At 42.8% G+C, this 57,353-nt stretch overlaps 1 protein-coding gene across 1 annotated transcript; it reads right to left on the bottom strand.

The window, feature by feature from the left end:
- Nucleotides 1-10,097: 10,097 nt before the first annotated feature.
- GPD1L (glycerol-3-phosphate dehydrogenase 1 like) lies at nt 10,098-54,043 on the bottom strand. The gene is made up of 8 exons (XM_037525679.2): nt 53,935-54,043; nt 41,682-41,859; nt 37,604-37,744; nt 35,930-36,068; nt 29,565-29,677; nt 20,305-20,538; nt 19,622-19,728; nt 10,098-12,931 (listed from the first exon to the last, which is right to left on the bottom strand). The coding sequence occupies exons 1-8, from the start codon at nt 53,979-53,981 to the stop codon at nt 12,835-12,837; spliced, it is 1,056 nt and encodes a 351-aa protein (XP_037381576.1). The 5' UTR covers nt 53,982-54,043; the 3' UTR covers nt 10,098-12,834.
- Between the last annotated feature and the right edge of the window lie 3,310 nt (nt 54,044-57,353).

Below are 57,353 nucleotides of genomic sequence, written 5' to 3'. Positions count from 1 at the left end.
TCTCTGGCCTGTACCCCAGCTCTTGTATGCATAAATAAATAAAATTAAAAAAAAGAAATGAAAAAGAGAAGCAAGATTTATGGGGACCATAACCAAGATGAAAATGCATACATTATACAAAAATGAAAAATGATGTAAAATATCTAAAATAAAAATAAAAAAAAGGAAGCAAGAAGGGGAAAAAAAGGTGGCATAGTATAGGGGAGCCAGGAAGGGGGAAGGACAGACCTAGAAATGGTTGAAAGATCCAGTGAAATCGATCTGTGAGATGCTATTCTCTCCCTCTCTCTCTCTCTCTTTCTCTCTCTCTCTCTCTCACACACACACACACACACGCACACACACACACACACAGAGGCTGTTCATGATGTTTCTATAATAGAAACCAACAAAGAAGTTGCTTCTCCTCTCTGTGACAAGAACACAGAATCTTCTGCAGATACAAGCCCTGAAGTGAAAGAAATGATGTTCGTATCAAGTCCTTGTCAGTAGAGCACATGCTAGAGCATGCAGGCGGGTTTGCAAAGGACATCAGAGATGTCTTGGAAGTAATGCTGGCTTGTTCTGGAGGAAAAACAAATGTTGCAAATAGCTGAACACACTCCTCTGTGGAATCCCCAATAAACATTGTGCACGTGCTCCCACCTCTAGGAGGCAATGACATCAGGTTCAGGTTACTGAATTATTTATTGGTATTCTAATTTAAAAGAATGAAACCAGTTTACAAAATTTCAAAGGGCAGAATAGGGGAGCAGGCGAGGAGACTGGCTGAAAGAAAACGACAAGCTGTTATTTACACAAACGAACACGCACACGCACACTCACACACACACACATAGAGTTGCAGACCTGTAACCTGAGCAGAGAGGCAGTGTATGTACCAGCAATTTAAACCGAAATCTTTAGCATAGATCAAAAATGGGGGTAACTGCCAACAGCAGGCCTGAGATACCACACCATCGAGCTAGTGGGTCTGATTCTTCTGATACAGAACTGGCCTCACGGAAAGAGCCTTGCATTGCTGGTTCAGGGAAGGTCTACCTTTCCTCAAACCAAGACTCAGACCTTGAATTGACCAGCTTGGAGAACTCTCAACTGGCTTCAAAACCTTGAAGCAGTCTGCTTTAAGAGGGAACATTCCTGGGAGTGGGAATTAGAGAAGTGGCACAAACACAGGAGATTGAGCACTTGGTGTCTGGAAAATAAAGCAGGGTTCCTTGGCCCTGCAGGAGAGAAGCAGATCAGGTTCACAGCATAGCGATTCAGCTACTGTGGAGCGAACCTGAGAAGCTACCTGACACCTGTAAGCACCCTGCTTTGGCTTGGATTTCAGGAACCTCCGGGCCTTTGATTCTTGGTGCGGTCACGCCTTTCAATGAGTCAAGGGGGAACAAACTCTGTGGTGGCTGAAATAATGTAGACAGAAGCCTCCAAGGACCTTGCCTCTGCAGGGCTGAGTTGGATAATGGCAGGATGCACAAAGCAAACATGTCTTCCTTCCCGCTCCCTCCTGTTTCCTTTACCACAGAAAAATGGCTTCAGCCATCGTGCAGGGTCACTGCTGTGCCATTATGTGAAACAGAGGGAGGGCAGGATTGCACATGAAAAGGAGGTGTAGTAATCCCCCAGGAAAGTGGTAAAACCTTTTGTGAAAGGTGGAGGCTATGCCGCTCACCCCATGAGGTGGTTTTTGTAGCTCTTACCATGAGATCCCAAAGACATGACAGGGACATAAACATATCAGGAAGTCAGTGCATGGAAGGAAATCCTTGGAGAGATGAGAAGGGAGGGAAATAGTTTGACAGCTTGTTGCTACCATAGCTTCCTTAGCAAAGATGAGATCAGCAGGGGGTTATTTAAAAAGCGACCAATCCTGCTGTCTACCCAGAATGTTTGTTCTTAGTATATTTAATCTGTTGGCAGGAGCAAGGAAGAAGTCATCTTGAGGTAATACTGCCTAAAGTAATAGCCATTCCTTGACGAGTAAATTTGTAGCCTAGATACTGAAAATGAACCAATAAAAACTAGCACATCCCTGGGAGCATACCTTTCCTGGGGACTTCAGCTGTGTTTTCTTAGAAACAGAGTCCATCTTTGTCAGCATAGCCTTGAACACCTATTATGGGGGTGGTCGCAGAGCAGAAGGTATAACTGGCCCTCTCCAGTTCTTCAGCCAGGGGACACATGGGTCCTTCTCAAAAAGCTGTTCAGTTCATTTTGCTGAGCAGAATTGCAGATTTGACAGCTTATAACATGTAGAACAAATATTCCTTTGTTAAAGTGGTTTCTAGAAAAAAGTTGGGGTCACTCCTGAAAGATAACTTATTAGGACAGCTCAGTGGAACTAGGGAATCAGGGACCCAGCAGTGAAATCTGAGTCTTCACAAAGTGGGTAGGGTCAACTGCATTGTTTAAAAAACCTCCCAGGAGGTTTCAACGTGGACACAGAGTAAAAAATTGTGGCAGAGACCTTCTCAAGCTTGAATGGGCATATAATTGAACTGGGGATCTTCTTAAGCTCCTGTGTCTTTACTTTGGAAAGCAATTTAGGAACATTTTAGTAACTTTGAAAGGTGTATATCCTATGACTTGCTTATACATACCAGTGAGAACGTCTCACCCACATACGCAGGAAGCTTGCACAGAGATATTTTCCCATTATTTTCTGCATAGGTAGGACACTCCAGACAACCTAATGCCATCAATAGGGAAATGGATAACTGCATTGGGCTTTGTTTATATAATAGAAAGTTATCTATATCAGTAGTTAACTATAAATGAATTTGAGCTACTATCTGTAATAAAGATGTTTAAAATGATTCATAATACCTCCCAGATATGAGGCCAAAGAGAGCAAAGGTACCAGAGGACGTCAAGTTGACAAGTCCCTCTCTTGCACGGACCTGGCACACCACAACTTCTGCCACATTGTATTGGCAAAGCAAGACACAAGCTCCAGTCCTGATTGGAGGGGCTGAAGGGAAGGGTGAAGAATGGGGGCCACGATGGAAATCTACCACATTGCCTTGTCTTTCTACCAGCTTATCAACGTTTGTGCTAGATAAGAACCAATTAGAATACAGCACCCTTAAATGTCAGTTCTGGGTTGAACACTGGGGACACAGTGAGGTATCAATAAAACCTTCTGGTTCAGGGAGGTAGTCTAGTCAGAAAGATGGGATAGATGTACAAAAAGATGAGTCACAGCTAACTTGAAGAGAAAACTGGCCTACACATTTAGGGAAAGTAAGACTTTGTGGCTAGTGGGGCAAAGGACATTCTGGGAAAGAGAAGTGGTTTGAAACAAACTTGGTGGTAGCCATGCCTCTGTACCTTTGTAAAATAGGACTAATGCTACCTGTCTTGAAAGTAATAAGTTAGGGAAAATGCCTAATACATAGTAACCTCTCAATAAATGTTGAAATTTAGCTCAAACCTTGATATCCCTACACATCCCAGTTTTATTCTCAGCTCCTATTACATTGTCCCTTGTCTCTTACTCACTAGGTCACCTCAGGACCTTGGCACATGCTGTTCCCGTTCCTTGGAAGACATATCTCTTTCCCAGTTCAATTCGACTACATCCTGATGTATGGTTCAGGAGAAATTCCTCAGGAAAGGCTTCTTTTGAATTCCCAGGCTAGGTAGGTCAAGGACCTAGTTACAACTGGTTTAGCAATTATATTCCCTCACTGAACATCTCTTGAATCAATGCTGCTGATTGGAAACCCTTGTGCAGCATTGCCCTCAAGTGATTACTTTGGGCATTGCACCAGCTGACTTTAAACTGACGCCTAATGGTTTTCACCCTTTTGTGACTGCAGGCTCAAATGAGAATAGGGCCCACAGGTACACGAAAAGGTGCTCTCGTCACCAATCATCAGAGAAATGCAAACCAAAGCCATGGTGAGATATCACCTCACACCAGTTAGGGTGATTATTATCAAGAAGACAAATATAACAGGTGTTAGTGAGGATGTAGTGAAAAGAGAACTCGTATGCACTGTTCGTGGGAGTGTAAATTGGTACAGCTGTTATGGACAACAGCATGCTGGGTCTCAAAAAATGAAAAACAGAACCACCATGTGACCCAGCAATCGTACTTCTGGATATAGGTCCAAAGGAAATGAAGTCAGTATCTCAAAGACATATCTGTACCCCATGTTCATTTTAGCATTGCCCGTGATTGCCAAGATAAGCAAACAGCTGAAGTGTCCATCAATAGATAAATTAATAGAATATTAGACACAAAAAAGAAATCCTGTCATTTGTGAAAACTTGGGTGAGGTTAAGTAACTTGCCCAAAATCAGAGTCCAAAATTTGAATCCCCAACTGACTCCAAACCCCTGAAACTAGGTGTGGACTTGTTTTAGGAGATCAGAAGCTTTTGCCATGTGTGTATGGGGAGGGGACTCTGTTCAAGAAAAAGATTATAAATTTAAGAAGAAGTTTGTCACATGGCCTCAGAAGGGACATGTACAAGACAAGAAAGGGTTTTGAAGTGTAAATTTCATTAGCTTCATCATAAAATAAGCTGTGTGTGAGAATTATACCATCTCCAAAGATAACAGGCAGACAAACCAGAGGGGAGATTGGGATTCTAAGAGGTTTTTTCTTTCATATCTACCACTCTCCTTGGGAAAATAAAATTTTTAAGTATGCAAAGACTGTCTTTTAGAAGTATTTTCCTCAAGTATGTCTTTCCTGGGAGCATAAAGCAGGAAGCAGGTGGGTTTTTTTAATCAGAATGTCAGCATCAGAATGAGAATGAAGACAAAAAATTAACACACAGATATAAGTTGATGTCCAACATTAAGGAAAAGAAAGACCTCCAAAGCAACACAATCCAATCAGATGCATAAGTGGACACAGGCCAGGGTGAAAGTAAAACTGCTGTACTTGTTTTGTGGTTGTTTTTGAGTTTTAAAGTCAAAATGAAACTAAGACACTGGACTCCTGCCTACCACAAACACAGCTTAGTTCATAAGAAGTGTTGTCCTTTTTAAAAACTTAACAAAAAAGTCACAGGGAAAATGATCTATTTTGGTATGAATCTATATCTAGGAATCACATAGTATTATAAAACAATGTCACCTCAGTAAAAAAAAAAAAAATACACATATAAGACACTGCTCACAGGTTGCCAACTGCTTGGGGAAAGGGGTCATTCCTAAAGAGTGACCTCTAGTGGTCAGGAGGTTCATGGTTCACTGGAACCTGGAGTTTCCTCAGAACAGCATCTTGCGGCTCTATTAGCTTTTTTTTTTTTTTTTTTTTTTTAAATAAGAGTTTTCTGGAGTTATACTTAAATGGTGAATTTGTAGTAGGTTTTAAAGGAATGTTTCTTAATTCAACATGCCTTTTAAACAGTTCACTTACTTACATGACCCATTCCATTCCTATATGAACTTTCAGCACTACCAACCGTTAAAATGGTTAGTAACAAAATTCTAGTTTTGAATGACAAAAGTTTACTTTTTATAGTGAAATCAGTAGATATCTAAATTCTTCATATGTACAAAATTGCATATTTCTTGGATATAATGGTTTACGTTTTTGTCTCTGATAATTAGAAAAGAATCTCTAACAGAGGTTAAAGGTGTAATTAGGAAAAGAGTGGGAACAGAAGTGTAAATTGCAGTCATCCTTTAGAAGGTTAATTTCGCAGTGTCTGTTAAAATATAAAACACACATGCCATTGAGCCAGCAATTCCACTTCTGGGATTTTACTTTCTAGATTGACTCATGTATCTCTGCTCATATAGAGTGAAGATGTTTCCTGCAATAGTTGTTATATAAAGAGAAATACAGAAAACCTAAATATTCATCCATAATAAATTATGGAACATTCATATATGATACATTATTTAAAAGGACATTTAAAGGAGACAGTATGTATTATGAAAGTTTAATATTCTGATGGAAAATTATATTTTTAATTGAGATAACATTGGTTTACAACACTATATTTGACTCAAAGGTATAGGATCACACCTCCTCAGATGCCTACCACACCACACCTCTCACTAAGGATCCTTCAACCCTCCATCATCGTCCATTGTGCCCCTCCCACTTTGTTTTCCCTTTTCCCCTCTCCATCTTGCAGCCTCAATTCCACAGTCAGATTTCTAGGTAGACAGAAAAATTTTAGAACATTATTGTCTTAAAATCTAATACATGTATTCAAGCATGCAGAAAGAATGATTGCACCTTTGACTTTTTTTTTAAGATTTATTTATTTATGCACACAAAAACTGGGGTGTAGGCCAGAGGTGCGGGGGGTGAGAGGATTCACCAGAGACAGAGTGGGGAACAGAAAAGGCAGATCCACTGAAATACACTGCTGAGGGGAGCAGCAGGCGAGCCAGGAGAGGTCTGTTGCTCCATGTGGGTTGCTCCCTGCCTGGCCTGGTATTGAACTCGTGCTGCAGAGCCTGCGGATTTCTCATAGTCCTGTGCTTAACCCCTTGTGCCACCAGGGAAGCCCCACCTTCGATATTTCTAATCATCGTTTGATTTCACTTGACTGTGAGCAGACATTACTCAGAGGTAATATAGCCTAAACGTGAACAGACTCTCAACTAGACTGAGTTCAAATCCTGATTTTACCAATTACTAAAATTGATAGTAATTGATTTGGGTACATTCTTTAGATTGTGCTTTAGTTTCACCATCTCAATATGGGGATGATAAATTTTTTTTTATTTTTTTTTTTTAAAGAGGCATGTATTTTTATTTATTTGTTTGTTTGTACATGCACTGGGTACAGTCAGAAGCGCGGGAGGGTGAGAGAATTCACCAGAGCCAGAGCGGGGAGCAGAGCAGGCAGAAGGACCGAAGTACACTGCTGAGGGGAGCAGCGGGCGGCAGGAGAGGTCTGCGCGCCATGCGGGACCCTCCTCTGGTGGCCGGGGAGCAGCTTCGCAACCCAGCGCTCAACTGCTGCGCTACAGGGGAGGCCCTGGGGATGATAAATTTTAAGGATTAAATAAAATCAAATATGAACAACAATATGATAGTGCTTAAAGTGCTCTGCTACTAATATCTTAACTTACAATTTTAAAAAGTAGGTATTGACCTATTCAGGGAAATTGGGCGAAGGAGACACAGAATCTTCAGCTCTATCTTTGCAACTTCCGGTGACTCATAACTATTTCAAAATATTTTTAAAAACCACACAATTATTAAAAATAAGCAACTGATATGAAAGACCAAGACATGTTAACAAAAGCAGGATGCAGAATAATGAGTATATACTAAGTTATATTTTGTATAGAAAATGGGGAAGAGAATGAGAATGTATATTTGCTTTTGTGAAATTAAATTCTAGAAGAGCACATTAAAAACAACTAACTGGCTAATTGGGATATACAAAATGGACTTTATTATTTGACCTAAGTAACTGTTATCCATTCAAAAATTATTTTAAAATAAGAGCTATAACAAAAAAGAACCACAAATAACTTCCATCATAGCATAAAAAGATTACCATTGCAACAAGACAAATAGCACCAACTTGACAAATTACATTAAGTCCATTTTTCCAATGGCTCTATTTCATTCACAATGTGTAAAACTCAGAGATGTTACATTCCTTAATTTCTTAGAGGGAGCTGAAAAGTCACCCCTTTTAGCTTCCACCAGAAACATGTTTTTCAAAGATGACAGCTGGTATGCTGACTTACCTAAAATTTAGTAACATTTTTAATTAAAAGCTTTTGAAATGAGGAAGTCATCTAAATGACACTCTGGTGTTATTAAGAAGCATATATTATAAATCCTGGGACTTGGCTGGCATTAACTCTGGAAATGGAAGCACAATTATATACATAAAGTCTAGACTCCACTAGAGTTATTCCTAGGGAGGAGAGGAACAGACATACCCACAGGAATACATACCCACATTCCAACACAGCCTCCTGTGCCCAAACAAGGGATACCCTAACAAACACTATGATGTATATCAAAGGGCTAGTTCTTTCAAATCCCTTGCACAGTCTATCTCTTAGCTTTTCAGAGATATTTTTAGCAATGTCTTAGGGTAAGTTATACTAGCTGCTGTAACAACCCCTAAATCTCAGTGGTATAATGCAACAAGGATTTCTTTTTTATAGCTATCACAGTCTGAAGTGGACTTTCTCCATAGATATGAAGGTATCCAGGCTGAAGAAACTTTACCATCTTCAAAATATGGCTTTCAGGTCATGCTGAAATTTGATACCCAGTTGGCACATAGAAGAAAGTATGAGGAATCATATAAATCATAACCCTTGGATGTGGCATTTTTTCCTTAACTCAATCACTTGTTGGGGAGGTGAAGAAATGTAGTTTAACTACGTTTCTCAGAAAAAAATAATTTAATGAACACACAGCATTGTCTCTGCTACAAGCCTGATTCTCTGATTTTTCTCCTTTAATATGTTGATAAGATGTTCTGCTTTTCACTGTCCTTTACTGTAATCCTATGAAACAGACAGCATAGGTATTATTGCCACTTACCAATGAGAACGAATGTCAAAGAGGAGTTATAGCTGGGTTGACCAAATAGATACTAAAACAACAGGGCAAAAGTTAGAACCCAGTTCATGCCACAGTGTTATACCTCCTATTCAAAGCAAAGATTCAATAACTTTAATCATACCTTCAATAAAATATAATAAGACTCCTTACACAACTTACTTTCCTAAAAAACCCAAAACATTCACTATTGACTTAATTTATATGCAGTCATAAAAAGTTAGACTATGGGATCAAATTTTAATAGAACCATATTATGAAAAATAGCATAAAATTGGTGCATTTAATTCTGAACAAATTCCAGGTTTTAGTTTTTCAAAACCTGACACTGTTCCTCTTCCGAACTCCTATCAGATGTATGTTGAATTTTCATGCCCTATCCTTTACTTACCTCTTAAATTCTCAAATATTTTCCTTGCTAATCTGTTAATATCTACGGATTTATTTTCCAGCTTGCTAATTCCATTTACAGCTCAGTCACATCGACTCCTTAATGTGTCCAATTGTCCAATGACTTGCTTTGAATTAATTTCCAGATGTTCTAATATATTTGTTTTCAAGTCTAGTTGGATTTTTTCATATTATTTTCTCCTTAATGCTTTAGTCCTCCTCTCATGTCTTTATTTTAAAAAATAACCTGCAAAACCAATAGTGCTCAATTAATTATTTGAAGCCTAGGACATCACATTCTTCTATCTAAAATTTTCTGTTGCCTTTCACTCAATATATTCCTTTGTAAATATTTTATACTTTTTTAAAGTGCATTTTTCAGTGGAGCTTTAATTATGGGAAGACTGGCTAGCCTGGATCTAGAGTGGATTTCTGCAGGGTCTTTGAGCTTGCTTCTACCTATTATCCATTGGCATCACTAGCTCACATTATTATTTTTATGATGATATTTTGCTAGTGGTTTCATGGGTATAAAAATTCAAACCCTTAACCTGTTTATACTGCTTGCCTCATAATTACAATTTTTCAGCAGAGACATTTTTCTCCACCTGGAGCCCAGTTTGTTTGTACCTATGCATGGACCTCCTTAGCCCATTTTCCCCATTCCATCAGTGTAGTCCTCAGGGCTTCTAGTTCCAGTATAAGATTTACAACGAAACCTTTAGATAATGGAGGGCATTCCTACCCCTCCCCTGGTGGCCATAGAACAACCTGCCTTATAGCCTTATTCTGACTCTCAGACCCTATTTGTTTCAGGCTCCTGCGGATTTCCCTCACATTTTTATGATATCAACCCAGGATAGAAAAGGACAGCAGTTATATTTTCCTGGATTTTCTAGAAGCGAGAGAGATTTCAAGTTCATTAGTCCACTGATTGTTGGAATGAAAAGATCTCCATCCTACAATTGCAATTATATAAAAATATCAGTAAATAATGAAAAGGAACACAGACAGATGAAAACAGACGTGTTTGAGGTGTAGGATTAGAGAATAAGTCCTTCTTTTGGTAACCTTTTATTATTCTTAATATGAAATGATTCAGGGGAAAAAGAGCTGACCTAAATAAATAAAACTATTAACTAAGCTGATTACGAAAAGAAAAAAAGACTCAGTAGCACCGGTTGGGGGGAATAAATGTTTATTAAATCAAGCTTTTAAATTATATCCATTTAAAGTCTATAAACAAATATAGTACACATGTAAGTAAAAGGCTCTTAGATTATAATTAGTGGGAAAACTGATGATCCCTTTGTACATGGGCACCTCACCACTGGTTGGGTCAATGCCATAGGGGCATCTTGTGTTAAGAGTGAAATGAAAAACCAGAATGACTTTATTAGTTTAACTCCACTTCTAGGATGGATTTCAGCCTGATACTTACTCCACATTATAGTAGGATGGATTATAGCAAGGCAACAGTGTAGTTTTACATTCACAGATTGGCCGAACTAGTACAAATTAAGCTTCTCTTCTAGATGTCTCCCTTCCTATTTCCATAATTAGTAAGACACATGAATGAAAATAAGTGATGGCCACAAGGGGTTACAAAAATAGGTAACTCATAGAGTAATAAACATTTACAGTTAGCAGTGCACAAACTTATAAAATTTGCCTTTTCCCATATTGTGCAGAAAATTATAAGTAGGTTCAAGAGATACAGTAGCAGACTTCAGCATGGTAAGAGAGCATCTGTCAAGGAAAAAACCTCAAGTACAAAACCCAGAGTAGGAAGCTAAATGCAGATGAGAATACAGAGACAAGCTCCTAATTCCTCACATCTAAGTATCCTACTTAATAAGTACCACAATTAACTTACAGCCCTTTAAATATCTTAAAAAGTAACACTTTGTTACCTATATACAAACTTTTAAAAAGATGAATCATGAGACAAGCAAAAATTGATTGACTTAACAGTGGCACTAAAATCAATGAAAGTTGTAGCATTTATGTGCTTTCATATATTTCTATGTATGGAGCTTTAAAATGCCCCCAAAATGTTGTGGGTAGGTTTTTTTTTTTTAAATTTCCACAAAAATCTATTCTACAATCACTTCAGGTGTAGATGGAAAAATGTCCCAATATGGAAAATAAAAAAGGTTAAATCTCACAAAGGAACTGAAAATTCATGAATATATAAATGACATTCATCCATTCCCCAACACTTATCAAATGCTGTGTAAGGTAATGACAATGCTATCCTGAAGCCAGTCTCATTTTAGAAGGAAGATACAGTCATTTCCATTCTAATTCCAGAATTAAAAGCACTTATTGGACATAATGTGCGTTTCAGCGAGGTTGACATCTACTTGGTTGTACTTGATATGTTACCTTTAAACTTCATCAAAGATTCATGGCAGACCAGAACTGTAAACATTCAGAGCTAATACCACAGGTAGCTTATTCATACTAGTGTCTTGCAGGGAGTTATCCTGAAGTCTCCTCCACCTAAAACAGTGTTTCCTGGAAACTTTAGCAAATTTTCTTGCCAAAAAATCTTTATAATCAAATGTGTTTGGAACTTGCTGGGTAAAATAAATAGGTTCCACTGGCACACTAATGTACATTCTACATAGTCAAGATGGGTGTGTGACACAGCTTTTCCCAAATTCATTTGCACTTGCCACGGAATACCCAGAACAACCACTGGATCCCACAACCTCATTTCCTATGGAACACAGTTTGAGAAATGCTATTCTAAAGTAAAATTTCTAAAGTAGTGGTTCTCAAATTGCAGTGAATGTCAGAAACTCATGGAAGGCAACTGGAAACAAAGGTACTTTATTATACTTCAGAGATATGGGGTGGGACCTGGGAATCTGCATTCTAATAGACTCCAGGTGAAGCTGATGCTGCTGGACTGAAGACCATACTTTGAATGACATTCGTCTAGACAACCATCTCCACAAATCTCATCTGCAAGAAGCCTCTCCTGCACATGGCACTGGCCATGACCAGATCTCACCAGCCCACTTATGTCTTAGGAGGTCTGGCATCTTGAGGCAGGGGAAAGGAACACTTAGATGGGCTTCTGGCTCTGTCCCTACTTGCCAGGTGACCAGACACAGTGACTGCAACTTAAATGCGCAGTAACAGCAGCCTTCGCTCAGGGGATCTATGAGGCTACAAGATGTTTGCATGAAAGTACTACCTAACAAAAAGCATCAAGTGTGGTTAATCAGAAGAATGTCAGTCCCAGATGAGTTTTTCATCTTCTGCCATTTCTGAGCCTTTAGGAAAGGATAGTCTGGCAGTTAATAAAGAGAAAGGAGGTTAAATGCAGGAAACTGCAGTGAGAGGAAGATGCATAAGTGGATTACCTAATTAAAAATATACAGTTGTTAAGAAAATGATCAGCACACAATCCAAGTAGTTAGCTATGCTGGTTTAGAGATAGTGTTTAAAAGTTACAGTATGTTGATCTTGGAATACACTTACTCCTCAACTCCACCATCTTTACGCTGGTTAAACTTTAACATCAAAAGAAAGAAAAAATATAATTTTCCACACTCAAACACATATAAATTAGATTTTGAAAATCTGGCTGAGACAGTTCCAATCTCATAAGCTATAGCAGTGGGCAAATTTCAAAAGTAATTTTTAAAAAGGACTTTTAATTTTGGTTCATAGAAACATCCACAGAATGAGAAATGAACACACACTCACGCTTTCATGTAAGTGTGACTAGTTGTTACCCAGTACGTCTTGGTCAATAAACTGCTTCTTGAAATTCAAAAACAAACCTGTAAAAATTCATATATATCCATGCTGGGATTACAGTCAAGCAAATCTTGTTGCCAAGTTTCCATTTGAATCCAAAAGACTGATCAGAAAGGCAGAACATTCCCCGAATTAGTGCATGATTCACTTTATATGTGCTCTGGGTGGCTCTGGAGACAAGACAACATCTCTTGAACAGGTTTGCCTTCATAGCAAATCTGGTAGACTGCAGTAAACAATGGAAACCTGGTTGGGGAAAAACGTGAAAAGATAAGTTAAGCCATCTGGTTGACCTAATAGGGCAAAAAAAGGTTTTTCTGTCTTGTCCCAATATTTCAGATTATTGGGCTACTTTTGGAAAACAAAGTGACCCCCTTCTACATTCCTTTATTACTTGTCTGCATAGAACCTCCGCCCAGTTGCTGCAAGATCTTGGTATATTCCGAACCATCCTTTGTCTGTGGGAGTTCAGTGTCTACTCCAAGTCACATGGTAATCCTACAGGGTGGGGGGCTCAGGCTTTTGGTCAAATCTAGAATGAGTTCAAGTTTCAGTTACAATTCAAAAGACTGGAGAATACATTTTAAATTGCAAGGAGGTATTTATTGCTCTCCCTTCTCCAAAAAGGATCATCAAAAGAGGAGGATAAATAGCCCACACATCACCATAAATAATTCAAGTCTGGAACTCCTTCAAGAATCAACATGTGTTGATTCCACCTGCAGGTATCTACCCAAAGAATGCAAAAACACTAATTTGAATGGATACCTGAATTCCTGTATTTATTGCATCGTTATTTATAACAGCCAAATTATGGAAACAACCTAAGTGCCCAAGGACAGATGAGTGAGTTATGAAGATGTGTTATAAATACTCAATAGAATAATACCCAGCTATTAAAAAAGATGAACTCTTGCCATTTTCGACAATATGAATTTAACTAGAAGGGATCATGCTAAATGAAATAAGTCAGAAAGAGAAAGACAAATACCAAATGGCTTCTTTCACTTGTATGTGGAATACAGAGAAAGAAAAGGTCAGTCAGAACTAAACCAATAACAAGCCCTAGAGGGCGAATTGTAGAACTGAGGCACCCAGAGGAGTAGGGGAAGGGGCCCAGCAGACTACTGTAGAGGACTACAGGTGTTTTGGTGGTAAGTGTGGTGTGGTACCATACATCTGAAGAGTTGTGAACTCACACCTCTAAATCATATACAGCATTGTAAGCCAATGTTACCTCAATACAAGAAAAGAAAAAGAATCAACAGGTGGACTTCACAATTAGCAAAACATTGTTCTCATGTTGGAAGCTGGATTCATTTTGCCTTTTCTGCCCACATGAGAACACATAAATAGCATAAATATAAGTTGAAATGGAGCCTCCCTGGTGGTGCAAGGGGTTAAGACGCAATCTATGAAGCTTGCTGCAGCCACAGCAGCACGAGTTCAATTCTCGGCCGGCGAGCTACCCACATGGTGCAGCAGACCTCTCCTGACCAGCCCGCTGCTCCCCTCAGCAGTGTATGTTGGTTGATCTGCCTGTTCTGTTCCCCGCTCTGTCTCTGGTGAATCCTCTCACCCCCCACTCCTCTGGCCTGTACCCCAGTTCTTGTATGTATAAATAAATCTTTAAAAAAAAAAAAAAGAAGTTGAAAAGGATGAGGGTGTAAAGATGTGGGCTAATATACCAGTGTATGAAAAGATAACATTAGGATATAGCTGGTTCAGCAAGTGGGTTTTTTTTTATGGCAGAAATCACTAAGGTAATAGCTAAATTAATTTCAATCAGGCTTTTAAACACACACACACACACACACACATCCGCATGCAAACACACAGCCCAAAGTAAGCTTGACAGAATCAATAGTCTTAAAGGCCATTCTGAAAAGTATGTAGTTAGAATTCTGTATTGACAAGTTAATTTAACAAGAGCAAGCAGCCCTGAAAAGACACATGTCTTTATGAGAGTCTATCATGGTTGTTGTTTTAAGGTATGGGATGTTTTGCTATTTTTTGGAGTCAAGTAGGCTCACTCAAATCTGACTCCATAGCCTTTTAACTCTGGGCAAGTTTCACAACTCCTCTTACCCTGTTTGCTGATCTGTAAAACAGGGCCGGACACTTAGACCTGGTTATTCAGTGACTTACATGTGAAGTATATGGACAAGCCTTGGCATATGTAGGCATGCAATAATTGACAGCTTATAAATATAGCTACAAGATGGCCATTGTGAAATGGGACGATAGGGTTGAAGTCTGTTTTGCTTGCCTCTCCACCCTCAGGGGCCGGCACAGTGCATAGTAAGGGGCAGGTGCTCAGGAAGTATCTTTTGAATGATTTCTTGTGAATGAGAGTTTGAACCTGGAAATTTCAGCCCTTTTCTTTTACCTCTCAGGCTTTTCACGTTCCTAAGATGAGAACCACTTGTATGTCCCCAAATCAGGGTAGCAGATGATGGTGACAAAGCCAGTCCCAACCCCTTTCTCTCCTCACCAAGATTGGAAATAGCCTGATGCTCATTTTTCCAAGCCTTTTTTTTTCTTTTACCTAGAATTAGCCAAATTCTAGCCAGCAAGCCATAATACATTGGCTGTGGGTTTCCGAGCAAGATATTTCTCTCTTTGAGAAGCTCCAGAGGAACAACCTGCTACTCTAAACTGCTTGTGCTCCTGGCCTCTGGATGCTTGTGTGAGTATGTGATGCTTGGTGCTGCTGCAGCTGTCTTGAGGCTTTGAGAGAAGGCTAACATGACACTGAGATTCTAATCCAGGAGTAATGATCCAACACTAGTAATCACCTCTGCATTCCTTGTTACGTAGAAAAATAACCCTATCGTCCAAGGCATTTTTAACTGGACATTGCTCTTGCAGCTAAAAGCACTCCTAACTTTCACAGCTAGCATTTCCAATATATGCTGTAGATGGGATGTTAACAAAAGATATGGAGAATAGGGGGACACAGTTTCTGACTTGGCACCAACTCTCAACCACGAAGATCCTCTGCTCACCCTAATGCTGTTCTGTGATATTAAATGCTATTTGGCCAATTACATCAATTTTGGGAACTCTTCTAAATAAGGTTAGAAGTGAAAGCAAGACAAATGATAATATTTCATAGAAAAATAATAAGCCATTTAGTCACCCCACTAGTGGATACTGAGGATTTTATATGTGTCAGGCTTCAATTAGGTACAGGGATGAGCAGTATTATAAATAAGGCCCCAACTCTCAAGGAAGTTACAAAATTCCTGTGTGCTGAAATGTGCCTACCCTCCCCAAAGTATCCAACGAAGTCCGAACCCTAGTACTGTGTCTGGGGATAGGACAGGTAAGGAGATAAGTAAGTTAAAAAGGTCCATTGAGGTGGGCCCTAAGCCAATGTGGCTGATGCACTTACAAGAGGAGAATGGGACTCAGAAAGAGGAGACCAGATGAAGACACAGGTAGGAGACTGCCATTTACAGCCAGGAAGAGCGGCCTCAGAAGAAGTCAATCTAACAGCTTGATCTTGAATTTCCAGTCTCCAGAACAGTGAGAAATAAATTTCTGTTGTATAAACTACTGAGTCTGAGGTATTTGCAGTGGCAGCCCTAGCAAACTAATACAGATACATCATACTTGCACATACTCACTAAGGTACATATACAAGGAAATTTAATAAAGAAAAGCTTATGCAGAAAACCCATGCAACTTTAATATCTGTCAAGAGGAGACTGGTTAAATAAACTGAATGTTAAGTAAAAGAAATGTTCTATAGCCGCTCTAGAATGGAGATCTCAGTTACTTACATGTAGAATCTAAAAATACAAAAACAAAACCTCCTAACTCATAGAAACAGAGAACAGACTGGTGGTTGCCAGAGGCAGGGGTGGAGAGGGTGGTTGAAATGGATCAGGAGGTGAAAATGTACAAACTTCCAGTTGTAAGATGAGTAGGTCCTGGGAATGGCGTGTACAGCATGGGCACAATATCCATACTACTATCCTGGCTGTTGTCAGTATACTCTGTTTTTCAAAGTTGCTAAGAGACTAGATTTTAAAAGTTCTCATCACAAGAAAAGAATAACAATGTGTGGTGATAGCTGTTAATTAGACATTGTGGTGATCATTTTGCACCATATACAAATGTCAAATTATCATGTTGTACACCTGAAACTAACATAATGTTATATATCAATTACATCTCAATTGAAAAAAATGAGGTGCAGACATGGAATGACCTTCAAAACATTTCCCAAAGTGAAGAATATCAACAGATAGAGTGGAACATGGGGTACGTTACCCACTATAAAAATGAAAGTGGGGAATAGAAATGTATACTAAAAACTGAAGAAGCTGTCTATGTCTAGGTCAACACTCACTTTTTGCTGTTTTCCTTTTTGGATGGTTTGATTTTTTTTTTTTAACCCAAAGCACATTCACCCCTCTCCACATTTGAAGAATAAATGTAAAACTGTATGTTTATGTAACAAGTCCACAGGAGCAGCCATGCTTGCTAAACCAGGGTTTGATAAATCACAGCTGAAGAACCAAATCTGGCCCATGAATTTTTATATTTTTCAAAGGGCCCTAAAAGAAAAAAAAAAGGGGGAGTATATATGACAGAGGCCTGTATGTGACCTACAAAGATTATCTACTATCTGCTTCTTTACAGAAAAAGTTTGCTGATCACTGGTCTATACAATAAGTTCAAAGCAGGGAGAGGGATCTGTGACTGGAAGATATAGAAGGCTTTTCTAAGGACAGACCTGGGCTGCCCTCAGGGTGAGAAGGACTGAGGTGTACATTAAGGGGGGCATCCAGGCAGACCAAGCAGCAGGAGACCTTGCACATAGGAGTCTGACAGAAGGTGTTTGGGGCAAAGGCTGCTTTAGTTAAACAGTAGGTGGTAGGTGGTAAGAGGATACTGTGTTAGAAAGTTAGGTGGTACTATACTAGCAGGGACTACTTCACCCTAGGGACTGTGGAACCCACTCTGCAAGAACAGGAGGCCTTGAAATTAGCCCACTCACGAAGGTGGGACCATGGCAGTCATCTGGTCTACCAGCTTGATTTTTGTGTAAAATGAGGCACAGGACAGCTAAAAACATGACCTGCCCAACATGACATGGGTTGTGAATGCTGCCCTCCTGCTCACTGTTCTTTTTATAGCAATGGCGAAGGGACGAGGAAAATCAAGGAAGACCAGAGTGGTGGTGGCTGCAGTGAAAAAGAAAACAAATCAAAGTAACCAGTGGCACGGATGGTGAATGGCAGATCTCCAGCTCTGTGGGTACAGCTTTGGGGAGGCAGGTGCAGTGAAGGGAGATTCCCCAGGACGCCACACTCCAGCCCAGGTGACGGGTGGGAGGTGCTCCGTTCTGGCCAGTAGTGACGTCATCAAGCACAGGCAAGGCCTGTTCAATTTCCCATCAGAATAAAGAAAATGGGACATGGCTGAGGGAGGCATCTGCTCAGAGTCAAGTTTCATCTACTTGATTAAAGCTGCTTTTAATTATTTCAATTATTTTTAAAAATAGAGGTAACATTACATAATAGCATTTGGTATAATTTTTGGCACCCCAGTTTTTCAAAGCAGGTGGGTACTGATCCCAGAATCCCAGTCCCAGCCTGTATCCACTTGGAGTCAAACAATGAATATAGACTGATACCCAGTCAACGTGTCAATCACAGAATCCTGTCAAAGGGGTCCTGGAGAGCACACAGATACCTCACCCTCAGCAAACACTGAGGTATTTATTTAAGACTTAAGAAAATTCCTGATAAATCTTAATGGTCATTAAAGTAGCCCAAACACATCACCGTCCACTGTTAGATATGAAAGGAAAACCATGCATGTCAGAGGTGTTTTCCTTTTAGTCACTACTTGAAGGTAATTTTCCCTCTTTGGAGGCTTGTTTATGACTTCCATTTCTGCCTGGCTGGCTTTGAAAGACATTTCAGAAAAACAAAATGTAAATGCCAGAAGAAAGACAAATGCCCTGTCTGCTCTCATTTATGACTTAAACAGGGACCTCCATGGCCGATCAATGTATTGGATGAAAAGAGAGCGCTTTGCGTGGGGGAGGTAAACATGCATGGTGGGGACTAGAAAACCCCTTGGCTGATCTGAAGGATGAAGCGGGTAGGCGCTGGCAGATCCCTGTCTCAGAGAAGTGCCCACTCTGGGTCAGCTGCAACAGGCAGCATCAGTACAGCTGCTCTGCTCCTGCTCTCCCCGAGTATCCCAGGACAGTTAAGGATACATAGAATTTGCTGCATAAGCATTTATCATATGGTATCTCTGGCAGAAGACTTAGCAAATTGGCAAGAGAAAGGGCTGAGGGACAGGGAGAGGCAGGGAGCAGCCTCAGAGAGGACGGGCAGCCTTTGTGGTGGAACGAAGCTTCCTACCTTGACCAGGAGGCAAATCAAGTTTCCCCAAGCCCACCTTTATTGCCTGACCAGCCTAGAAGGGCTCAGAAGCTGGGTGCATGCGTGCAGTCATCCACCCTGCATGCACCCACCCATCCATCCCCACAACAGACTACAGAACAGCTCACTGAACCTTAACACAAGTCACTTCTAGTGGTAGAATTCTGGGGTCACATCCTTCCTCTTCTTGCTGAATCATTTGACATTTTATCAACAAGACTATGTCTTTTTATAAAAACAACAAAGTAATCATTTTTGAAAATTTTAAAACATATGGCATGTAGCTCTTACCAAATACCTGGCAGGATAAACCCGAATTTCAAACTTCCTCTTTTGTAACAGATCTTAGAGAATGGAGCCTGGTTTTGTGCTTTGTGCAAATAGTCATGTTCGGGGTCAGCAGGTGTTCCCAGCACACTAGGAACAGAACTAATCCAGTGCAACTCTGTGCAGTGGGCTGGGGTCAGCAGAGCAGTGGGGTGATGACCGTTTCTCTGGGGGCCTGGGCCAAGGAGAGGCTTACTTGTCAACCAGCCCCTTCTGTTTGAGGATGCGGTACACTTCAGCAGAGGTCTGAGGTCCTTGAAGCTTCTGTCCATTCAGCATCTCCCTCTCTAGTTCTTCAATGGTCTTAAAAATAAAAATGAAAAAGAAATCTATGGTAAAGACTAGAGAATCACTTTATTTCAAGAGGAGCTTGTGGGAGCACTCCTGTAGTGAGTCAAGGAAAGATAAAGACACACTAGGTGAAACATTTAAGACTTAAGTCCTTTAGGGCCTCCCCAATGACGCAGCGTGTTGAGTGCAGCACTGTGATGCTGTCTGCAGCCTCTGCAGCGCCAGTTCAATTCCCGGCCGGCCAGGGAGATTCCCACATGGTGCAGCAGACCTCTCCTGACTCTCCCCCTGCTCCCCTCATTAGTGTATTTCGGTCCTTCTGCCTGTTCTGTTCCCCACTCTGTCTCTGGTGAATCCTCTCACCCCCTGCATCTCTGGCCTGTACCCCAGTTCTTGTATGCATAAATAAATAAATCTTGAAAAAAAAAAAAAAAAGACTTAAGTCCTTTAAAATGAAAGCAGAGAGGTAAACAGGACACCGCAGCAAACAATCAGTGTCAGCTTCCATCTCTGTCAGGCTGCACTTAACTCAGCCCAGGAGGGTCCACTGAGCAAGGAGGGGTGTGGACAGGGAAGGCCAGTCACTACCTTTCCAGTTTTGGCAAAGGCCTCAGCCACCCTGCGGTTCCGGCCTCCGTAGCAGGTGGTGATCAGGTCAGCGACGCCGCAGCTCTCCAGGAAGGTGGCTGTGGACACCTGGCCCTTGCAGAAGATCCTGGCAAAGGCGATCATTTCCATGAGCCCCAGGCGAATGACGGCGGCTTTGGTGTTGTCTCCACAGCAGAGGCCATCGCTGAACCCGGCTCCCACGGCGACAATGTTCTGTGGAGACAAGGAAGCACTGGTTTATGCACAGCCCTGGCTATGCACAGCCCTGGCTTCTACTCTGCATCGTGTTCAGTGAGTGAAGGAAAGAGCCCTGGCTTCTCTATTCTGGAGCCGGGGTCAGTATGGGGCAGAAGTTGAAAAGCATCAGCCAGGGAATTAGAAGAGCTGACAGTGGTCTCTTTAATAGTGTTTGGACAAATTGCATGACTTTGGGTTATTATCTTTTGGGTTCGTTTGTTTTACCTTTTTTTTTTTAAATAAAATGCCTTATTCAACGATAATACTCACATGGAAAATCAGATAAATTGTAAGTATACAGCTCATGTGCCCATGTAACCAGTATCCTGAGCAAGAAACAGAGCATGACCAGTGCCCTAGAAAGCCCCCCTCAGATGCCCTTCCAGCTGCCCCCGCAAGGAAAGCTTTCTCCTCACTGTAACAGCATGGATTTGCTTCACTCCCCCCTCAAACTTGATATGAATAGGGTCATACAGTATGTGATCTGTGTCTACCTTCTTCGTCTCAGGTTGACATCATGTTTTTGAGACTTAGCCATAATTTTACATACAACACATTTATTTTCACTGCTGCATAATATTCCATTATGTGAATATAGTACAACTTATTTAGCCATTCTGCTGATTGGCCTTGGGGTAGTTTCACTGCAGATTGGGATGCTATGGACAGCACGGTGCATATCCTTTGGTGACATGCAGGCATTTATGTAACCAGGAGTGGAACTCCTCATCATTAGGTCTGCACTGTGTGAAGCTCAAGCTTCAGCTGCTGTTTCATTTAATAATTGCAAACAAACACAGAACACGGACTCCCTGCAAGGCATACTGCTAGACACAAGGTAAATGAGACACAGACCTGCCTCTTCAGAAGCCCATAATGTAGTTTTAGGGATCAGCAACTTAAGGGCAAACTGCCTGTTTTCATAAATAATGTATTGGAATCCAGGTACCCCCTCTTATTTGCCTATTGTCTGTGATTGCTTTTGGGCTATAAGAGCAGGTCTGAAGAGCTGCAACAGAGATTATATGGCTCAGAAAGCCTACAGCATTTTCTATCTGGTCCTTATGGAAAAATTTTGCCAAGCTCTAACCTATTAGGAAAAATCAAATGTGCACTCAAATAACTAGAATCTTGGCAGCCCATGTATGAGCTTATGCTGTGTGAGAATCCCTACATGGCACCCTGGAGGCACAGGGCAGTGAGGAGAGGGTGGGGGCTGAAGGTGCCACTGAGAGGAACTGCAAAGATAAAACACAAAGCTTGTCTTCAAACAGTTGATAATCTAGTTGGGGAAAGAGACACAACAAAGTACATAAGCGAGAGTGTGCTGACAAGTGATGGGATCCACCTGTTTCATTTCAAAGCAAAGAAAACTGCATGGAGGAGGTGGCATCTAAGCAGAGCCTCAAATCCCATGCAGAGTCAGACAACCACCTACGATCAGTAAGGTATACATGGTAACTCAAGAGCACCCATTTGGAGACTTCAGTGGAGCCTCCAGGTTCCCAGGCCTTTCTGCTTTATCAACTCCTTCACCAAGAAACCCAAAGCCAGGGAAAATACCAGTATTTTGAAAATAGAAGTATCTGTCTAACCATACTAGTACAGTTCCACATACCTGGTGACTCTAGGTGGACTTGTGCATTGAAAGATAGGAGGAATATCGGGGAACCAAATAAAGGATCAGGGAAAAAAAATAACAATTAAAAACAAAACCTAGCAGGCAATCATTAATAAGAGACATTCTGTGAGGGAGGGGGAGGAAAAGAGATCAAAACAGGGGAGAGAAGAACATAAGGAACTATAGTGAAGGTTCATGGGTGAATTGGTAGTGGGAATTTTATGGGGAATACACAACGATATAAAAGATATTAATAAAAAAGAAAAAAAAAGAGAAAGATCTTAAAGCATGGAACTAATTGGTATTAAACAGTAAATCAGTTAAAATAAGGTAAGCATACTTTTTCTCCCAAAAATGCTTAATGAAAGGCAGCCCAAAAGATATTTCTTAAAACATTAGGTCTATTCAGTATGAGGAATGAGATGAAAAACAGTTATAAACTGAGGAAGAAAAATGTCTTCTCTGGTTGATATGCAGTTTTTGATAAAAATACATCAAAAACAGCACTGATGTAGCCAGGCTCTGCCAAAACAGCACAGATTTGGCCATTTGGACAAAGCTTTTACTCACTGGGAGACAGAAGCCACAAAGTGATTTCAGATGAGCAGAATCTGATGAACCCCTGAAAGATTTTGTCTGCTTCCAATAGACCAAGAGAACAGAGCTCTCTCTCCCCTTATCCAGGGTGGTGGCAGAATGAAGAGGGCTGAGAAGGAAGGATCAGAGTGGAAAGTGCCTTAAGTGGATTGTCCTCTCTCCCTCATTAATAATGCTACAGCTTACTTTGCTTGCTGGCTATTGACATAGAAAGGAAAACAGTCTACAAATGATCAGATTCCTGTGTGAACGCATGCAGACAAATCCACCCCATTTCTACATAGTCTCCCAGTGAGGTTATGAGCTCTAATAAATGTTATAAACAGTGAAGTAGCTTCTAAGTTGATCTCTCTCCTCCTTTTCCCCAAGGTAGACTCCATTTAGACCCCGGTTGCTACAGCTGCAGGCAAAGCTGAGAAGGGATCAGGTCTTCTGAATTAATAACCTGACCAGAGAGCACATATTTTCAAAAGGTACTAACTTCTGCTTGTGCCTGCAAAAGCTTCTCAACCCCTTCCCACCAGAGCAAACTGTAGGCTTCATCAGCTCAGAGATAGCAATCCTCAGCTCCCAGTGATAGAGGAAGTTAGTAATCCTGGGCGTGCTGACTCTGACTGTCCTGCAGCACAGTGTGAACAGGAGGGAGACAGGGAGTGTGAAAGGAGTCTTAGAGTCATGCAGAGAGGCATGGTGGGATCTGGCTCTGCAGTTCTGCTCCAAAGCAGATGAGCTGCCAATTGACATGGAACACCAGGTCATTTTGGATGGGGCACTGTGTAGAGTGAGAGGTGGGGACCCTAAGGACAACCAGGTCCAGACACCAGGTCCAGGCACCCCTTCCAGCATAGCAGTCAGACTAAGACACAAGGGGCCTATGAACTAATATCCAGTGGGTCTCTGGTTCTTACTCTACCTCAATGCTGTGTGCCCATGGGAAAATTACTCTACCTCTCTGAGCCTTCTTTGCCTGAAGTATAAAATGTAGGGTTTGTAAAGTCTTTCAAGATCTTTTGCATAGTGAGAATCCTTCAGGAAAGATGGTGCAGTTGTGGCCTGCCCTGGGGCTGCGGACAGTGGGACAGTACTGTGTCAAGAAGTGGACATGCTAGGGAACTGACTAAAGAGATCATGAGGCCAACTGTGAGTCTGCCAAATGATTTCACTGAAGTTTCCATAGTAACACACGGCCACCTAGGATCGGGATGGTGGACCAAGGGGTTAGGTTGCTGAAATTACTCTCACATGCCTCCTGGACTGGGCCAATTCATTACAGTGTGACCCATCCTGAAGGTTACCTGATAAACCAACCCCAGTCAATGTCTACAGATTGGGCACTAACATGGACTTCTGTTTAACAGGGGTCCTATACACGGAGGATGGAAAGGGTATTTAAGTGCTGTGTTGAGCCATACCAGCCCTGTGCACACGTCTTCCTTGCATTCTCATGACAACCCTGGCAAGTGTGGAGTTATGCTCCTGGCCTGTTCATGGGGTTCAGAGGCTGGCCAAGAACACCCTGAGGGTCAGCGAGGTGTTTAGGACATGTTCCCATGCCTGGCTCCCTGGGCCCACTGTGGGCCCACCGCTTCCCTAGAGTGGCACATTTGTCCTGGTCACCCCCATCACTCCCCAGGGTCTAGGAGACCTTCCTGAAGCCTCTGCAATTATATGTCAATGAAGAGTGCTCTATGGCCCTTATGGAGACTTGGGAGGTAAAATGGATAGGTTTCAGGGGAGAAAATATTGGCAGGAAAAATAATAAAAATAATAATGACAGTTAGCCTTATTGAACCGTTCTAAGTGCTTCATATATTATTAACACATTTAATCTTCATAACATTCCCGAAAGCAAGTTCCATTATGAACAAAGAGGTGAGGAAACTCAGATGCACAGGGCAAGTAGCTTGCGCCCAGCTGCATAGTCCAGACCTGCAGAGCTGGGTTTCAAGCCCAGGGTCCCCTGCTGCACTTTTCTCCAGGGAGCCCATCACCTGGGCTGCTCCAGGCCAGTGAGTGAGAGGGGCCACATCTCAGAGTCAAGGTGAAAACTTTCTAACATGGAGAGCTGACCCCTCCCAACTGATAGGACTTTGAGGCAAGCGAATGAGCTCTCAGTCACTGGCAGCATCCAACAGGAGCTGCAGGATGAGCCGTGAACTCCAGAGCAGTGCTTCTGACCCTTCACATCACAGCGCTCAGAGAAAAAGCAGATGAGGATGTCCATGACCTGGGGCTCCAGTCGCCTTCCCGGTCCCCATGGGACCCCTTGAACACAGGGCACCCAGGCTGGGACCACCCTGCAGCTCCTACTAGATGGCTAATCTGCAGAGGAAGGGGAAGCAGGGGGCCACTGCAGGGTAAACTCCCTTCTCTGGGGACTCCGAGTCCAGACCCAGTTTAATGGCCTTATGATGGATCTTGAAATCTTTGCTTTCTCCCTCCACCACTTATCACTGTCAAAAGGAAAATAAACACACTGAGCCACTCAGAATGTGTTTGAATAGCATCCGAGCAGATGTCCTCTGAGATCGCTCAGCTGTGAAAGTTATCATTATCCACTGTGCATTTAAATCTGCTTTAAACTATTCTGGAGCTAAAAATATCATGATTTTCAGAAGACATACATGCTTAAGCCCTGCCCCATTTCCTGGGGATGGCAATCCTCAGAGGTCCTCATCTACCCTGAAGTCCCATCTTTGCAATTCTGAATTGGGTGGACAGGCTCAATTCCTTCCACTCCCCCACTCTCACAAAAACTATATGAAACTGGAGAAGCAGTCCCTGCTGCCTGCAGATTATGCCAATGCTTTTACCACCCAGGAAGACCGACTAAAACCCAAGTCAGTAAAGGAAACTGTCTGCAGGTTGTAGGCTCACTCCAGGAGGAGAACCACAGACGGTTCACAGGATGGCTCTGTGGAAGGCAGCCTGGCTGAGATGTCAAGGAGGGATGAGGTCAAGGTCATACTTGGTCCACTTAGTCAGGACCTGAAAAAGAATCTGCCTCAGCATTCTCTAGAAGTTTCTGCAGTGATGTGAAAGTTTTCTCTCTGCTTATCCAGTAGAGCAGACACCAGCCACTGAGGTTCATGTGACTACTCAGTCTTTGAAATGGGACTACTGTGACTCAGAATTTGACCTTTAACTTTTCTTTAGTTTTTAATTCAGTTCAATGAAAATGCAAATAGCCACATATGGCAAGTGAGGTCCAGCAGTGGTCCTGGCTAGACACTAGGCACAAGGCTGTGCATCTCAGTGTGGTTGATCACAGCCTACGCCCTGGAGGAAACATGCGAGCCCTAATGTAAGGGTGTTTAACCTCACTACAGAACAGCCCTACAGAGGAACTCGTGCACCTGTGGTAAAAGTTAAGTGTTTATCCCCGTTCCTTCTGGACTAAAAGGGTTCCCGATTTTCATGTAAAGTATATGATGACCCAGTTAAAAAAAAAACAACAACAATAGCAAAAAACCCCAAATTTCTCAGCCTCCCTTGTAGCTTGGTGTAGTCACAACAACTGCCACATGACCCCAATCCTTTCTTTTGTTCTTTCTTTTTTAACCCTGATGTCTGGAAGGCAAACGTGATGGTTGGAGCACTGGCCACCATCTTAGGCTATGAGGGTAAGGGCCACACCCTTGTAAGCTGGCAGGTACCTGAGTCCCTGAGAATTTTGTGAAACAGTTTGTTGTCATATGGATTCAGGATTTTACATAAGAAACAGGGCCTCCCCAGTGGCGCAGAGGTTGAGCGCTGGGCTGCGAAGCTGCCTACAGCCTCTGCAGCGCTGGTTCGATCCCCGGCTGCTGGTGAGGGTCCCACATGGCGCGCAGACCTCTCCTGCCGTGCCCACTGCTCCCCTCAGCAGTGTATTTTGTCTGTCTGTCTGTCCTGCTCCCTGCTCTGGCTCTGGTGAATTCTCCACCCTCCCGCACATCTGACTGTACCCAGTGCTTGAATAAATAAATAAATATTAAAAAAAAAGAAAGAAATTAACTTCTAGCTTGTTCAGCCATGATTATTTTGGGTCTCTGTTAATGAATCTTTCTTGTGATAAATTTATCTATTAGAAACAGCAGCACAGGTTAAGCTATATACTTAGGAACTTTGACTTTTGTGTACGAAGTATCTCTTAAAATCTTAAACGAAGAAAAAAATATACCCCAGTGAAAGAAGTCGGACACTGATGAGTACCTAGTGCCCAACTCCACTATGAAAAATCTAGAAATGCAAACTATAGTGTGCAAAATCACTTCAGTTACAACATGGCTTGGGGTGGTGCTGGGGGGATATATGGAATTGTCCTGGCATACAGAAATGTTCTATATTGTGATGGCAATTTTCAGGGTATATGAACACACATGTTAAAACCCATAGATGCAGCTTAAAGTAATCAGTTATGCGTAAATGAAGTAGACATTTAAAAAGAATATTCCTTTACTGAGCAAGAGATTAGCGTATCTGAGAGGTGAAGAATATTCTGAAGACAGTAAGACATTACAAAGCGATTTTGCAGAATTTCTTTGACTTTTCATTTTTATCCTTTTATCCTTTTATCCTGTTTTTCTTTCATTTGTTGTAAGTCAGAAGTCCTTACATTTTTCAGCACAAAGAAAGATGGTAAGCATTTTTTTATTTGCTGGTATGAAGAAGATTACTAAAGGTGGCTTAGTGAAAAAAAAATAGGTCAAACCATTTGAACAGTAAAATCTAGTTCTTGTTTTAAAAAGGAGACATACTCACATACACTTGCTAAAAAGATTAGCAGGTCTGCAGCAGACATTAACAGCAGTTCGTTATCTCAGGAATTAGAGATCATGAGTGCCTTTCATTTTCTTTATATCTCTCTGTTATGTGACAATGAATGTGTACTACTTTTATAATCAGGAAAAAGCAACAAAACTATTAATTATGTAATGAAAGAAACATAGGCCTATTTGTCCTGGCTGTGGCAGGCGCTGTTCTCAACTGCCTGGACACACGAACCATAAAAGTCAGGTTGTACATCGTGACCCAAGAACACTGAGCTGAGTTCTTCAAACTTGTTCATACTGGACTCTGCCAATATTTGCTACACCGAATCACTGACTCACTGGGTCTCCTTATCCATTCCATGAATGGCTTGGGCTCAATTACTGCCAAGGTGCTGGTTTCTCAGTGTTCAAACATCACAGCCTGATGCAGACAGAAATAATGGTAACTGATGTTGTTTCAAACAACAACCAGGGGGAGGATACTAAATGGTCCTCAACCCCCATCTGCCTCCCCCTCTCATCAGCCCCTTTGCGTGATGGTAGCAGGCACAAATCCATTTACAGGCTTCCTGCCAATGAAAATCAAAAGCCTTTCTAGCTTCAGACACAGACCACCCACGAGCACAATCTTTTCCAGAGCCCTCAATCTAGACTCTTTCTTCTCCCCTAGCACCTTTGTTCTGGGCAGGTTCTCACAGCTTCTCTGTTGACCACCAAAAAACATCCAGTCACTTAAAAACAGCTTTGGAGAGGCCCAGGCCAGTGCCGAGCAATTAGGCATTCATGGTACCCCTGCTGTCGAGTGGTCATTAGTTTAATGAGGGCTATTAAAAACACATAAAAATCTCAACCAACAAAAATAAACAAAGCAGCCAAAGCCAGTGTCTTAATCGTCTAATAGGCCTTCCGTAATACACAGAATGACCCACGCAAGTTTCCAGAAATCTGGATGTGTGCAGCCTTCCAGCCTAAGTCTTTAATTGGCTTTAATTTTTAGAATTTTCACTTACAGGGACACATGACCACACACAGACACACGGGACGTTCTAAAAAGTGCTTTTAAATTCTGACTAGAGAAAGGGTTGTATATTTAGAGAAAGAGTGGCAAGCATTCATCTGTGCATGTCTCACCTGACAAAGTACAGGGAGAGCCAGATTGCCTCTTTTCCTTCCCTAGGGACTCAAATTCTTGAAAAGTAGCTTTTGCTACAAAAGAAATGACTTGGGAGGCATCTGAGGGGATATTCACATTGAAAGCTCTTGTTCATTTTCACTTTTTTGAGCGGGCAACTGAAGCAGCTCTGGTTCTAAGGGGTGATGGATGAAGCCCTAGGCCTGCTCCCAGCTGGCTATTTCCCAGCCATTGGAACTGGAGAGGGACTTTGACCCAGGTTTTAAAAAGATAAAAGGCAAACAAGTTGAGCACCCAATTGTCCAAACTTCCCTTTACCCTTCAAGCCACTGGCTGACAGAAGCTGCTGCTTTAACCTAATCTTTTCTCTTTACAGACAAAGATAAAACCATTCTTAGAAGAACCTGTCAGTAGCAGACAAATTTACCTTTGAAAGAACCACCAGCCAAAGCAACCAAACAAGAGAGGAGCATAATTTAGAGGAACAAGTTCCTCTCCTGCTGAAGATAATATGTAGGAGAAGACTAATAAAAAAAACTAATAAGATAATATGTAGCAGAAGAACTAACAGGACACTTTGCTCCAGATCAAATGTTCCAACCCAGTAACTCGCCACATTTTCCACATGTGAAAGCTGCCAATTTCCCAAGGAACAGAACACCACAATTCTCCCAGATTTACAAATAAAAGCAAACTGCAAGTGAGAGGGGAACTTTAACCACCCAGGAAAGGCGAGGCAAGACAGGAAGTGATAGACAAAGCTCTCAATTCACTATTCTTCACTGAAGTGAGGGTGAGGGATACAGAGCCATTCTTCAGGATTAAATTCAACCCGGCTAAGGATGGCCTCGGGTGGGGAAACACCCCTCCTGTGCAGAAATAACAAGGCTGGCTTTACCTTAAGAGCACCACAAAGTTCAACAGTGTCTGCATCATCAACCACAGTAATTCGAAAATTTGGAGTCTGCAGAAGTTCTTTGAAGAGAAGGCCATTCTCCATTACTTTGCTGCCTAATAAAAAAACAAAGCAAATTAATAGCAGCCTCCAGTCTTAATTTTTACCTCTAACCACAGTTAGAATAGTTTTGTTTTATTACAAAAGTAACAGTTTCATTACAGAAAGCTTAGAAAATCCATAGGCGAGGAAATGGGGGATGGGGGGGTTCCATAATTCCACCACAGATGATCACTAACAGTTTGGCATCCATCTTTAACTTTCTTAAGGGTGAATCTAGTTTTTCTCAAATCAGGAATATAATATATCCCTCATTTTATAACCTGCTTTCCCCCATTTTATGGTATGAATAATTTTCAATGACATGTTTTCTACATCATTTTAAATAGCTGCTTCGTATCTTACTGTATATGTGTATTATATTTTATCTGAATATTTATTGCTTGATATCCCAAATTACTGCAGGTTTTTGCCACTATAAACACTTAAAGGACAACTCCTGTGTTTACATTTGTAATCGATTATTGTTCTAAACCAATCACCCCTTTTCCATGAGAGACATCACCCCTTTCCGCCCATCTAGGCTTGATCACACGATGTTTTGTACTCACAGAGGCTGGAGCACATCCTCACCCCACCCCACCCCGCCCCATAACTTGCTTTGGCCAATGGGTTATTAACAGATGATGCAGCTGAAGCTTGCAGACCGCTCCCTGCTGGCTCCTTGTACCTCTGCCCTCACTATGAGGAAAACCTGTCTCTGTTGGTGCAAGGGGTCCTGCAGGAGGTGAGATGAGGGGAGCGGTCACTCTAGCCAGCTCTGGCCAGTATCAGCTGACCCTCCAGTGGCCCCTCAGATGTGTTAGTTTGCCTCTCTTGTATGCCAACCAGGCGCTATGGTTGTTTGTTATTTAGCATTACCATGGCAATGGAGAACACAACATCAACAAATATTTTTATTGACTAAATTGTGGAGGATGGAAATGCATTCAGAATACTTGTTTTTGCTACTGCTCTGTCCCCTCCCTTGGGGAGGTTTCTGGAATGGGATATATGAGAAGGCATTTTCACACATTTGTGAGGTTTTTATTTTGAGATCTTCGATTAAAAAAAGTAAAAACAAAACTTTACATTTAAAGCAGAATGTGAGATCTATTTTGGTCAGTGGGGGATGCTGCGTGAGGTTCAGCTTTTGGAGGGCTCTGGAAATCAGGATGATAGAATTATAGGCAAAGTTGTGGCTCTCAAGTCAAGGTGTCCACACAGACCACAAAACTCATTCAAAACTACAGCACTTGAGCACTACCTATGCCTGAGCTCCCAGGCTTATTTGCAGAGCATGATTACCTGGGGATCTTTAAAAGCACCAAATTCCAGGGCACTTCTCAGACTAATTAAATCACCTTCTCTGGGGTGGAGGCCTCAGTAATTTTTGAAGCTCCTTAGGTGATTCCAAGGGGCAGAGCAGCTTGCAAACCTCTGATATAAGATCTTCTTTATCTTAGCTTCCTCATGAGTAAAAGAGTACACTCTCAGGACTGTGGTGAAGTCAAATAAGAATCATTTGTGAAAATAGCTTATTTGGTCATATTGAGCACATAAAGGGCCTATGTAATAACGATGGGGACAGGCAGCACTTATATGCTTATGACTGTGATTTTCCCCATTAACAAACAGGTCACCCCTCCCCAGAGGTTTACCAACTTGCCTGCGGTCACACAGCTAGAAGTCGAACCCAAGTTCTAGCCAGGTGCTTTGGCTCCAGAGCTCAAGCTCTGACCCCTGTGCTATGCTGCCTCTTGGGGCTGAGAAAAGACATGGTCAATGAGCCAAGAACAAACATCACAACTAGAGCTACCCTCTTCCAGTGCAGCAAAAAAAGATGATTGCCAATAATTAAAATTACACCCAGAGGTGATATAATGTTGACATAATCTATGGAAGAATAAGGAGAGGTAGAGATATAGGAGGTAAATAAGACTAGCCAGAATTTAATGGTTAGTGAAGATGGGTGGTGGATGCGCAGGCGGTAGGTACACAGGATCCAAAACTCAGTTCCACCTACTTCTGTTTAAATTTTGTTTCAAGAAAATTTCCAAATAAGGTGTTTAAAATACCTCCACTCAGATTTCTTAACCGACTAAACATAGAGCTTCCACATGATCCAGCAATTCTACTCCTAGGTATTTACCCAAAGGACACAGAAACAGCAATTCCAAAGAGCACCTGCACCCCTATGTTTATAGCAGCACTGTTTACAATAGCTAAGCTTTGGAAACAACCCAAATGCCCAAAAATAGATGACTGGATCAAGAAGATGTGGTACATATACACCATGGAATATTACTCAGCATTCAAAAAAGATAAACACATGCAATTTGCAGCAGCATGGATGGCGCTGGAAGGGATCATGCTCAGCAAAATAAGCCAGAAAGAAAAAGAAAAATACCGGATGGTCTCACTCATAGCAGGAATCTAGAAAACTTAAATAAGGGACCAGGAAAATGAATAACTATAAGAAAGTGAAAATCAAAATCAACAAACAACTATGAACCAGAGACACTCTATGGGGGGTAGGGGGTGGGGAGCGGAGGGATTGGGGTCAAAATAAGGGGGTTGCAATTGTATGGGGAATATAAAAATAAAATTTATTAAAAAAAATAAAATACCTCCACTCAATACTTAGTAACTCATCGTAGGGTAAATGGAAGTGATCAGATTTTTTCTACCCTCCTGCTGTTAGCATCAATGATCAACACCTACAGTCTTATAGTCTTACACGTGTACCTGATGGTGGCACCTGGAGAAGGGTATACGCATGTGTAAGTGGGCACACCAAGCCTGGAGGTGGAGCTACAAGCGCAGGAGTAGAGGAAAGAGAGAGGACCATGCAGCAGAGAGCAGTGACCAGTGGAGACCACGAGAGAACACCAGAGAGCCCAGAGTGAAGATCTGTGGGGGCTAGAAGGCAGGCTAACCTCCTGGTTCCCCGGGGCCCCTGGCACCCCTGCCTGCTCTATACCTGGTTGCTTCACAACAAGTGGTGTAGAAATATGATTAAAAGCCTGAAAAAGCCACTGAAGGCTCCAGGACACCTCCTTTACCCATCTGCATGGATCATAAAAAACCTGCCCTGTGCCTTGCTGGCACTATGCCCATTTTCTTTCTATCCTACAGGCACTTCCATCATGTCATTTAGCTGAGTTCTTTTTCCAAATATTAGAACTGTATCCGTTCAAGCAAACCGTCATCTTCCTTTTTAAGCAGTCACCAGACCATCTAGCTGTTTTTGTGCAATGCTGTTGCATCATCTGGGTTGGGTAAACTAGCCCCCAGCCCCACATCATAACAACATTACTGTGTTTCTCCTCTGCCCTCACCGGGCCATGGCTCAGTGCTTCCAAAGGAGAGATGCTCACGAGCCCCACAGATCAGTCCCTAACTCAAGTTCCTTTAATCTGGCCACCTGCAGCTAAAACTTCACTGCTGCCATAAACAACCAACAGGCAGGGAGCTGGGCATTCTCCATTTACCACTAACATAAGTCAGTGGGGGGAGGGGTGTCTGTTGCTTCCTCTGTGGCTGCAAAGCCTGCCCAGTATCTGCTAGAGAGGTGGACCTGACTTACAGCAATCACATATTTTCTCAAAGGTACCTCTGAAGGCTATTATTTTAAATTATGGGTAAGGAAGCACTAAAATTATTAGCAGTTATAAACAGTGACAAGGCAAGTGGGAACCCAGGTGTTCTGGTATAGAATAAGTAATGCCCAACAATCAAGTGGGAGGGCTGCCCCAAACTCGATACAAAGGCAAAAAAAGGAAAATCCTCTTTCTCTTCAATACCAAGTTTCAGAGAGAACCTAATTAGTAAGATTCCTTTATAACTCTCATTTCAGTCTGTGATTTCATATTTGTTTGTATGCTGAAAAGTTCTGCAAGGAGTTTATCCTTGACATTTAATGCCAAGCCTGATACATAATAGGCTTTGAAAAATATTTGTGGGATGACAAGTAAATCTCAGATTCTGTGAAGTCAGTTCCCAGAAAGAAGGTAGCTCTCGCCACAAGGGGGCACCATAGTTCACTCTGCAGGCTAGCCTTTATTCAAGACCCAGAAAACAATGCCATTTTTCCTTCTTCCTCCACATAAGACCCAAGTAGGTTAAGATTCCTGAATCTATCATAATAAAATTCAGCTGATTGCTAATGTCATCTAGAGAGGTAATCTGGATAACCACAGTACAGTTATCAAATACAGGACATTTAATGTTGATACAATTATCTAACGATCCGTACTCAGACCTCACCAATCACCCCAATATCATCTTGCATGGCACCCTTCCTTCCCCCCACACAGGATCCAGTACAGGATCTTGACTGCATTTAGCAGTCATGCCCTCTTAGTCTCTTTCATCAGGGGCACTCCCTTAGCCATTCATGACATTGACATATTTGAAAAGCACCGGCAGGTTGTTTTGCAACATGTCCTTTACTTTGGGCTTGTCTGGTGTTTCCCCATGATTAAATTCAGGTGAAATAGCGATTTAGAAAAGATCACCTTCATGTTAAACCTTTCAGTGTTTTGTTTAATCCAGGTCACCCTTGCCAACCACAGCCCAACCCACAGAGAAAGCAACGGATCAACAGGAGCCAGAGGGCAGAAGCAGCTTCTGTACATTTTTCTTTTCCCAAAACAAAAAGCCTAATGCACCTGGCCAGAAACTTTCCCAGGACAAATAGGGCTAGAGGCAGGTAAAAACCCTCCTTAAAGCCTAGAGGTACATGCAAGGTTTAATTCAAGATTAGAGGTGAAACTCAGCCTTACAGGATACTTGTAATAACAAACCACCGGCTGACAGAACTGATTGCCAACTGATTCCTGGCAAACAGGATTGAGTTGGAACCACTAGCTAATTTTTTTTAAACAATAAAATTACATAACTTCATGGGCTGCATTAAAATCACAGATGGCTAAAATGCTCAATTGTGAAAAATAAAAACTGTGATATGGACTAGTACATACATGTAAATACTTTTTTTTAGGAAGATACTTAGAAGCTAACAGTGACCCTTGGGAAGAGGGAATCGGTGGGAGATGCCAATTTAAGTCTAATTTTATACCTTCTCACACTGCTTGCATTTTCTTACCTGTGCCGATATCACTTTTGTAAAATGTCAATCTGGACAACAGTATTATAGACATTCTGTTTTCTTTATATTATTTGTGGTGCCTCTCCAAAAACATTATTTCTCAAAAGAGAGTTTTAAGTGCCGAGATATGGAACTGTTGATGGGCTATTATGCTATGAAGACTATTAGAAGTTGTTTGCTGTATATTAAATAAAATGATTACAAAGCGGTATATAACTTAACAACATAGTTTATACAAATAGAAAAATGAAATGAATAAAAAAAGTTTTCTTTTGATGATCTCAATTTTCAACAATAATGAAGTAATAACTATGCAATTAAAAATAATGGAGAAAAAAGGAAAAATGCTTTAACCTGCAGGCATGTATAAGCTACCTATTCCCATCTATCTCATGTTAAGAGGGCCTGACCTCTTTCAGAGCTTCCTTTTGAAAAGCTGTCAAGGAGAAAGGATTCCCAGTGCTCGAGTGTTTGTCAAGGGTGGAAGTAAGTCCTGAATTGGTAAATACACTTAAACTGTGCAAGGCACCTGCAAATACAATAATCCTCTTCTCTGACAATTTTTAATATGGTACATTGGCACTTGAGAATTCTGAAAGTCCTCTGAAAAGACACAAAAGTGTTCACAACACCCATGTTGTGTAAGAGTATAAAGGATTGTCTACTTCAGGAAACGGGACCCACATTCACGCCAGCGTTGCTTGTTAGCTTGTGACCCTGGTGTGGGTAACTGAGTCTAGGCTTCTTCACCTCATTATGGGGATTATTCTCATCAGTGTTTAGATCTCACCAGACTCCAGTGAAGATTCAAATACTGACATTTGTGAGCCTAAGGCAGAAGAGTCCCACCATGGATGTGCACACTTCTTGGTACAGGTAATCTTGTTTGTTTGCATTAAATCCTGCTGATTGATTCATCATCAGGTCATTAGGTCATATTAGGTGAAATGGCCTCCTTGGCTTTACTTTCATTCTGGAGGTTGTTGAAACAGATGAATTTCACAGAATGGCCTCCTCACATAAAATTCCCACCCCACTCAGTGTCCACCCAGGAATGTTAAGGGAGCAGGGAAGAATCCACTATAAAATGCTGGTAATGGAAAATGTACATATTGGCACATCCATTGTCCAGGCGCCCAAGCCCCGCCGCGCTCACCGATGGTGGTCTCACAGAACTTCTCCGCAGCCACCTCGCCAGCGATGTTGGCTCCCATCAGCACACTGATGTCAATGCCCATCTTCTCCCGGATGATGTCAGAAATGAGTTTCAGCCCCTCGGGGCCCTCGTCTATGCCCTTTAAGGATATCAAGAAGTTAGGGGAACACACCCCACCAAATGAAAGAGGCATGAGATGGTTCTTTATCAGTATTCTAGATTCAGACATCCAATGGCACACACAACTTGAAATCTCTCACACCAGAGTAAACACTGACTGCTTGTACTGTTTAAGCAAAAACTAAAATGAAATGGTAATACGAACAAGCACTCACCAAAAGCACTTAAGTACCCAGGTTGAGAAACAGAACATGACCGATACCACTGAGGTCCCCCGTGTGTCTCTACCAAAGTTCATCCTCTTCTTCCACCCTCCCCGAGTTCCCCACTAGGGTGAACTAATGTTCTGAATGTAGTAGGTCTTGCTTTTCTTGACCATTTTGCTGGGTGTAACAATATATGTCATTATGTCTGTTTTTGAAAACCTAAAAATGGAATTATACCATATATGTGTGATGTGCTATTTTGTGCAACATTATTAATTTGGAGATGTGGCTACTATGAATGTTCTGGGTCATTCCTGTTCACTACCGTGTAGTATTTCAATAGTTCACCTTTAATTACCAATTCTATTGCTGATTGATATTTGGGTTGCTCCAGCTTGCTTTTATAAACATTCATCTATGAATGCTCTGAAATAGGATCTCTTGCAAGGGTTCTTAATTTTTTTTATGATATCCCTGGCAGTCTGGTGAAGTTTATGGTATCATTCTTAGAATTTCATATGCATAAATCAAAATATATAAGATTACCCAGGAAACCAGTTGAAATAATCAAAATTTAAAAAAAAAAAAGCTGTGGTAGAGTAACATGCTGTTTGTTAATGCAATTAGAAAGAGATCTCATAATTATCATAATTTCAAGGTCATGATAAGGATAAGTGATACCTTGAGAGATTTGAATCCGTTGTAAAGTGACCTGAAAATATTTGTGATTTCTACTAACAACAGGGTCACAGATCTTGAAATGAATAATGAAATCTGAGTAAGGTTCAGATTTCACTGAACCTCCAGAGGGGTTGTGGCCTGAATTTATACATGTGGCATGAAGGAAATGTTCATTTCAGCTAGAGGTTAAAATGAATGAAAATGGAATCTTTTCCCCACCCCACCTGCACATTTAAGTGCACACTTCGGAATTTTGTCTATGGATTTCTGGAGGTGGGTCATAGACTTCTGGCTCAAAACTCCCTCTTTAGGGTTTATCTAGTTAATTAATTAATTAATTCCCCAGTTAATGCCAACCACTGGTGATTTCCAGATCAAAGGCTAAGACTCAGGCACTGGAGGGAAGGTTCTTTCTGACAGCAAGATTCATCAGGAAGAGTTCACACTCCTATCACCACTACTCCCCTTCAGCCCCTCCTAAATCTGAGATAAGCCAGGCCTGCTGGATTTTGATTACTCTCCTGGCACATTTTAAAACAACAAAACAACTGCCACAACCTCCTCTCCAGTTCCATATTCCCAACAGATGAAAGTGAGAGGAAATGGAATTTTTTCCCAGTAACCAATAGCTGGTGCTGTTGTCCCAGCCGGCATGCTCACAGATTACCTTAATGAGAGTGATTCCCAGCGCTTTCTTGGGCACTCTGCCGGTGATCTCATCGCAGATTCTGTGGATGAACTGGTGGGGGATGACAAACACCAGCAGGTCTGCATCCTGCACAGCCTCACTGAGGTTTGGGACAGCGACCTGCAAAGGCGCGAGGCGGAAACTTACTCCTCTCCCAAATACACCCATGCCCCGACAATTCACCAGACGCTAAGTGCAGAGCCCTGGGCAGACAGACGTACAGGCCACTGTGGCATGTGCCTTTCCTTCCCCATTCAGGACATGTGGCTCCAGCCCTGAAGTCCTGCCTCTGCTACTGGCCAGCTGGGCAATGACTTACCCTCTCCATGCCTCTCAGTTTCCTTATCTGTAAAAGGGAATCATGGGAATACTATGTGGCTTGTTCTCTGTTGTGCTCAACCACTCCCCAACGCTCACTCCATTTTCTGCCATTCTTAGCCCCAACTTTGTTCCCCAGGGAGGCTGCTCTCCACTGAGCTCTTCTGGGCACCCTTGTTCTCTGCCCGCCATCAGGGGGGCTTCAGTCACTGGGGGGCACTGTCAGGAGAGCCAAGGGTGGGAGGAAAGACTTGACTTCACTCTACAGCTGCAGGGTGAAGTTCCTGAGAGACAGCCCAAGCCTCCAAGCTCCCTCAGGCGGGTTTGGTGAAACGGTTCTGTCCCCTTGCCTTTTTGGGAGTAGTAATGGCTTCCTGCTGTGGCTCACTTCTGGGCACTCCCCCAAGTCCTGCTGGTTCCCTCCACCCTGCTTGCATGTCTGTAACAGCCCCACACTGATGCTTTCTGACAAGTCACAAGCCTTCTGGGAGCGCTGTTGTGAGAAGGAATAACACAAAACCGTGTCTGGAAAACACTCAGTACATATCAACTCTTATGATGTTTTCTTTCCTCCATATGAGTAACACAGATGGGTTTTAAATGTAACATGGTTAAGGGAAAGCCGCGCACCCCTGGGCAGAGGAGAGGGCCCCTCCGGAGGACACAAAAATATTAAACCTTTATTTAACTTTTGGGTTGACAGTGGTTCCTGTGCTAACAGTCTCATCATCACCTGGGAACTTGTCAGAAAGGCAAATGTATAGGCTCTACTGGAGACCTGATGAATCAGAAACTCTGAGGGTGGATGCAGTGATCCCTGTTCAGTTCTCCACGCGATTCTGTGGGATGTGAAATTTTGAAAAGCACCAGGGAAAATTACCCCAATGAAAATCAAAAAGCTAAACCCAGGGAAGGAAGAGTTAACTTTGAGGCTTCTTACTGAACTGATGTTCTAATTTTCAGAAGCATTTCAGCCAAATTTGTAGATATGATCACAACCCCACAACCAATAGAAACTGTCTTGGTATAATGTTATATTCCATAGGATTCCACCTACAGCATGGAGAAAACACTTCCCCTCCCCCCCCAGCTTTCTCTTCACCATTTCCATGGTCCCTGGACTCATTCAGAGCACGAATACCAGTCACTATTCTAGGGGCTGAGGAAACATCAGTGAAGGCAGGCCTACGCAAGACGCCAAATGCAGAGAATTAGTAAGAAGAAAAATAAAAATTGGACCTCAAATTTTAAAACATTTATGCTTCAAAGGATATCATCAAGGAAATGATCCCCTTCAAAAGTGAAGACCCATAGTACTGGAGAAAATCAACTTATTAAAAACACAAGTAATTCAATTATTTTTAGATGGGCAAGGATTTGGATACATGTTTCTCCCAGGAAGATAAACAAATGTCCAACAAACACATGAAAAGATGCTCAACAAGAACAGCCATCAGGCAAATGAAAATCAAAACCATAGTGAAATAGCACTTTACCCACTACAGAAAGGTAGGCTCAAAAGTAGGTAGGGACAAATACTGGTAAGGATGATGATAGGAATGGAAAATGGTGCAGCTACTTTGGAAGAAAGTTGGACAGTTCTTCAAGAGTTAAACACAGAACTGCCATCTATACTCAAAAAATTGAAAAGGCTCATACATCAGGTGGTAGGCAGGGTAAGAAAATATACTCCTGGAACTTATACAGGGTTTTAAACTTAAGTTACCTCAATAAAAAAATGTTTATATAAAACGTTGTACACACATGCTCACAGCAGTATTATTAGTAACAGCAACAGTGTGGAAACAATTCAGGCTTCCATCAAACGATGAGTGGCTAACCAAAATACAGTAGACCCATAAAATAAAATGTTATTTAGCCATAAGAAGAAATGAAGTTCTGATTCATGCTACACCATGGATGAACCTTGAGACTGTGTTAAGTCAAAGAAGCCAGCCCCAGAAGACAGCAGATTATATGTGGCGCCATGTATATGAAATGTCCAGAATAGGCATGGCTGAAGAGACAGAAAGTAGATGAGTAGCTCCGTGGGGGAGGAGCAGGGCAGAGAAAATAGGAAGTTACCATTCAAGGGCATGAGGTCTCTTTTAGGGTGATGAAAATAGTCTAACATTGATTATAATGATGGTTGCACAATGTTGTGAAAATTCCAGAAGCTACTGAAATGTAGGCCTTACATGAGTGAATTGTAGGGTCTGTGAATTTTATCTCAGTAAAGCCTTTTTTAAACAAGAGCTGGTAGGGCTCAGAAGAGAAAGATGATAGGCAGTGACAACTGTATTTCATGGACGATGCGTTGATTATAAACCCAGGCTCAGGAATGAATCTACCAGGAATTGAACTCTAGTCTCCAGCTTTGTGAAATCTAACAAGCTTATCAACCTCTCCAAACTGTGATCTCTTCCCCTGTAAATTCAGAATCATTGTCTTGATAGGAAAACTCATAGTCTCCATCTAAGAGGGTTACTGATGGGATTAAATGAGACAATATGTCCAAGCTACTTAGTAGAATGCTTGACACTGGTGAACACCAGAACCAAAAACAAACAAAAATCTTCACTAAGCAAGGTCTTTGCATCTCCAAACATCCTGCATTTTTCAGTTTACACATCTGTCTCTCCTGTTGGACTCCTTGGGGGAAGCATCATAATCTTACTCCTCTTTGTGGTCCAAGCACCAGCACTGGGCTTTGCAGGTACTGTACATGCTCATAAACATTTGGTGAGCGAATATAAACAGTGACAGGTATTTTATTAACAAAGGAGATGAGTTTCTCTGGCTAACCACAGGGATCAGGCAGTCACAGTGGTCTGGTTTCCAGACGATTAGAGAAAGCCACTGAGGAATGAATCCGGCAACAGAAGTTCATAAATTCCACTCAAACAAGTGGCAGGTACATCCTTCTCATTCCCCACACTCATTTTCTCTTCCCCACAAGTCACTAGAATAAGGCCAGGCAATAACCTATATTTTTCCTCCCAGACCTAATAAGCTTGAATTTTTAGCTGTCTTATAATTTTCCATTTTCTCCTGTCTCCTGTAATTTAGGCCTTGACCCTGTTTTAATCACAGACCCAGTGTATTAGCTGTTCTAGTGAGTACAACTAAGCCCGTGTACTTCGAAATATCAGAGCCACATGGGGATACAAGAAAGCAAAGGCAAGGTCAACTCCAGCTTTGAAGTGGCCAACCCACCGATTGAACTGTGTCCCTACACCAACATATTGAAATTCTAATCCCAGTACCCTGGAATATGACTATTTGCAGATGGGGTCTTCAAAGAGGTCATGAAATTAAATGAGGCCACTATAGTAGCCCCAATAAAATAGGACCAATGCTCATTGAAGAGGACATCAGGGAGACCATCCACAGACACAGGAAGTAGAGGGCCACTGACAAGCCAGGGAGAGAGGCCACAGAAGAACCTAATTTGGCTGACACTTGAATCTTGGACTGTAAGCCTCCAGAATTGTGAGAAAATTAATTTCTGTCATTTAAGTTACTTGACCTGTGATGCTTTGTTGTAGCAGCCCTAAAAAGTTAATACAAAGCCCATTTCCAGAGTAAAAAAATTCAAAACCAACCAAGCAAACAACTTGGTAGAATAAAGCACCAGGGAAAAGGAAGTCACTTTCCAATTTCCCCAAGTTCCAGTGCTTTCGCAGCAGAACAAAACTTTCAGGATTTACCAAATGTACTTTTCATTGCAAAGCCTTACCACATTTTCAGGCAGTTTGTGTCCAGGGAGATATTTCACATTTTCATGGTCATTATTTATGATGTCCGTCAGTTTTCTCCCATTCACTGTTTCTTCAAAGACCCACATCTTGACTGTGGAGGCAAACTTCTTAAGCTGCTTGACATTATTACCAATTATTTTTGCAACAGCTGAACCCCTAAAAAAGAAACAGTGGAAAAGAAAAAGAAAATTAAACTCACTTGGGTAAAAGAAAAAAAAAATCTTGCAATATCATTCAGAAGATTTGTGTTCTGATTCTGATTCAAGCACTAAGCGTATTTAATAAGTGATGTCATATCAATCACAAACCATTGGAAATGTAGTTGTTTTCACCAGAAAACACCACCCCTGGTGATCAAGAAAGCCCCTGAATCTGGCTTAAGGTCAAAAGCACCGCCCTTGAAACTAGTAAGCATCAACCTATCTTGGAAGAGAGAATCACAGGCAGAAGAGAAATTCACCCACAAAATGGCATGAAAATGACACTAGAGAATTCTCTTAGCTTCCAAGGCAACGAGACTATTATTTCAAATCTGTGCAGTGAACATGTCGCTACCCTAGAATACACTGTTCTGATCAGCCCAACAGGTCCAAGGTGGAGCGATAATGGAAAGAAAAAAGACCCCTGTTGATGCCAGATAAGGAGCAGCCTTAGGGCATAGGGCCCCATTGTCTTGAGCACTGGGTCCCCCCCATTCCCCCACATCCACCCAATCTCTCCTCTCCCAGCTCCCTTTTTTCTGCATAGCTCTTCACCAACACATTGTAGCAGCAGGCCAGTCTCTCGCAGGCTTTCCTACAGGGAAGAGAAGGAACTCCACTCATCCTCCCCACCACGCATGGGCAGAAGTGATCCTGGTCACCAGGGCACCTGTGCTGCCCTCACAGATGTGCTCAGTACACAACAGGCCACAACCAGCTGACTGAGGGAGGGGGGAGATGGGGGTTGGGGGTGGAGTGGGGAGGCACCTGATCCAGCTGAGCCAATCAGCTTCTCCTGCAGGACTCTGAACAGAGAAATAGCTTGTTCCTCACACAATCTCCCCCCCAACCCCACCCCATGTGAGGCGCTAAAGAAAGAATGTGGTAAAGGGCACCTTGAGAATTCAAGTATTAGGGCATTTGTTACTTCTTCTAACAATTAGAAGTGAGGTGCAAAGGTATAGGGGGTGATGACAGAAAAGGGGGCAGGAGCACCAAGCTGATACAGAGGAACATACTGGAATTTTTTTTTTTTTTTAGAGAGGCATGTTTTTATTTATTTATTTATTTGTTGTTTGTTTTGTTTATACATGCACTGGGTACAGTCAGAAGCGCGGGAGGGTGAGAGAATTCACCAGGGCCAGAGCGGGGAGCAGAGCAGGCAGAAGGACCGAAGTACACTGCTGAGGGGAGCAGCGGGCGGCAGGAGAGGTCTGCGCGCCATGTGGGACCCTCCTCTGGTGGCCGGGGAGCAGCGGGGGATCGAACCGGCGCCCAGAGGCCTCGGGCAGGTTTGCAACCCAGCGCTCAACCACTGCACCACCGGGGAGGTCCAACATACTGGAATGTTTACCCTGACTCTCTGATAAACACCAGTTATTCTAACTCAGCTCTAGCTCATCCCAGCATACAAAACTTTGTGCTTTAACAAACAGGAACATCCAAATAATATAAATATAGACGGATAAACTGGGCTAGTGGGTCTCCACTTTGACTGTACATTAGAACTACCTGAGAGATTTAAAATTCCTGATTCCCAGGCGACACTCATACTAAAGGAATCAGTGGTTTCTTCAGTGGGATCAGGCATCAGTGGTTTTCAAAGCTAGGAACAAATGTGCAGCCAGGGTGGAAAACAACTGCTCTGAGTGATGATCTAGAATTTGGATGTCCTCCTTCTTCACAAAAGAATAGCTGGAAAAAGCAAAGCTCTGTGGCTTTCCTTGTGAGGTTCTGAGTCTTTGCAGCAGGACAGCTTATTAGCTAAATAGCCATTAATCTGATTCTCCTGCCACTTTGTAGAAAAGAGGTCAGGAATCTCCCTGGTATCACTACCACCTTTATTCCAATATTGGAAACTGCTGCTCACAGTTGTACTTACAGGGAGATAACAGCCCCAGCTCAAAGTGTTCCCCCAGTGTTAAATATACTCACAAGGTCAAAGAGGGCAAGTGTGATTCTGAGCAAATTGAGAGGAAGGCTAAGAATCTAAATCTAGTAAATCAAATGCAAAAATATGCCAGAATCATGAAACCCCAAGATCTTCTGGGAATACACTTGCCTCTCCCTTTAAAGCAGCTTTCTGAGGATGTTAAGCATTTGCAACCAGAGGCAAATCTGTAGTATTTGCTGAAATGAGTTAGTTGTGAAAATGTAAATGGAAGTTGGAATTGTTCAGAACTCAGCCTGCCTGAACATGTTTTTACAACCCCTGGAATACAAAGGGGCTTAAAATGACATGTCAAAATAAGGGAAACTCCAGCTATATTATCTACTCATGGGGCTTAAAATGACATGTTAAAATAAGGGAAAGTCTAGCTACATTATCTACTCATGTGAGATCATCAGGACTTCACTCTGTTTTCATTAATAATTTCAGTGAATTATTCACTCACTTATTTATCTGTTATCAAATGTTTGTTGAAAGCCTATTGAGTTTAATGCATTGCGCTAGATACTGGTAATGCAACAGAGAAAAGGAAATTCACTCTTTGCTAATCCACAGACTCAGAGACAATACATGATTTTTAAGCAGCTGAGTTTGAGGACAGTAAGCTGTTTGCAGCAAAAGCTAAGGAAGACATCTATACAGTTAACTTTGAGGCAAGCAGAAGTAACTCCATGTAATTTGGGGCCAAGCAGTTGGATCTGTCGCTCAGAGATTGGAAATGGGGAGAGGATTAATCAAGATTAAGGGAAGAAGCATGAAATTCAAAGACAAATTTAGCAAGGAGAGGAGTAAAAATTGTCTAGTGGCTACAAGGTCTAGTCTTGTTTTTTTCCTAGACAACTTTTATAATAATTTTTCTTTTTTGAGGTCAGGACTTAACGCCCTATATTTTGTTTTGTTTTAATCTTTAGTACAATTAAAAAAAAATCTTTAGTACAATTTCCATGTTGAACCGGTATTTTCTTTGCTGTCTACTTTTTTCTGTGTCATCTATAACCTCCAAAAGTGTGCTTCACCTTGACATAATAAAGGATGTATGACAAGCCTACCACTAACATATTAAGGGGTAAAAAACTGAAAGCTTTTCCTCTAAGATCAGGAACAAGAACAGAATGCCCACTCTCATTAGTTCTATTCATCACAGTACTGGAAGTCCTAGCCTTCCCATGTTTTCTGCAGTATAATTCACAATCGCCAAATCATAGATAACCCAAATGTCCATCAACAGATGAATGGATAAAAATGTGCACAAACATAGAGTGGAATCTTATTCAGCAATTTCTGCCATATGTCACCACAAATGATCCAGGAGGACATTAAGTGAAATAAGGACATTAAGGACATTAAGTGTATTTGGCTTATTCTGCACAATTCCACATAAATGAAGTATCTCAAATAGTCAAGCTCATAGAAGCAAAAAACAAAATGGTGGTTTCCAGGGGATAGTGAAAGGGGGGTACAATGGATAAAGTTTTAGACACTCAGGAGGGACAAGTTCTAGAGATCTCTGTGCAACATAGTGTTAATAGTTAACAATTCCACCTTGAACACTTAAAAAATTGGTTAACACATAAGAAGTGCAGATATTGTGTGGGACGTTAGTCCCTGCCCTCCTGGAGCTTGGAGACTTGTAAATGGAGACTGATGCTGCCCCAGCAAACAGGCGAGGTGTAACTATACCACAGTGACCAAGAGTGGCTAAGCAGGTGAACTAGAGATAGTTGGCAGACATCACGTTGGCCAGGGAGAGCTGAGAAGTATCACTAGAGTGCAACTATAAAGACTGAGTGGGCCTTATTCTGTGTCTGTGTGCGTGTGGGGAGGCTTCCAGGCAGAGACTGGGGTCCCTGGAGCGAAGATGCAGGAGCAACAGTGGAGGAGACTGCTTTTGCCTAGAGCTGACACTTTTTTTTTTAAATTTATTTATTTATTCATTTATTTATTTATTTATTTATTTATTTATACAAGCACTGGGTACAGTCAGAAGTGCGGGAGGGCGAGAGAATTCACCAGAGCCAGAGTGGGGAGCAGAGCAGGCAGAAGGACCGAAGTACACTGCTGAGGGGAGCAGCAGGCGGCAGGAGAGGTCTGCGCGCCATGTGGGACCCTCCTCTGGTGGCCGGGGAGCAGCCAGGGATCGAACCGGTGCTGCAGAGGCTGCGGGCAGCTTCGCAACCCAGCGCTCAACCGCTGCGCCACCGGGGAGGCCCGAGCTGACACTTTTGAAGGGAGACAGGAACTGAAAAATGAGGCAGGAACAGGAGAAGGTAGAGGGACAGAGTAAAGGACAGAGGAGAGAATGAAGGAGGAGGATTGGGGGACATTGGGAGCAGAGGAAGCGGAGGCAAGAGGACATGAGGAGTGCATGGGAGGGAGGTGAAGAAGATGAGGCAGGGATGGAGGAAGAGTTGAGAAGGAGCAGGGATGGCAGAAAGAGCATTGATTTACTGGTGACCAGGTGCCAGGCATTGTTTTTTTAATGTGTTTCTACTGAAATGTAATTGATGTATAACATTGTGTAAGTTTAAGGTGTACAAAGTATTGATTTGCTACATTTATAAATTGCTATGCGATTTTTCTACGAGTAACATTATTTTAAATAACCTAGATTACGCCTTTTTAAGTCTCAGCAACCTGAGGCAGGTACTATTATGAGCCCCATTTTAACATGAAGAAACTGCAGCCCAGCACCCACACAGGTGGTTGGTTAATGGAAGAACAGAGACTCACACCCAGGCTAAGTCTTCACCACTCACTTCTCCCTCCCTGGATCCCAGCTGGACAGACACCACTTTTTGCTTGGCAAGCCCCTTCCCCCTGCACTCTCTGTCCATGGCCTTCTCTCCCCTTCCCTTCTAAAAAGGTGTCATATTTTATTCAAGCCAGTGCTGCACCATATCAGCTAAGGAATAGCTATGAAGCCAGGCTGAACTCTAAAGCATTCCATTGGCCCACGTGCTTTCATTGGGTCAGAAAAAGACTCTACAGCCCATTTCTCTTTTTATCAAGGGGGCAGGTAAGGCTTAGGGAAGAGAATTAGCCAAGGAGTCCAGCAGATTCTCCATGATCCATATCTCCCAAGTTATCTCTCCCAGGGCTGATCCTAACTGTGTGTACAAGGGAAGAGGGCAGTTAATTTTGGTTTAAATAACATTTACATTTTGTATTCACAAAAGCAATACATGAAAGAAGAAAAAAAAAAACCAATTATGAATAATCTCCCCACCCAGGGAGAACTGTTAACATTTTGTGTAATTCTTTGCAGTTAAAGGGCTTTCACAGTATAATCAAATGCCAGTGTATTAGATGTAAATGTGAAAAATGAAGTATTTTAAAAATAGATTCAGTTTGGTGAATGTTTATTTGATCTCTGGGTAAGGAAACTTTCTAAGCTTAAAATCAAAGGCAAAAAGCACAGAGGAAAAGATCAATGTGAACAACTTCACATAAAATAAGGAGGGGAAGGAAGGGGTTGAGAAAAGCCTTTCTAGTCTATCAACGTTCAAACTACAGAGGAAAAAGCTTAAGATAGGATGTTATATTTAACAAAATTCAGGATGCAAAAATGTACATGCCATATGATCATATGCCATTGACAAAATACATACAACCTCACACCTGGTAGGATGAATATGAATATATGTATATATATATATATATATATATATATATATATATATACACACACACACACACAGAAACACACACACACACACACACACACACCCCAAACAGAAGATAGAAAGTGTTTGGAAGATGGAAAGAAATTGGAAGCCATGTGCACTGCTAGTAGGAATGTATCACCCTCTGGAAAATGATACAGTGGTTCCTCAAAAAACTAAAAGCAGAATTACTGTATGAATCAACAATTCCACTTCAGGGTACACATCCGGAAAAAATGAAAGCAGGGACTCAAGCAGTATTTGCATACCCATATTCATGATAGATACAGGGCGGAAGCAACACAAATGTCCACTGATAGGTGAATGGATAAACAAAATGTGGTGCACATACACAATGGAATATTATTCAACTTTAAGAAGGAAGGAAACTCCTGACACATGCTACAACATATATGAACCTTGAAGCTATGTAACTGAGTGAAATAGCCAGTCACAAGAAGACATATACTATAGGACTCCACTTACAGGTGGAACATGTATGAGCTCTCTCTTGCTGTTGTTGGAATCCAGTTAACACATGAAAAAAACCTGAACTAGCCTTCTGAGGAATGGGAGACATGGAGCTTGGTCACTCCTAACAGCCTGCCTGCAGCCTGCCCACTGTCTGACCAGTGAAAGTGGTCATCTAGGCCTGAGAGTCCCAGCCAACCAACTGACCCAACCTGATAAGACCCCAGAGCAGCAGAGGTCCCTCCCTGCTTTGTCAGCCCCAATTTGTGGGTCCTAGGATCACGAGCCAAAAAAAAAAAAAAAAGACTGCTGTTTGATGTTATTAAGTCCTGGGGAAGACAGCTAGGCAGCCATAGGTGACTGATTCAGTTCCCAGCTCCCAACTGTGGGAAGGACTGTGCCCCCAAAGTAGAAGGATGGCACAGGACCATTGGCTTAACGTCAAGGGAACCCAGCCGACTTCTGGCTGTGGAGTTCAGTTTTTTTGTTTGTTTGTTTTTTTAAGCAGTTATTTATTTATTTATACAAGCACTGGGTACAGTCAGAAGCGCGGGAGGGTGAGAGATTTCACCAGAGCCAGAGCTGGGAGCAGAACAGGCAGACCGACGAAGTACACTGCTGAGGGGAGCAGCAGGCAGCAGGAGAGGTCTGCGCGCCATGTGGGACCCTCGCCCGCCGGCCGGGGATTGAACTGGCGCTGCAGAGGCTGTGGGCAGCTTTGCAACACAGCACTCAACCGCTGCACCACCGGGGAGGCGCTTAGTTCTTGACATCACCAAGACTGGGGGGTGAGGGATAAAGGGAAGAGAGAAAAGAGAAGGGTGACTTAGATGGTGAAGGCCCTGGAAGCTGTTTCCCCCCACACTTGGGGATACTACTAGGCCAGTCACAGAGGAGATTTAGTGGACTTGTCACTTTTATGTCCAAAGGGAAGTATCTTGGAAAAGAATGAGCTCACCCAGGTCTTGTTCTGAGATTAATAGGTGGAAGTTGAAGGTGATCATTTTTCTTGCTCAAATGTAAGATTTTTCACAATTAGTCTGTTACATTAATGTTAAGAAGATTAGTTGCCTTAAAAATAGTTAACTTTGATCATCTGTTAAGTCTCCAAGAGAAAGGGTGTCTCCATCAGAGGGAAACAACCGATTTTTAAGGCCTCGTTTCAATTTGAGTTTTCCTAAGTAGTATACTGTTTACTGTTTTATTGGATTTTTGTTGGGAGAGTGGATATTTAGTATTTTTATGACAATGAGATATATCCTTCAGGTAAAAGTATGCTTCTCACTGGAAATAATAATTTAAAGACTCATGGACATTGGCGTTAAGGGGATCTGGGCTTCAGTCAACTTTACCTCATTGACCACTGAGCTTGAAAAGTCTTCTCTAAATCGGTTTTGTCATCTCAAATGGAGAGAATACCAGCTAATTGCCTCAAAATTCTCTCTCAACCATTTCTCAAGTGGAATTATTAATATATAATACTAAAAGTAGATACAGTGTCAATAGTATTTATATTTGGGTGTTGAAAATATGCATGACATTTTAATATTCCTATACTTTCCAGATAATCTGTAATGATTATAAATGCATGTTTTAAAAGAAAGTGAAAAAAAAAATTCTCTCAGCATTTGAATATGCATTGTCCAATATGAGGGTTATTGGCTCTCTGAATTGAAATGTGCTATAAGTGTACAATACAAAACAGATTTAGGAGACTTAATAGGAAAAAATAATGTAAAACATGTCACACCTATTTTTATATTAATGTCATGCTGAAATGGTAATATTTTGGAAATATTGGGTTAAATTAAATATAATGTAAAAATTAAAAAAATAAAATAGAGAGAATAACAGCACACAGAGTAGCTATAAAATTTAAGTGAAATAATGCAGATAACCCACAGAATGTGGTCATCACTGGTATATCTCTCCCAAAGGAGGGGAAAAATGGAGAATAATGGAAGACAGGAAAGAAGGTTAAGAGGTTAGGCCTGAGAGTTTCTGACTACTCTGCAGCATAGTATGAGCTGTGATTTTTTTTTTACTCCGGGGAGTGATGAAAAAGAGACTAGGTATCAGATTATTCTGGTTAATTGTATAAACCTCCTCACCCCCGTTCATGACGAAACTTTGGATCTTGTCACAGTTCAGTATTAACCTATCCTATCATTAATCTCTCCCTCCAGCCTCCAGAGCAGAGGTGTATGTTGACAGAGAAAGGTTTTATTTCTGACCTCAAGGTGCTTATTTACAGACACTCCAACTGTTTTTGAGCTCCCCATGTGGGTGGAAGACAAGAATCACCACAGAAACTGGGATGCACAGACTAAACAGTGACAAAGGTGGAGCAGCGCAGGATGCAGCAGATCAAAAAAGACAGGGTCGCTCAGGGCCAGCTTAGGCCATCAGTGCAGACTAGGTCGAAGCTCTCCTGACTTTCAGTCTCAGGAGTCAAGCTGTGGGGGATAAGGACAACAAGGGTGACAGAGAAACAACCTCCAAAACTCTTCCAGCTGCATATCAGCTGTGCTCTTTGTCTTCTATTTTCTCTCCCTTTTCTGCCTCTACTCCTTGGCCAAAGCCCAACTGAGCCCAATGTGTGACTTAAAGGTGCTGATCAAGGATGGTGAAAATAATAATAATATTAACATTAATATTAATAATAATATAGTAGCTGAGATTTAGTGTGCCAGTTACCTTGTACTCTCCCCAGATTATCTCATTTAATCTTACCCATCATTCTAGATAGCAGGTACCGATATTATAAGAAAGTGATTCTTGAAGAGAAGTAGTTTGCTCAAGGTTTCAGAGTTGCCAAGTAGGGAACCAGGATGGAAACCCATCCTGGGGAATGGGAATCTGAGCCCTCCTTCCATCACTGCATTGCCCTGCCTCCTGAGACACTTTAGGATGTATTTAAGACATATGTGCCCTAGCCCAGAAGTTTGGCTGCACGTAAACAAGTCATGAGGTTTTAGTTCTAGAACTGGACCCTGCACTGGGTGATTGGGAGACTGGCCCAAGGGTGTAGTGAAGAAACTATTCATCTTTGGGAGAACTTCAGAAGCTTTTGTGTTTTGCTTTTTGTTATTTTTCTGAGTCACTGGGGCCGTAGAAGGTCATGCAGGGGAGGAAGCACCTCCTTGCGTCCCCAATAGTGGGCGGCACCCCAGTGTTCAGTGGGAAGTAAAAGGGTCCCCTCCAACCTCCTCTTTTGGACTTTCTAGAGGAAAAGGGTGCCAAAGGGCAGGGCCAGGGCACTGTACAACCTGCTTACTTTCTTTCCATGTCCTTCCTGCCTGAGGCTCCCTGGTAGGTCAGCTCACTTCAGTCTTCTGGCATCTCTATTGCAACTGATGATCATTTCCATGGGGAGGCATTCGAGGTGAGGGTTATAACGACCTTTAACTCTGGGTTTAGATGTGGCACTACCTTTATTTGTATAAGCATTCTGAGCTACTTCAGAGTCCTAACTATAAACATTGCTCAAGCAACTTCACATTCCTGAGGTGAGACCTGTATCTGGAATGGTTGCTCCATCTCTCAGTAATCTGTTTTAAGTCTGGCAAGAGGCTAAAGTCCTTAAGTGTAAAATCTGTCCCACCTACGGGAATATGATTCAGCAAGCCTAGCATCTGTGATAAATCTGAGGTAAGTCGTGTTTGGACTGCATTTTCAGAAACACTACTTAAAGTATAATGTCTAATTTCATTCCACTTTGTATTTCTTTTGAAATTATCTTCCAAGTTCTTCTCTATCGCTGACGTGAAGGTAAGTTCCTTAAAGGCAGGATACATCCAGTCCCTGGCAAGACCACGGTATCCACATGGGCAGACACTCCAATATCTACTGATTAGGGCTGAATACCAGATAGGACCCTGTGGAGCTTCTCCATGCGGATTTCAATGCCTAATTTCCTGAATGTCTCTGGGGAGTTCGTGATCCTCTCTCTAGGACTAGAGCAGCTCTGTACCCAGGCAGTGACAGTGAAGCCAACAACTGTTCCTGTCTAATCTCATAATTAATGGAGCCAGGCAGCCAGCCCAAATCTTCGGCACATTTCTCAATTGCTGTGCTCCACTGTCACTAGCCAAGTTCTATTCCATTTCCTTGGTCTGGGGTGGGCCAAGAAAACAGTCAAGTACATGAGAGTGAAGCTCTGCAAAGACAGCCAAATCCCAGCCAAGGGGGCGAGAGGTTCACTTCTCTACTCCTGCTCCCTGGCCAATCCAGTGTGGCAAACCTGTGCTACTTCTTGTACCTTGCACATAAGGAAAAGAGGCTGCCCTCTGTGGTTCTATATCAATGCTACAAGAACACGTGCTAAAGGGGTGCTTTTCCAGTCCTATTGCCAACTAGGCAGCTGACATCTCATTCAAGTGACCTTGGGATTAAATCTGGCAAAGCCAAGCTGAAGTCTGAAGGAAGCTCTGCAGCCAATAGGTACCAATTGCCTTAAATGTTATGTAGAACTTTCTGTTGTTAGTCTAAAAGAGCTTACAGAGAACTGTGTAGTATCCTAGTATTTGCAGGGCAGAGACACAAAGAAATATGTAAACAGTCACTTGCATGGCATTCCTCCAGAAAAGACAGAACAAACTGGTAACGCTAGTTTTCCTCCAGTAGGTACCCTGGGGGTACAGGTGTATTTGTAGGCTGTTTCACTATTTTGTGTGTTTTGGGGGAGCACCTTTTGATTTTCTAACAATGGCAAAATATCACCTGATTACATATATTTGCATTCTTTAAACTTAGTTTTCACTTAGTATTTACCTAGCACATGCTGGGCACCAGAGTAGATGCTGTTCTCAAGAGTTGGGGTGGGAGCAGTAGAAACAGGTCATCAAATAAATCTTTACCCTTCAGTAACAGAGGTCAGTAACACAAGCACAAGGAGAGGTCACTGACATTGCTGGGATGGAAAAGTATAGAATCAGATAAGGTTTCCTCCAGGAAGTCCTTTCTAGGTCAAGTCTTAAAGAGTAAGATCAAGACCAAACAGCCAGAGCCAACTGCATGCCTAGGGGCCTGAACTGTGAGGAGAGTCAGGCCACAGAAGAACGAGAGCATTGAAAGAACAGCACTCTGAACTATTTTGTATCAGTCCCCGATGTGGGAAAAACAGTGCCCAGCAATGCAAAAACAACTAAAAATATCAGCTGCTGCCCGCCCCCCTCCCCCATCGCCTTTCCTCTACATTCACCCACCACCCCAGAGCACCCCACTGTGTAAGTTTGATAAAAGGAACTAAAAGAGCTGACATCAAAAGTTGCCATAAAGTGCCCAGAAGAGCGCATGGCACAAAGTACTTTATAAATATTCAAGTAAAATAGAGCCTAGAGGTGACACAAAGCTTCGCAAAAGATCTTCCCAGGGAACTCCCAGAGCCCCTGACAGCCCTGGAGGCAGCCCTCTTGGAACTTGAACTTTCTTCCCGTTACATCGCAGCTAAGACACCCGCCCTATCCAAGCGTGGGCGAGACCCGTACCTGCAACAGCAGCGCCCTTTAGCCCTCCCTGTCTCGCCTTCCTTGATACCGAAACAACAGCAAGAACGCGTGAGCCTCCTGCCATCCCGGACCAGGCGATGGGCCCCGAATGGAGAACGCCCTTGGGGTGTTGAGCAAAACCCCCGCGCGCGGCGAGCAGGTGGCCCCCGCGCTCCCGCCGCGCGGTGACGAGGCGCAGACAGGTGCCCGCGGGCGCGCCGTGCCCGCTCTCTGCGCAGCCCGGGGCGGGCACGCCGGCCCGGGGCCTCCGGAGCCAGTGCCTGCGCGCGGCCTCCCGGGCGCGCGGTGCCCAACCCGGGCGCGCGGTGCCCACCCCGCCGCGGGGCTGCACACCCCGCCTCCTGCGCGCGGTGGCCGGTGCCCACGCCGCGGCGGGGGCGCGCGATCCCAGGCGGCCCGGGAGGCAGAGCCCGCGCCCCTTGCCCGCCGCCGCTCACCAGTTTCCCGAGCCCACGATGCACACTTTCAGGGGCGCCGCTGCCATGGCCAGGACGGAACGCAGCTGCACCGCCCGAGCTCCCCAGGCCAGCCGCCTGCCCGCTCCGGCTCGGCCTAACCCGCAGCGGCTGCGGGCGCCCCGCCCCCTCCCGCCTCTCAGCCAATGGACGCCGCCGCCCCCGCCCGGGAGCTCCAGGCGGCCGCTGACAGCCCGGAGGACCCGCCCCGCCACTCCCGAGAACCACTGCGCACGCGGGCGACCGGGTGGGGCGGCCCCGGGCCCGGCGCTGACATCGCCCCACCCCCTTGTCGCAGGGCATGGCGGGAGTTGTAGTTCCCGGCGCCGGCGGCCACGCGGAGGGCTGTCCCCCGGGCTCGCCGCGCTGGAGGTTGCACCGCCCTCCCGGCTGAGAGGTCAGGCCCGGCTGGCCACCCACTCACAGCTTTCTGCACACGCGGAAAGAGCTGCCACGCTGCAATTTGGAGCCCAGAGAGGATCTAAAGTTGACTTTAACGACTGTGAGACTTGGGCACACAACTTGAAGTGCTCACACCTGGCTTTTTAGCCGCTGACACACAGGAGAAGCCAGGAGCTCCCTGGGGAACGTGTATCCTCCGAGGCCTGCGGTCTGCACGGTGTCTGCCCTTCCGGGTGGTCACTGGCTCTAATCAGTCAAGGGAGAACCGGAGGCTGCAGCATTGGGGCCTCACCATGTGTGGCAGGACACGCCCCTGTGTGTTTGCCCCAGGTCACCAGGAGGTTTGTGGTTCTGAGACTTCAATTCCCTCCTTCCTGGCAAATGAACATTATTGTTTCATTCTGAGTGTCGCTTTGCACCAGGCACTCTGAGAGGCACTGTGGGAGGAAGACAGCGTGGTTTGAACCAGTGATTCTCAAACTTGCGTGCTCTCTCAAACTGAGAGTCTCTGGAGCTTTTTATAATCCCCATGCCCAAGGACAGCACCAGCCCAGTCACGGCACAACCTCCTGGGATGGGATACAAGGATCAGAATTTTTTTAATTCAAAAATTGAGGAACAGAGGATTAAAATACCAGAGGAGATGTTACAGAACAGGGAGGGGGCACCCCAGACCCCACAAACCTGCCTGCTCTAAATAGGTTCTGCCATCCGCTGCATCAACACAAAACATATGAGACTTTAATGGGAAGGAACTTTAATACAATTAGGAAACAATACAGGAAAGGCAAAGAATATAGTTTCTAAATCAAGCACCTAAAGGTACCCGTCCCCTTGTGGGTAAAAGTCCATCCAAATGGGACTGGCCCAGAGCAAGGCCCCAAAGCCTGCCACCTTCCAGTGGGGACCCACAGAAAAGGATCAGAAACAACCAGACAAGTCTGGAAGGAAAAGAGCAAAATCAAAATCAAGTCAAAAACCGCCATTGTTATTCTCCCCACGGGTCTCTCACCCACATCTGTGTCAACCAGTCCACGACCAAAAGGCAAGTGTAGTTTCTTCACATGTATCTCGGCTCCATGTGCCTCCTCCAAGTCTCCTTCTGGATCCATCCTGCTTCCTTCTTTCCTCAGTCTCCTCTGCAGCATCTTCTCTCTCTCTCAGCTCCACCCTTCTTTTGGGTGTGGCAGGAAACCTGGAACCTCCCCCTCTCCTGGGGACCACCCTGTTACAGAGACTGGCAGAAGAAACCAATACTCAAGTACCTCGAAAAATTATACATCTCTTATTTCAATGCCCAGAGCATTAACTTTTACTTTTTATTTTCACCTTTACACTGTATGGAAGATTTATCTACATTACTTAAACATATTTACTTAAAGAAATATTTAAAGAGAGTGGGTGAGACACAGATTTCTCTCCATTCCTCACTGATGCTTTACTGTCAAGTATTTGCTTGAATGAAAGGATAGCTAAGCAGGAATGATGTGAAAGATGGAATATTCAAGTTTTCTTCATTTCCCCCCTTGCATTTGTGTTATAAAATGGGTTTATCAAATAATGACATCATGTACTTGAGTCTGCATGTATTGCAAAAATTTACACCAAGTGATTGATTCATTTTTAGCTTTTACCTAAAAGATTCATACCTCATCTGGAAACTCCTGCCCCCAGCCTTACATGGGACACTTGCTTGATAAAAGTTACCCGGCTATTCTGTGGATATAACCTACACAGCAGCAGCATCTGGTGTTTATCTGTCACCTGCTTTGCACAAGACATTGTGGCAGAAAAGACATAGTGAGTAGTCATTTGCCTTATAGACTGGTTAAGACTGAGACGTAAACCAAATAGGGAAATTCATGAATGTAATGTTGTGAGAACAAAGCAAGAGATTGCACATAGTATGACTCCATTTCTGTGTGTTCAGAAACAAGCAAAATGAAGTCTATCACTGGGGCTGTAAATATACATAGTAAAATGGGAAAGAAAAACTAGGGAAAGGCAAACAAAGACTAGATTGTGGTTAAGGTGGAGGGGATATATGTATATTTATATATATGATGCACACTTTGATGTATCTTTTTATTTTTTATTTTTATTTTTTACTTATACAAGAGCTGGGGTACAGGCCAGATGCGCAGGAAGGTGAGAGGATTCACCAGAGACAGAGTGGGCAACAGAACAGGCAGACTGACAAAATACACTGCTGAGGGGAGCAGTGGACGAGACAGGAGAGGTCTGCTCGCCATGTGGATTGCTCCGAGGCCAGCGGGGATCAAACTGGCACTGCAAAGGCTGCGGACAGCTTCACAGTGCTGCGCTCAACCGCCTGTGCCACCAGGGAAGCCCCTGATTTATTTTTTTAATGAACCGTGGGGGAGGGAAGAAGCTGAAGTACAAAAGAGTGAAGAAAGCCCATTTTGAGATGGCCAGTCTTCTGCCAGTCCCTCTCCAGGTCATCTAAGATAGCAGTGCTGATGATGTTGGCCATCTGTGTGCCACTTTGCCCAGGAGGTTTGAGCATCTTGGAAGACAAAGAGTTAGTCTGTCTCATTGTATGGTGACGGTGCCAACTCTTCAGGGACCTGGAGATGCCATAGAGTGGGTCTGATTCTGTGTCTGGAGACAGTGCCTCCGACAGCTTGACTTGTGTGTGCAGGTATCATGGTAAAAACTCACCAGGCAGCTGGAGGACAAGCAGCACTTTAAAAACTCAGCCCAAAAGTCTTCTTGGCTAAGTCACTGAGGTCAGGAAGTACACTTTATTTCCTGCATTAGAGGAAGCAATGCAACTATTGCCAAACTTTCCAGCATAACTCTCTTTTCCTCTCGCTCCAGATAACATTTTTCTCAGTTCTCTGCAGCCCTCCCCACCAACCTTTTAGCTTATTGCACGACCCTCCTGAAGGCCTTTCTCACTTCCTTCTGTTGCCAGATCCCCAAGCCAATGCTGTGTACTATATGGTAGAAGCACTTGCAGGCATAAGAGTCTCTTC

The sequence above is a fragment of the Talpa occidentalis genome, unplaced genomic scaffold (genome assembly GCF_014898055.3).
Source record: "Talpa occidentalis isolate TD23 unplaced genomic scaffold, MPIMG_talOcc4v2.1 talOcc4.10, whole genome shotgun sequence".
Taxonomy (NCBI): domain Eukaryota; kingdom Metazoa; phylum Chordata; class Mammalia; order Eulipotyphla; family Talpidae; genus Talpa; species Talpa occidentalis.
Note: the sequence above shows the minus strand (reverse complement) of the source record. Positions and strands in the feature narration are given on the sequence as shown.

Bases quoted from the DNA above. Each gene is read 5' to 3' on its own strand.
- GPD1L (XM_037525679.2), bottom strand. From the start codon at position 53,981: ATGGCAGCGGCGCCCCTGAAAGTGTGCATCGTGGGCTCGGGAAACTG. The intron at 36,069-37,603 runs GTAATCTGTGAG...ATATCCTTAAAG, and splicing joins TGGGAATCACTCTCATTAAG to GGCATAGACGAGGGCCCCGA. The intron at 20,539-29,564 runs GTAAAGCCAGCC...TTGTCTCCACAG, and splicing joins AACTTTGTGGTGCTCTTAAG to AACATTGTCGCCGTGGGAGC.